Source organism: Pan troglodytes, chromosome 6 (assembly GCF_028858775.2).
Source record: "Pan troglodytes isolate AG18354 chromosome 6, NHGRI_mPanTro3-v2.0_pri, whole genome shotgun sequence".
NCBI lineage: Eukaryota > Metazoa > Chordata > Mammalia > Primates > Hominidae > Pan > Pan troglodytes.
In genome coordinates this window covers 12,092,653-12,160,981 of record NC_072404.2, presented here as the reverse complement: position 1 = coordinate 12,160,981, position 68,329 = coordinate 12,092,653, and the positions used below count along the sequence as shown (strand labels likewise).

Genomic DNA, 68,329 nt, shown 5'->3' with positions numbered 1-68,329 from the left:
GGATGGGGACGTCACAAGAAATTGCAAACAAAAAAAGCTGACAAAAAGGATCTGCTACATAATTTGCGGGACGGAGTGCAAAACAAAAACGCACAGTTCCCAGTTCAAAAAGCAGGGCGGGGGCGAGGACCTGGTGCGGTGGCTCATACCTGTAGTCCCAACACTTTCGGAGGCCGAGGAGGGAGGATCGCTTAAGCTCAGGAGTTCAAAACCAGCCTGGGCAATATGGCAAGACCCTGTCTCTGCTAAAAATACAAAAAAAAAAAAAAAAAAAAAAAAAAAAAAAAAAAAAGAAAGAAAAATAGCCAGGCATGGTGATGCGCACCTGTCCTCCCAGCTACTCAGGAGGCTGAAGTGGGAGGATTGCTTGGGCCCAGGGGCCAAAGGTTGCATTGAGCGGAGATTCCACCACTGCACTCCAGCCTAGGCAACAGAGTGAGACCCCGTCTCAAAAAAAAAAAAAAAAAAAAAAAAAAAAAAAAGCTGGCCAGCTGCCTTGGCTCACGCCTGTAATCCCAGCACTTTTGGCAGGTCAAGGCTTGCGGATCAAGAGGTTAAGAGATCCAGACCGGCCGGGCGCGGTGGCTCACACCTGTAATCCCGACACTTTGGGAGGCCGAGGCGGGTAGATCACGAGGTCAGGAAATCGAGACCATCCTGGCTAGCACGGTGAAACCCCGTCTCCACTAAAAATACAAAAAAAAATTAGCCGGGCGTTGTGGCGGACGCCTGTAGTCCCAGCTACTCCTAAGGCTGAGGCAGGAGAATGGCGTGAACCCGGGAGGCGGAGCTTGCAGTGAGCCGACATCGTGCCACTGCACTCCAGCCTGGGCTACAAAGCGAGAGTCCGTCTCAAAAGAAAAAGAAAAAAAAAAAAAAAACATCCCGACCATCCTGGCCAACATGGTGAAACCCCATCTCTACTAAAAATACAAAAATTAGCTGGGCATGGTGGCGCGCGCATGTAGTCCCAGCTACTCTGGAGGCTGAAGCAGGAGAATTGCTTGAACCCAGGAGGCAGTGGTTGCAGTGAGCCAAGATTGCACCACTTCGCTCCAGCCTGGCGACAGAGCGACACTCCGTCTTAAAAACAAACAAACAAACAAACAAACAACAACAACAACAACAAAAACCGCAATGCGGGAAAGTGTTGTTAAAATCCTAAAAGATAAAGCTTTTTCCTTTTGCAGTCTCTTTCTCGACTTGCGGTATTTCTTGTTTGCTATTTAACGTCATTCTAAGTAAAGAAGAATTAGAAAATTTTAATAATAATCATGAACTTTCCCATTTGTCTTTATTTTATTTAGAGATGGAGTCTTGCTCTGTTGCCCAGGCGGGAGTGCAGTGGTGCGTTCATGGCTCACTGCAGCCTCGAACTTCTGGCCTCAAGTGATCCTCCTGCCTCGGGCTCCCAAAGTGCTGGGATTACAGGCTTAAGCCATCATGCCCAGACCGGCAATGTCGATTTTGAATGCAAATATCAGATCATTTAACTGAGATGAAAAATCCAAGAAAGTACATGATTCGTAGTTCATGGCTTGTCCACGGAGTGTGCCTGGGGCTGGCCAGAGGAGATAGGCATAGGCCAGACCCAGGAAGGTTGGAAGGAAGGGGTGGGGGTCCATCAGGCACAGAGCTGGCTGAGCGCACACCTTGGGCATGGGGATGCTAGATGGGCCAGTGTAGACAGTCACGTGCTCCCCTGGTGCATGTGAGCATCTACATTGAACGCGGAGGCGATATGCATTTGGGCTTGACGGGTGCTGCTTTCCTCTCCTGTCAAGTGACCGGCCAGTGCAGGGAGGTTGAGTCAGACATCACCCCTTTCTATGCAACACCACCCCAAGACCCAGCAGAAGGCAACCTTCAAGGGTATTGCAACCTTCATGCAAGGAACCCGCTAGGTACCTGGATCAGGAGTGGGGGTGAGACTTACCTCTGCTGAATTGCCCACCAAATGCACCAGGGCACCACCCACAGTGAGCAGCCACCACCATGGCCTGCCCAAAGAGGCACAGGGCATATGAGTCTGGTCTTACCCACTGTTACCTGGCCCGATGCACTCTGCACCCACGCCCAGGCCCCCAGCTGAACAGAGGGCAGCAGTGGTCACTGGGCAAGGGCAGAAATGGGGAGACCAGGCTGCTAGACTGGTTCTCTGCTCAGAGAACCCATCCTGGGGAGGCAAGAGGTGGAACCATGTGTGTGCCCAGGCTTCCAGTCTCTATTGCGTGCTCCATTGTCTCATCTGGGCTTCACAAAACACAAATCCAAAGCTGAAATTTTCAGGATGGTGACTGCAAAACATTAAACCTTGAGTGTTGGCCCTTCAGAGCACTGTACGCTGGGAAACTGCACTGTTGTACTAGAAGTCAGCTCTTCTCACAGATAATGAAGAACACAAAATTCAAAAAATAATACTTTTATTGATTAACTACCTCACGCACTTCTGTAATAGTCTTTTCTCTACAGATGTATACACATATATACATATATGCGCATATATGCATACACATTTATATGCATGTCTATGCACATATATGCACATCTTTATATATGCATATATGCACATCTTTATATATGCATATATGCACATGCATATATACATATATATGCGTATCACATATATAATATATATGCGTATCACATATATAATATATATGCGTATCACATATATAATATATATGCGTATCACATATATAATATATATGCGTATCACATATATAATATATATGCATATATATGTGAGTGTGTGTATATATATTTTTGGTTGTTGTTTTGATGTTACATTGAGACACGGTCTTCCTCTGTTGCCCAGGCTGAAGTGCAGTGGTGCAATCATGGCTTACTGCAGCCTCAAACTTCTGGCCTCAAGTGATCCTACTGCCTCAGCCTCCCAAAGTGCTGGGATTACAGGTGCACACCACTGTGCTTGGCTTTTTCTTACATTTTTGTCACCGTATACTCTTTGATTGCCCCTTCATGTTTCCTATAGTGAGAATAGAAAAATTGTCTTTTCTCTAGCATTGTTGATTGAAAAAAATTTTTTTGATACTGTGGAAACATTTCCTTTATCTTCTCTACTTGTTTTGGGTACTACCCTGGAAATTTTTAGGGCCACTGTCGCATTTGGGAAACTCTCACATTTCTTTCACAGAAGAGCTGCAAGATTTCAGGGTACTTGTAGTTTTCTTGTGCAGGGACTAACGTGTGATACTTTTTGGATTTGTAATACTAGTTTTGTTTTGTTTTGTTTTGTTTTGAGACGGAGTCTTGCTCTGTTGCCCAGGCTGGAGTGCAGTGGCGCAATCTCTGCTCACTGCAAGCTCCGCCTCCCGGGTTCACGCCATTCTCCTGCCTCAGCCTCCCAAGTAGCTGCGACTGCAGGCGCCCGCCACCGCCCGGCTAATTTTTTGTATTTTAAGTAGAGACAGGGTTTCACCGTGTTAGCCAGGATGGTCTCAATCTCCTGACCTCGTGATCCACCCACCTCAGCCTCCCAAAGTGCTGGGATTACAGGCGTGAGCCACTGCACCCAGCCTGTAATACTAGTTAACCAGATTGTTAGCACTCCTTGTATGTAAATAGTTCAGTGCTTTTGGATATGACACTTCCCTTGAGAGGCAGCTTAATTCTCCTTCCCTACAATATGGGATGGGCTTAGTGACTCTTTATTCTTTTGAGAGAGGGTCTTGGTCCATCACCCAGACTAGAGTACAGTGGCTTGATTATAGCTCACTGCAGCCTCAGCCTCCTGGGTTCAAGTGATCCTCCCACCTCAGCCTCCTGAGAAGCCAGGACAACAGGCATGTGTTGTCCAGTTGGCCAACTACACATGGCCGGTGACTCACTTTTTTATTTTTTTATTTTTTTGAGATGGAATCTCACTCTGTCACCAGGCTGGAGTGCAGTGGCATGATCTCGGCTCACTGCAACTTCTGCCTCCCAGGTTCAAGTGATTCTCCTGCCTCAGCCTCCTGAGTAGCTGGGATTACAGGCGTGTGCCACCACAGCCAGCTAATTTTTTTGTATTTTTAGTAGAGACAGGGTTTCACCATGTTGGCCAGGCTGGTCTCGAACTCCTGACCTCAAGTGATACACTCACCTCGGCCTCCCAAAGTGCTGGGATTACAGGCGTGAGCTACCATGCCCAGCCCCAGTGACTCACTTCTTTTATTTTGTTTGAGACGGAGTCTCGCTCTGTTTCCCAGGGTGGAGTGCAGTGGCGTGCTCTCAGCTCACTGCAACCTCCTCCCGGGTTCAAGCAATTCTCTTGCCTCAGCCTCCCAAGTAGCTAGGATTACAGGTGTGTGCCACCACATCCAGCTAATTTTTGTATTTTTAGTAGAGGTGAGGTTTTGCCATATTGGTCAGGCTGGTCTCGAACTCCTGGCCTCGTGATCCACCCACCTCAGCCTCCCAAAGTGCTGGGATTACAGGTGTGAGCCACCACACCTGGCTGACTCACTTCTAATAAAAAGAATATGATAGAGATGCCAGCTTGTCACTTCTGAGACTAGGTCTAAAAGGTGTTGCAGCTTCCTCCCCTCTCTGTCAAACCACTCCCTCTGGGGAAAGCTAGCTGTCTGCTCATGAGGACACCAAAGCAGCCATCTGTAAAAATCCACATGGTAAGAAACAGTCTTCTTATTAGCAGCCAGAAGGGGGCCTTCTGCCAACAGACAAATGATTAAACCATTCTGGAAGGAAAACTCCAGCCCCAGTCAAGCCTTCAGATGAATGCAGCCTTGGCTGATGTCTTCACTGTAACTGTTGGGAAAAAAATAATGAAAATAATATCTCCTGCTAACCCAGTAAAACTTCTGCTCCAAATGTAGAAAAGAATGAAATAGTTTTATTAATGAATCAGCATCAGACTAGACTGTGATGAGCATCACTGGCAGTCCATCAAAGTGATTTCAAAGGCAAAACACCAGGCCAGGCACAGTGGCTCATGCCTGTAACCCCAGCACTTTGGGAGGCCAAGGTGGGTGGATCACCTGAGGTCAGGAGTTCAAGACCAGCCTTGCCAACATGGTGAAACCCTGTCTCCACTAAAAATACAAAAATTAACTGGGCATGGTGGCGCACACTTGTAATCCCAGCTACTCGGGAGGCTGAGGAAGGGAAATCACTTGAACCCAGGAGGCAGAGGTTGCAGTGAGTCAAGATCATACCACTGCACTCCAGCCTGGGCAACAGAGTGAGACTGTCTAAAAAACAAAAAAATACAGAACACCCTTTTATATAGGAAGGTAGATACAATCCATTACATACCAATGAATAGTCTTTACCCAAAAGAAAAAAGAAAACTTCTTATATTTTTGTCTTGTTTTTATTTTTTATTTTATTTTCACTTTTTGCTGGGATTATAGGCGCACACCATCACACCCAGCTAAATTTTTTTTGTATTTTTAGTAGAGACGGGGTTTCACCATGTTGGTCAGGCTGGTCTTGAGTGCTTGACCTCAAATGATCCGCCCACTTTGGCCTCCCAATGTGCTGGATTACAGGCATGAGCCACCGCACCCGGCCCAAACTTCTTTTTTAAAAATAATTTTACTTAATGTATTGAACCATCAGTGGTTAGCTCTCTTCCACATTGCCTGTCTATAGATTTGTGAAAGTGGTAACAGGTATATGTAGGAACCAAAGCATAGAGCTTGTCTGGTGAATCTTCATCCTCATTAAGTTTTCTGGGCAACTTCATATGGATATGGTATGGGACATTCCTTATTCCTTTGGCCCAGAGAGCTTTGTTGAGCCTCACATCAATGTGCAAATTTGGAGTCCCCATCTCCTTCATGGCGAATTTCTGGATCTCTCTGTGTGCCCGAAGGGCACTTCTTGAAGCCCACTCCACCCATGCGCTGGTGTATTCTGGGGTAACCGCCTCACTAATGGGGGAACGACCTTTCTTCTCGCCATCCTTCTTTGCAGAAGCCATCCTGCAAAGCCCCAGTTGGAAAAGGTGGAATCAAATTTCAACATGAGGTTTGGATGGTACAAACATCCAAACCATAGCACCCAGTAAAACTATCTCTTAAGAACCTGGGTAAGCCAGGTGCGGTGGCTCATACCTGTAATCCCAGCACTTTGGGAAGCCGAGGCAGTGAGTCGAGATCGCACCACTGCACTCCAGTCTGGGCGACAGAGCAAGACTCCATCTCAATTAAAAAAAAGAAAAGAAAAGGGGAAGGAGAGGGTAGCAGCCGCCGAGGTCTAGAACTGTCCAGCATGCTGCGTGGGCAGCGGTGGGAAGGGTTTATTTACCAGTGAAGGGGAAAGAGCTAGTTGATAGTGATTTGTGGTCACTGATGGAGTGAGAGCTTGGGAAGGCAGGTGCCCAGCATAGACAGGGAATTCACTCTGAATTGGAGGAGTGGGGAGGGAGGCCTGGATGCCCTGTGATGAGGATGGGAGCCGATGCATACAAGTTTGTAGAAGAGGCATGGGGTGGGAGAATCCTGTCTGATAGAATCTTTTTTTTCTTTTTTTCGAGATGGAATCTTACTCTGTCGCCCAGGCTTGAGTGCAACGGCACGAGCTCAGCTCATTCTAACCTCTGCCTCCCGGGTTCAAGCAATTATCCTGCCTCAGCCTCCTGAGTAGCTGGGATTACAGTCCCCCACCACCACGCCTGGCTAATTTTTTCTATTTTTAGTAGAGACAGGGTTTCTTTGTGTTGGCCAGGCTGGTCTCAAACTCCTGACCTCAAGTGATCCACCCTCCTTGACCTCCCAAAGTACTGGGATTATAGGCATGAGCCTCAGTGCAGCCTCTGCCTGATAGAATCTTTTCTCTGTGGAGCATCATCAACTCATACAAAAATCTTTGAGGCCTCCTTGAGACTAAGGACTATTATATCTTTGGCACCTGAAAGGAGGGTGTTATGGACTGAATTGTATCGCTCTCCCCCCACCACCAAATTCGTATGTGGAAGTCCTAATGCCCAGTATCTCAGAATGTGAGTGTATTTGGAGAAAGGTAATTAAGGTTAAATGAGGCCACATGGGGAGGGGGCTTAATCCAATAGGACTGGTTTCCTTAATCGAAGAGGCAGAAGCCTGGACAACATAGCAAGACCCCATATCTACAAAATTAAAAAAAAATTAGCCAAGCATGGTGTTACATGCCTGTGGTCCCAGCTACTCAGCAGGCTGAGGTGGGAGGATTGCTTGAACCCACGAGCAATCCTCCATATGTCTGCATTACTTGGTGTTTACTGCATGAGCCATGATTGTACCACTGCACTCCAGCCTGGGTGATAGAGCAAGACCTTGTCTTTATGAAAAAAAGAAGAGGCAGAGTGCGGTGGCTCACACCTGTAATCCCAGCATTTTGGGAGGCAGAGGCAGGCCTGAGGTCAGGCGTTTGACACCAGCCTGGCCAACATAGTGAAACCCTGTCTGTACTAAAAATACAAAAATTAGCCAGGTGTGGCAGTGTGTGCCTGTAATCCCAGCTACTTGGGAGGCTGAGGCAGGAGAATCACTTGAACCCAGGAAGTGGAGGTTGCAGTAAGCTGAGATCGCGCCACTGCACTCCAGCCTGGGTGACAGAGCAAGACTCCATCTTAAAAAAAAAAAAAAAAAAAAAGAAGAAGAAGAAAGAAAGAAAGGAGGATAGAGGAGGAACGAGAAGGAGGGAGGAAGGAGGAGGAGGAGGAGACGGAGACGGAGACAGAGACAGAGATGGAGAGGGAGACGGAGACAGAGAAGGAGAAGGAAGAAATGCCGGGGAGAAAAGACCGAGTGAGGACACAGGGAGAAAGCTTGTCTGCAAGCCAAGGAGAACAGCCTCAGGAGAGACCCAACCTGCTGACACTTTGATCTTGGACTTCCAGCCCCCAAAACTGTGGGAAAACACATTTTTTCGTTTAAGCTGCCCAATCTATGGTATTTTTATCATAGCAGCCCTAGCAAACGAATAGACGGAACAGGAAGAGAGAAAAGAAGTAAGGGTTTTATGTTGAAACCCCCAGCATCTGTGGCCCTTAGAGTGCTGATACGTGTGTGTGTGTGTGTGTATATATATATATGGCAGCTATTTTCACTCAGAGGATGGGGCTTTTGGATTTAGACAGACTTGGGTTTTAGATCCAGCAAGTCACATAACCTTCCTAAGTTTCAGAGTTTTACTTGCAAAAAAGAGGTAATGAAAGCCACCTTGGGTTTTTGTGAAAGTAAAATGAAATGAAATCCGTAAAAACACTGAGCACACTAACTAACCACTCACGGATATTACTATCTGGAAAGGTGGTGTATCGTGAGGCTACGTTATTTTGTTAGTATTATTGGAGATAAATGAATTCCTGAGGCATAAGTGCCTGCATTCACACCTTGTCATTTGGTGAGGAACTAGGGGGTCTGGGTGGATATGGTACAGATACTGAGTCACATACAGGGCTTTGCACTGACTCTGGGGTAGAACCACCATAAAACATAACCCCAGGTAACCAGACTCAGAGAGGCTGCCTTCTAAGATGCTGGTACCTAGCAACGCACCTGGCACACAGTAGGCAATTAAAAAGCACTGGCCGGCCTGGCGCGGTGGCTCACGTCTGCAATCCCAGCACTTTGGGAGGCTGAGGCAGGCGGATCACGAGGTCAGCAGTTTGAGACCAGCCTGGCCAACAGGTTGAAACCCCATCTCTACTAAAAATACAAAAATTAGCCAGGCGTGGTGGCACATGCCTGTAGTCCCAGCTACTCAGGAGGCTGAGGCAGGAGAATCGCTTGAACCCGAGAGGCAGAGGTTGCGGTGAGCCGAGATTATCCCACTGTACTCCAGCCTGGGCGACAGAACAAGACCCTGTCTCAAAATAATAATGATAATAAAAATATATAAAATATAAAAAGCAGGCCAGGCGCGGTGGCTCACACCTGTAATCCCAGCACTCTGGAAGGCTGAGGAGGGTGGATCACGAGGTCAGAAGATTGAGACCATCCTGGCTAACACAGTGAAACCCCGTCTCTACTAAAAAATACAAAAAATTAGTTGGACGTGGTGGCGGGTGCCTGTAGTCCCAGCTACTCGGGAGGCTGAGGCAGGAGAATGGCATGAACCTGGGAGGCAGAGCTTGCAGTGAGCTGAGAGATTGTGCCACTGCACTCCAGCCTGGGCGACAGAGTGAGACTCTGTCTCAAAAAAAAAAAAAAAAAAAAAAAAAAAAAAAAGCATTGGCCAATGAGTGCAGGAAGGAAGAGCGCTCACTGAGTACTGAACATCTATCAGCATCTGTTAATGGGTCTGTTAGTTAACCCTTTCAGGGTTGTAAGTAATAGCAACCATTCAAACCAGCCTAAGCCAGGGAATTTAAATACATTTAAAATTCTTTTAAATGGAAGGAGAATCTGTTGTCTTGAAGACTGACAAGGCCAGTGTGTGCTTCAGGTATGGCTGGATCCAGGGACAGTGGGATGTATATGGTGATCTTCTCCCCTTTTTTTCTCCTGTGCTAGCTTTATATCCAGGCAGGTGCCCTTCATATGGTGGTCTTAGCAGCCCCTCCTGACTCCTACCTTCTATACACACAGAAATTCCAGAGCAAAGGGAATCTCTTTTTCAAACAGTGCCAGCCGGAGGCTTGGACTGACTCTGAGCCACACAGCCAGAGTCACAAGATCATCCTTATCCAATCACTCCAGCTCCAGGCCCTGGGAGTAGGGGAGAGAGAATTTCTGAAACGAGAAACAGGAATCCTTTCCCAGCAGAAGGGCGAGACTGGTTGCCAGGCAGGCAGACCACACTGCCCACTGGACTAAGTATCTATTTCATTCATTTATGTATTATGATTATGATTATTATTATTTTTTTTATTTTTTGAGACAGAGTCTCCCTCTGTCACCAGGGCTGGAGTTCAGAGGTGCAATCTTGGCACACTGCAACCTCTGCCTCCCAGGTTCAATAGATTCTTGTGCCTCAGCCTCCCGAGTAGCTGGGATTACAGGCGCCTGCCACCACACTTGGCTAATTTTTGTATTTTTAGTAGAGACAGGGTTTCACCATGTTGGCCAGGCTGGTCTCAAACTCCTGACCTCAAGTAATCCACCTACCTCGGCCTCCCAAAGTGCTGGGATTACAGGCATGAGCCACTGCGCCCAGCCTGGACTAAGTATCTGGATAGAAGTCAGGTAATTCATGAGTGACCAGGTAAGACACAGAAGCATGCCACCTGGTGAGTACATGGGGATGGGGAACCAGATCTGTGCTGGGTCCAGGCAGCACCAGTGCCATTGGGGATTTTAAGGAGGCTGGGATCTGCACCCCTGGCCAAGAGGTCATGCAGTAGATTAATTGCAAAAATGTTCCTGATTCTCCATCTGTCCCTGAATCCACACCCTGTGTGGAGTGGCTTTGCGATATCTCCTAGCAGAGCCTGTTTCCCTTCCCCTAGAATCAGGGCTGGCCTTGTCATTTGGATGGACAGCAGATTGTGGCAGAAGGCACGGTGTACCAGCTCTGAGCCTCAGCCTCAAGCCATCTTCTGTGCCTTTGGTTGTTCACCTTCTTTGACCCCCAGTCCCCTCATGAAAAAAATCCTGGCTATTTGGGTGCAAAATGAGAGACCCCACAGGGCTATCCCAGCTTTTCCAGCCAAAGGCCCCAGACATGAGATTGCTTGGTATGATTACCAAAGCTGCCTAGCTGACTCATAGCTGACTGAGGATGCAGAGCCTAGCTCACATCAGAACTGGGACCCAGAGACTTGTGAGCAGTAAGTGATTGCTGTTTGAAGCCAATGAGTTTTGGGACAGTTTGTTACGCAGCATTGTTGTAGCAAACAACCAATAAAAGGCATGCTAGGGAGAAAACCTAGCTGGTGCTTGGCCTGCCACACTGTGCAATCAAGAGGTTAGGTCTCCTGGAAGGGACATGTGTTTCTAACTTGCAGGAAAATGCCATGTGGGCTAACCAGGCCTGGAAATCACGCCTGTTGGAGTCTATTATCTCTACAGATCTTATGCAGGGTTTTTTTTTTTTTCAAATGGAGTCTCACTCTGTCGCTCAGGCTGGAGTGCAGTGGCAGGATCTTGCTCACTGCAACCTCCGACCCCCAGGTTCAAGCAATTCTTCTGCCTCAGCCTCCCAAGCAGCTATGAATACAAGCGCGTGCCACTACGCCTGGCTAATTTTGTGTATTTTTAGTAGAGATGTGGCTTCACTATGTTGGCCAGGCTGGTCTTGAACTTCTGGCCTCAGGTGATCCACCTGCCTCGGCCTCCCAAAGTGTTGGAATTACAGGCGTGAGCCCCCATGCCCTGCCTGCAGAGGTTTTAACTGACCTCCTGACATGTTTCCCAGAGACACAGGCACTGGGAACTTTTGGAAACAATTCTGCTTGAGCTGCTAGGGTGAAATGTACCCCACTAGCCACATCCCCCTTGCAGTATATATTTTGGTTTTGATGTTTTTGTATGGTGCTTGTGTGCAAGGAACAAAAAAACAAAGATGGCTTCCAAGAGGGGCCTAGGGGAGACTGGGAAGAACTGAACAGGTTCCCAGTACTGCCCAGGTGCAATGTAAGCCATTTGATTGCAGTGGGAGAAAAAGAATCCATGAGACAGGATTAAAGCCCATTTCAGACTTTTCAAAAAAAAAAAAAAAAGTGCAACGAGGGAAGCTGTCTGATCCAAGGATCTGTCAATCAGAGAATTTTAAAAAAGGTGAAACAGTTCACACACCCTCCCTCCCTGCCCACCACGCCACCTGCTCCTGCTCCTGGTATCCAGGTAACTCCTGCTATATGCCTAGGCACATGTAAAATGACCATTTGGGTCCCAAACACATCCCAGATTGTGTCATCTGCCCCCACACCTGCCCCGGTCTCATGACTTGCTCCAGGGAACATCACCATCCGTCCAGGTGAGAAGTCTGGCAGTTGGCCACCAGATCCTGCTCACCTCCTGCCTCAACACCTCCCCATTCTGTCTGCTCTACCTTGACCACACCTATTCCACTCCCAGGCTCCCTACTTCCAACTGGGCCACCTCTACACAGGTTTGGGTTTGTCCACTGCATGAAACCTCAATTCCGCAGTCTGACATAGGGGGTCTTCCTTCTCCAGTCCTTCCTTCCCTGCGTCTCTCCCAGGCTTCTCTCTTCCTGTGTCCCTGAAGCCAGCTTCCAAGGCCCAGGCTGGGCGTGCACATCCCCAGGGCCCCTCTACATCGGGCTTTCCGCCCTCTCGCGTCTCGCGCCTGCCTGCAGGGTCATGCTCAAGGGTGTCGGCCCCCTCACAGGGACCCGCTAGGAGCAGGATCAGAAAAAAGGTCCACATGTCCCAGGAATGTGGCCACTTTGTAATCCACCCTCCAGGCCCCCCTGACAGCCTGGGAGCGAAGTGGGAAGTGGGCCCAGGAAGCCGACAGAGCACGGTCCTCCATGTGCAGGCACACTCAGCACCTGCTCCTACAGCATCTGGCTCTGGGCCTGGGGGTAGGAATAAGGGCTGGCAGAGGAGGGCCCGGCCACAGCTCGGCGGCTGAGGTAGCTGCAGGAGAGGCTGGCGGTGTGCTCAGAGCCCGGGGCACAGTGGCCCCGGACCTCGGCAGTGTCTGGGCTGCCCTCTCGGCCTCCATCTCCCTGCTCAGGCCGCAGAGGACGCGGTGTGGCCACTGTCACCAGGCCAGGGGTGAAACCATCCCGGAGCTGCGCAGGCCCTCCCCGGCCTGCAGGTCACTCAGCGCTCGCTGGGGAGGGGGAACACAGAGGTAGGGTGGTCAGTGGTCCCAGGAACCTGTGATGCCTTCCCTGTCTCTTCCCACACTAGACAGCCCATCGGGGGTTAGGGGGACATGTCGCTCACTGGAGCCCCTTTCCCAGCCCTGGCTTCATGGAGGATCCCTTCATTTGGCCTCTGGCCCCCACCTCTCCAAAAGGGCCCCTCAGGGCTCCAGTGAGGCTCACCTCGAATTTGCTCATGAACTCTGCAAAGATGCCGAAGAAAGCCTCAGAGGTGGTGGCCTTGGAATCCTCCCCAAAGAAGGCCAGCGCCTTGCCCAGCTCCTCCATGGCCTCGCGCTGCAGCCCGTCTAGCGCCCGAAGTGCTGGCTGGGCCGTCTCCAGGAAGGACTGACAGGCCTCAGTTAAGGAAACAGCCAGCCCGCTGGTGCCCCCAGGGTCTCGGGTGGTGGCCCGACAGACAGGTCCCTAGCAGCTCTATTCCTGGTTGGCCTGAGTCCTTCCAAGGGCCAGGCCCTGTGTCCAACAGGGAACCAGGCCCTGTTCAGGGACTCTAGTCCCACTGGCCACTGAACTCATCCTGGAACTGGCCACAGCCAGTGCAGCCTCAGGCCATTCACCCCTGTTCTCTCTGCAGGGCCAGGCCCTGGGTCTCTGATCAGAGGCCTCCACTGCCACCTTCTTCCCCAACCACTCATTTACAGTAGGCCCCTCTGTCACTCTCTAGGCCTTACTTTTTTTTTTTTTTTTTTGAGACAGGGTCTTATTCTGTCGCTCAGCCTGGAGTGCAGTGGTGTGATCACAGCTCACAGATCATTCCAGCCTCTACCTCCCAGGCTCAAGTGATCCTCCCACCTCAGCCTCCCGAGCAGCTGGGACCAGAGGTTTACACCACCATACCCAGCTAATTTTTTGATTTTTAAAATAGAGATGGGGTGTATGTTGCCTAGGGTGGTCTCAAACTCCTGGGCTCAAGTGATCCTCCCACTTTGGCCTCCCAAAGTGCTGGGATTACAGGTGTGAGCCACTGCACCTGGCCTTAGGCCTTACTCTGTTTTCTAGAGCATTTGTCATGATCTGAAATTGTTCATAAGTTCATTTCCTACTGCCTAAGTGAAAGCTCGCTCCCTCCTTGCACCTCCAGGGCTTAGAATAGCATCTGATACATGGTCAGTCTTGCAAAAAGATTCAGTGGCTGAATCGCTATCATTTTTTCAGCACTTAAAATGGTGCCAAGCTTTGTTCCAAGCTTGTTGAATCATCGTTTAACACCTCTATGAGGTAGATTATCTCTATTTTACATGTGAACAAATTAAAGCACAGAGGACTTTAGCAACTAGCCCAAGATCACACAGCAAGCACTGTGGTGCCTGAGCCACGGTTGAACCCACCAGGTTCACATCAATTAATGACCACTGTGGTAGAGGTTCTCATGACCCCTCTTTTTCCTGATGAGAAAACTGGGCTCACAGAGGGTAACTGACTTGCCCATAGTCCCACAGCAGGTAAGGAAATGAGTCAGGATTTGGGCCTATGCCTGTCTGATGTGCCAGGTCAATTTCCTTTGCAGAGGCTGCCTTTAATTAATTAATTAATTAATTTTGAGACAGAGTCTCGCTCTGTTGCCCAGACTGGAGTGCAATGGCATGATCTCGGCTTATTGCAATCTCCGCCTCCTGGGTCCAAGTGATTCTCCTGCCTCAGCCTTCTGAGTAGCTGGGATTACCGGCACATGGCACCATACCTGGCTAATGTTTGTATGTCTAGTAGAGACAGGGTTTCACCATGTTGGCCAGGCTGGTCCCAAACTCCTGACCTCAGGTGATCTGCCCTCCTTGGCCTCCCAAAGTGCTGGGATTACAGGCGTGAGCCACAGCGCCTGGACTGCCTTCATTTTATTTTTGAGACAGGGTCTCACTCTGTCACCTGGCTACAGTGCAGTGGTGTGATCATACCTCACTGTAACCTTGAACTCCTAGGCTCAAGTGATCCTCTAGCCTCAGCCTCCTGAGTAGCTGGGACTACAGGCATGCACCACTATGCCAGACTCATTTTCAAATTATTCTGTAGAGACGCGGTCCCCCTATGTTGCCCAGGCTGGTCTCAAACTTCTGGCCTCAAGCAATCTCTCAGCCTTGACCTCCCAAAGTGCTGGGATTACAGGCATGAGCCACTGCACCTGGCCCAGAGGCTACCCTTGAATGTGACCATCCATCTTCTCTCTGGGGACCTCCAAGCCCAAGGAAGCAGCCAATACCCCTGGACTGAGGGATGCTAGAGTGGACTAACCCTTACCTAAACAGCCTCAGTTTTCACATCTGCAAAACATCTGGGTGGGCCGGGCACGGTGGCTCACACCTGTAATCCCAGCAGTTTAGGAGGCCGAGGCAGGTGGATCATGAGGTCAGGAGTTTGAGACCAGCCTGACTAACATAGTGAAACCCCATCTCTACTAAAAAATACAAAAAATTAGCCGGTTGTGGTGGTGGGCACCTGTAATCCCAGCTACTCGGGAGGCTGAGGCAGAAGAATTGCTTGAACCCAGGAGGTGGAGGTTGCAGTGAGCCGAGATCGCACCATTGCACTCCAGCCTGGGCAACAGAGCGAGACTCCGTCTCAAAACAAAACAAAAATCCGGGTGTGAAGTGGGTGAAAGATGGGGGTGAAAAGCACCTTGCCCAAGCTGTAGAGTTTGCTTAGTGATTCTCTGCAGATCTCCTGCCTGAGAGGAAAGGGCAGGGGTAGATCTGACATCAAATTCCTACTCAGACACTCACCCGCACCAGGCCCCATGTGCTGCAGTCAGAGGTATGTGACAGGGGCTTTCACCACCTACTGCCCTGGCCACAGGCACAGCCCCCAGAGCTCTCCCCCTTACCTAGCTTTAGCATTAGGGAAAACCCTGTGTTCCCTGCCAAGGGGTGTTGGAGCCAGAGAGGGGGAGCTGCGAGAACTGCCACATGCCCTTCTTTCCTGTCTTCCCATCTGGGCCTCTGTCACCCACTGGCCAGGCCCTGTTTGGAGGCTCAGTGGGAATGTCCCACCCTCCTGACTGCCTTTGGCTGGTAGGGCCTGACAGGCTGCTCCTTGTAATTTTGACACTTAGCTCTGGGCTCCACTGCCCCAGAGGACAGATGGTACAGTGGCTTTGGGGCACTCAAAAGAGCTCTGGCTTCAGTTACACACAGACTTGGCATAAGCACTTGGATTATAAATGACCCAGGGCTAAGCACAGTGGCTCAGGCCTGTAATCCCAGCACTTTGAGAGGCAGAGGCAGGTGGATCACCTGAGGTCAGGAGTGCAAGACCAGCCTGGAAAACATAGTGAACCCATGTCTGTACTAAAAATACAAAAATAAGCCAGGTGTGGTGGTGGGTGCCTGTAATCCCAGCTACTTGGGAGGCTGAGGCAGGAGAATAGCTTGAACCTGGGAGGCGGAGGCTGCAGTGAGCCAAGATCGTGCAACTGCACTCCAGCCTGGGCAACAGAGCAAGGCTCTTGTCTCAAAAGTAAATAAAATTAAACAAACAAATAAATAAATAAATAAATAAATTTATAATCCAGGATGGGACCTGGTGTTGTGGCTCACACCTGTAATTCTAGCACTCTGGGAGGCTGAGGCAGGCAGATCACTTGAGCCCAGGAGTTTTAGACCAGCCTGGGCAACATGGCAAAACCTTGTCTCTACTAAAAATACAAAAATTAGCCAGGCATAGCCTGGGTGACAGAGTGACACCCTGCCTCAATCAATCAATCAATCAATAAACAACCCAGGATAGAGCCTCTTCCAGGACCCCTGGGTGCACAGCAACCTGTGTCCAGAATCTCTGCTGGAAGTCGAGGTCTCCAGCGGCCACTGGAGCCATAGCCAGCTCTACCCAACCACCCCAGGATCCAGCCTGGTGCAGGAACAGGCTGCTCAGAGGATGCCGACATGACCATTGCAAACTTGTCCTCGCTAGAGGGGGAAATGCTCTGGCAGGCATCCTGTATCTCGCTGATAGTGCCATGGAGGTCAGCCAGGTCACTGGTCAGGGCCCGTTGGTTCACTATAGGGAAGAGGACAGGGGCTGCATGGGGCCACTCTCCCAGCCCAGGACAGCATGCCTCTGCCTCCCCATCCACCCACCCAGCATACCTTTGGCAGCCAGGGGCACGGTGGGCAGGTCCTGAGCAAAGCCCAGGAGTTCAGGGAAGTGCTGGCTCAGCGATTTGGCAAGGATGTGCAGGAAGGTGGACTTCCCGTCCACTGTCTTGGTGGAGTTCAGCTGCAAGTGACCCCCAATATACATTCCCGTCAAGGACCCCATCAGATGGGGTCACATGGGCCCAGCTTCTCCTGGACTACTGTGGCATCAATGATGAATTCTTGGCGCCCCCACTTTTTTTTTAATAGCAGGGTCTTGCTCTGTTGCCCAGGCTGGAGTGCAGTGGCTCCATCATAACTCACTGCAGCCTCAAACTCCTAGGCTCAAGCGATCCTTCCACCTCAGTCTCCCAAGTAGCTTGGACTACAGGCATGCGACATGCCTAGCTAATTATTTTTGTAGAACTGGGGTCTAGCTATGTTGTCCAGGCTAGTCTCCAACTCCTGGCCTCAAGTGATCCTCTCACCTTGGCCTCCAAAGTGCCGGGATTACAGGCATGAGCCACCACACCCAGCCCAATCCCCAGCCTTTGACACTCTCTTTCCAACTCTCTTCCCTCACTCCATTTTTCCAGATCCTGGGAGTGTGTTCCCCCACCCCACCCCACCCCACCCCACCCTTTGCTGCAGTCACATCCTGGCTTCAATGTGGCCCTTTTCCTGCTAGGAGGAGAGCCCTCCTTGGTCACGATGTCCTCTTCTGCCCTCTGCCACAACTGAGCTAGGCCTGGCGTTAGCGCCTTGCTGGTAGAGCAAACCAGTCGATTGCTGCCGGCAGGTCCCCTCACCTCTGTCAGAAAGTTGATCTTGAAGCCCGTAGTCTTGTTGGTTTTGGGCTGTCCATCGTTGAGATAGTTGCCCATGGCCAACACAAACTGTGGACAAGAAGGTGGGTAGGTCCTGTCCTCACCCCACCACCCATCCACCCTGCTGTCTGGATGGGCCTCCAGGCTGGAAGCCCCAGGAGGCAGAGAAGCAGATAGGGTGCCAGGGAGGGAACGCCCACTGACCTCCAGGATCTTGGCGAGCTTCCGACTGTTTTTGAGCTCCAGGGAGGCCTGGCGCAAGCATTCAAGGCTGCCTCGGATCTCCTCTGTCTTCTCCTGGAGGGTGGCCTGGAAGTGGAGGCTGCGCAGGCGTGTCTTGTATTCGGGAACTGACAGCATCTGCCTCGAAGGCAGAGCCAGGATTCACCCATCCCCTTCCTGGGACCCTCTGCCCCACCGCAGGCTTTGGGGTGGGAGGGGGGGATCTGCTGGCTGCTTCGGCCCGATATTCCGGTAGGAAGAATAAGCACGATCCCTGGGGGAGCCCGCCTCCCATGTACCTTGGACCCCTGATAGGACCCGGCCATTAAAGGTGTTAAACTGGGACTCAGAGGCTTGGGCGCAATGGCGGCCCCCGAAGGCGCGCGGGACCCCAGCAGCCCTGGCCACAGCGACAGCCCCTGTGGAGCCGGCCGAGGCCTCGGGGCGGGGTTGTGGTCGCGGCACCTGCAGGACGAACTGGTCCGGCTCGCTGAGGCGGGCGGGCGCCTCGCGGAAGGCCTGGTAGCGCTGCTCCTCGTCGGCGTCGGGCGCGAAGAGAAGCAGCTGCGCCAGATGTGCGGGCTCCAGGCGCCGGGGCTCCATGCTCATAAGCACCTGGCGCAGCTCCGCGGGGCTCAGCTTCAGGTGCGCCAAGAGGATGGCTGCGGGCGGGGCGGGGCGGTGAGCTGGGCGGGGCCGGAGCGGGGCCGGATGGGTCCCAAGACGGAGAGGGCAGGGCAGAGGCGGGGAGAGGGCGGACACGGGGCGGGGCCTAGGGGAGAGGACGGGGCCTTGAGGCTGGAAGGACAAGAAACGCGGACGGGGACAAGAAGCTGAGCTGAGGCGGCTCCCGGATGGGGAGAGGACGGCGCTTCAATATTGGCCTGGGCTAAGGGGAAGAAAAAAGGAAAGGGGGCGGGGCCGCTCGGTGAGCAGGGGCCGGGAGAGGGTGGGGCCTGGCAGGAAGGGGGCGGGGCTTCCAGGTTGGCCCAGGATACAGCGGGGAATCTGAAGGGGTAGGGGACAAGGGAAGCAGGTAGACCTGTGAGGCAGAGCTGGGGCGGGGACTGGGCTACTGGAGGAACTCTAGAGGGGTGGGGGCCAATGAACAGGGCGGGGTCTATGAGGCTAAACTGAGACGGGGCCCGGGTGGAAAGAGGGCGGGGCTTTGGGATTGGCCAGGGCTACTGTGAGGAGCCTGGCGGGTAGGAGCAAGGAAACTGAGCGGGGCTGCTGGTTGAGTTCGAGCGGGGGAAGAGGGCGGGGCCCAGCAGGGAGACGGCGAAGCTTCCAGGTGGGCTTCGGCTACAGGGAGGAGACCGAATGGAGGGGACAAGGAACAAGGGCGGGGCCTGCGAGGGGTGCCGTAGGGGGCCGGGGCAGGGGCGGGCCCTGAAATAGAGACGGCCTTTCAGCGACCGATTTAAGGGTGAGGACGGGGTTCTCGAGACGCTAGATTAAGAAGCTGGGTGGGGTCTATTGGGGTCGGGCCAGGGACTAGGGCGGGGCCTGCGAAGGAGAGAGGGAATGAGGCTGGAGGCGGGGCCAGAACCGGGAAGTTGATTAGACAGTGAGGGCGGGGCCGGCACCTGCGCCCAGATGCGATCTGGCTGGCTATGGGGCCTGGGAGGGGGCCTTCACCGCGCTGAGCGACAGGAGGCCGGGTCCCCACCGCCTAATCTCTGTCATCCACCTGGGCAGGTCTGAGGCCCAGAGAAAGGGCCGCCGCCTGCCCCCTACACCCCCTGGGGTTCCCCGGACCCTCACAGGTGTTGTAGGCCTTCTTATGGGACAGGATCTCCACCACCTCCTTCTTCCGGAAGGGCTCCGGCCCCGGCACCGGTTCTGGAAAAGAAACTGACAGTTTACGAAGGCGGCTAGGCTGAGGCTGCAGTGGGAAGGCCCAGGGGTGGCGTGGTCACAGCCAACAGCCACTATCCCCCTAAGCACGACCTCGACTTAATCAGCTACACGTCCATAGTCCCTTCATTCCTCAGGTCAGGGACCTTCAGGTCCTGTGTGTAACCTCCCCCGCCCCGTGTCCTGTGCACTCCCCGTGCTGCAGGAAGCCAGGTCTTTCTGTTCCATCCTGGGACCGCCTGTTCCACCCATCAACGACAGGGAGATACCCAGGAAGGGGTGAGGGCAAGAGAGCCTGGAAGATGTATTTGTGGATGCCTCCTGTCTACGGTGTGACTGTGAGCAAATTACCTCACCTCTCTGTGCTTCCTCATTAGGAAGTGGGGGGTGATCACATTATGTACATCACAGAGTTGCCATGGGATTTAGAAATGAGAGTCCCTGGTATTTGATCACTGCACAGTAAATGCCAGCTTTTTTTTTGTTTGTTTGTTTTTAGACGGGGTCTCACTGTGTCACCCAGGTTACCAGGTCGGAGTGCAGTGGTGTGATCGCGGCTCACTGCAACCTCCACCTCCGAGGCTCAATCGATCCTCCCAACTCAGCCTCCCAAGTAGCTGGGACCACAGGCATCCTCCATGTGCCTGGCTAATTTTTTGTATTTTCAGTAGAGACAAGGGTTTCGCCACGTTGCCCAGGCTGGTCTCGAACCCCTGAGCTCAGGCGATCCACCCACCTCAGCCTCCCAAAGTGCTGGGATGACAGGCGTGAGCCACTGTGCCCAGCCTAAGTGCCAGCTATTAAATAACTCAGGGACTGAAGGCTTGAGGATGCATCAGGTTAAATAGTAGTCAGTGCAGCCCTGGGAGATGCTAAGCCTGGGGCTGCCACAGATGGTGTGGTATCTGGGGTTCCCCCAAGGCCATCAGGCCACTCACTAGCAGGTTTCTGGGTGCCGAAGTGGAGCTCCAGGTCGAGGTATTTCACCATGTCACTCAGCTTATCGTAGTCAGAGTCTTCCCCGAGCTGCGAGGGAGGATGGGAGGTTCAGAGTAGGAGAAGCAGCAGCAGCTGGACTGGCCTCCCACTTCCCACCCTCTGAGGGCCGCCCTAGGGGCTTCCCGAGCAAAAGCACCCATCAGGTGCTGGGATAAAGCCCGGAGCAGGAGGAGACTGCAGGAGAAGCCAGATCATCCGAGTCACTGGGTGCTGAGCCAGCACCTCTTGGGGTCAATCGAGACTCAAGACTTGGAACACTACTCGTGCAGAAGCCAGCAAGGTGGGACTGCAGCGGGGGCATGAAGGAGCTGTGAAGAGGCTAGAGCCAAGTAAGGGGCTACCGGAGGTGGCTCAGGGGTCTGGCTCTGTCATCAGGTCTCCTTGGAGAGCGGTGAGTTCACCAGGGCTGCCCTGGGCAGAGTGAGCTGGTGCTGGGAGAACTGCAACTGTGACAGCCTAGGGGCCAGACGCTGGACACGTGGCTGTGATGAATGGCGTAGATGAGAGGTAAGAGCCTGGGGCTGGGACAGGGAGTGAGGACGGGGTGGCTGCCAAAGGGAGAGAACCCAAAGGGAGGGCAGGCAGGGGAATGAAGTCTTAGAACATGGCTGCAGGGCAGGGACACTGAGGATGGATTTGGGTTTGGCCAGATGTGTGACCTGTGTCCCTGTGTCCACCTTTGGTAACCAATGGAAGAACCACGCTGTGGAGCAATACTTGAAGATCGGTCCAAGGCTGGCAGGAGTGAGGTCTCCAGGGGACCCAGGAGGTCCCTATTTGTGCCCTTGTCTCACTGAGGTTTTTTTTTTTTTTTTTTTTTAGATAGGGTCTCACTCTGTACCCCAGGCTGGAGTGCAGTGGTGCCATCTTGGCTCACTGCAACCTCCACCTGTGGGAATCAAGTGATTCTCCCTCTTCAGCCTCCCGAGTAGCTGGGACCACAGGCAAGCACCACCAGGTCTGGCTAACTTTTTGATTTTTTTGTAGAGACGAGATCTCACTATGTTGCCCAGACTTGTCTTGAACTCTTAGGCTCAAGCAGTCCTCCCGCCTCAGCCTCCCAAAGTGCCAGGATTACAGGCGTGAACCACCAAGCCTGGCCTCAATGGGCATCTTTATTAGCAATTTGGAAAGGGTCCCTGGAGATGTGGGCTGAGAAAGCAGGAGACAGAATTGGGACCCAGGAGATGGCAGTGGGGAAAAATCACAAGCATGCCTCTGCCCAGTGTGACTACATGTGAGAGTGAGCTATTGATCCCAAGAAGATGGAGTTGAGGATGATGGTGATCATGAGCACTGGGACGGGGCAGCCCTGGGAGCTGGAAGGAGCCCCTGCCATATTAAAAGGAGTATGATGTCCCAGTCAAAGGAGCTGAGAACCCTGTTCTCTCCTCTGAGCTGGTCAAGCCCTATTGGGGGTTCCATCTGGGAATGTCTCTTTGACAGGGACATGGACACTGGAGTGGGGGTTGGAAACCATGTTCTAAGAGAATGATCTGAAAAAAAAAAAGGGGTGGGGTGAACCTTGTTCATCTTGCAGATTGGTTGGTCTGTGGATAAGATTGCTCTGCCCGATTTTAAGGGCCAGAAAGAAAACAGGGCATGGGAATCCTGGGGAGACAAGATTTCAGAGCAAGACAAAGGATGGTTAAAATCGTCCAGTGAGGAAAGGAACACCTTGACAGGTAGTGAGTTCCCCATCACTGAAGGTGTTCAAGCATACACTGGCAGTGTTGTGAGGGAGGAAATTCAAGCATCAAAGTGAAAGGGTGAAGGCTGGTGTGCAGGAGTTTGAACCAGCTGCTCTTTTAAAGGTTTAAGAGAACTTGTCTGGCCTCAAAAGTGATAGGTTTCAAGGATGGGTAGGGTGGCATTTCCAGGTGTCCCCAGTGTGTGTCTTTGGCTGAGGGACACAGATTGGCTTCAATGCCTGCAGTGGCCCCCAAGCGTGGGACGTTCTTGGGCTGGGCCTCTACTCATCCTCTGCTTGGGGTAGGGAGGATGATGTTGGAAGATGCCTGGCCGATGGGTTTTCCTTCAGTGCTGCTGCCCAAGCCGTCCTCCCCCAGTACAGAGCGCTGCTGGGTCCCAGGTCACCTACCTGACCCCAGATGGTGCCTTCTGAGTTCTCCACCTGTTCCCACCGCAAGCGCTTGACGCTCATGTGGCTGGTCTCACTGCGCCGGTGGCCCAGGCCCCGGGACAGCATGGGGGGTGCACAGGGCACGGGTGGGGGCAGGGGCGGTGGGGGTGGTGGAGGGACTGGGTGGCTGAGTTGGGTGAGGGGCTTGGCCAGCGCCTGAGCAGGGCCCCGGGAACCATCAGAACTGCGGGAGCTGGGCTTAGCGTCATGGAAAGGCAGGGGTGGCGGTGGTGGGGGGCTGAGCGGGGGTGGGGGGATGTGGTCAGAGATGGAGGAGTAGGTCAGGGAGCTGCCTTCTTCACTGCTGCTGATGCAGTCGCTGGCGCTGCTCCGCTCATTGGTTACGAAGCTGCCCTGGTCATCATGGAAGCTCATCTGGTGGTGGGGAGAGAGGCAAGGGGAGGGTGAGGCTGGGCCCAGAGAGACTAGAGCAGGTGCAAAGTGAAGGATCATGGGATAGCCTGGGACAAGGACAGGGCCATCTCACGGGTTAGCCTCAGGCTGTGAGGGACACCTGGGCTAAGGATAGGACTGTCTCACAGGTTAACCTCAGGCTGTGAGGGGGATAGCCTGGGCTAAGGATAGGACCTCTCATGGGTTAGCCTCAGGCTATGAGGGGGATAGCCTGGAATAAGGATAGGACCCTCTCACGGGTTAGCCTCAGGCTGTGAGTGGGATAGCCTGAGCTAAGGAATGGGCTAACCTGCGACAGGGAATATGGGCTAGCCTCAGTCAAGGAGCATGATAACCTTGAACAGGAGATAGGGTAACCTGGGGCAAGGGGTGGGATAGCTTGAGCTAGGGAGTGGGATAGCCTGGGGAAGATCCCAAGGGCAGCAGGCCCCTTGCAGGAGCCCAGGAACACTGTTGCCTTGCAGACCGCCACACCTCGCCTCACCCGCCTCCCTCCACACCTGCTTGCGTGCCCACCTCCTCGTAGTCGTTCTCAGGGGTCAGGAAATCATCCACGATGGTGACCCGGGGGCCCAGCTGCTCGCTCAGCACGTCCAGGAAGCGGTCAGTATCGCGGCTTCGCACAGGGTGGGAGAAGGTGAAGAGCTTCCTGCGGCTGGGCGGGCGGGTGGGGTCCGGGCTTGGGGGGCTGTCGGGGCAGATGGGCCCGGGGCCTGGCTGTGGGGAGGGTGCCCTGCTGCTGTCCAGGCTGGCGTAGGGGTGGGACTCAGAGCTGCTGGGGGAGGCCAGACCCCCCGAACACAGCGGGTGGTAGCAGGGGGAGGGCAAGAGTCGCTCGCTGGGCCATGAGACGCTGGACAGGGTCCTGGGCCCTGGAGGAGGGATGGAGTATGAGGATTCCTCTTCAGCCAGCACCGAGGTTCCAGGTGCAAGCTGGAGAGAGGGTCCTAGGACAGGCTGGCTCTGTGTCCCAGGCCACTCTCCTTTCCCTCTCTGGGCACAGTGCAGGAAGACCTTGAGCGGCCCTGCCTTCCAAGCGTGACTAAAGGCCAGATCTGGTGAGCAGGAGCACTGCTCGGCCTCAGGACAGGCTGGACGCCAGCTCACCTTGGAATGGTCACCAGGGGTCCCAGCTGGGAGCCACTGAACACCATTAACTCAAAGGGTGGAGGGGCTTCTCTAGGGCCCAGAGCCAGAGTCACGGAGCATCTCGCACACCCAGCAAGCCCTGAGATCACGGGAGGACCTCCCAGGGCTCCTGCCTTCTGAGCTGCAGAGCAACTGTCTTCCCAGCTGTGCCATTCACAGGACAACGCGTGCACTTGATCATTTATTCAATAACCACTTGCTAACTCGGGGACTTCCTCAGAATCAGGCATCTGCCTTCTTTCTTTTTCTTTTTTAAGACAGGGTCTTACTCTGTTGCTTATAGGCTAGAGTGCAGTGGTTCGAAATAGCTCACTGCAGCCTTGAACTCCTGGGCTCAAGTGATCCTCCCGCCTCAGCCTCTTGAGGAGTTGGGACTACAGGCATATGCAACCATGCCCAGCTAATTTTGTATTTTTTTTGTTAGAGATGGGGCCTCACTATGTTGCCAGGCTAGTCTCAAACTCCTGGGCTCAATTGATCCTCCTGCCTCGGCCTCCCAAAGTGCTGGGATTACAGGCACGACCCACGGTACCCAGGCTACTTTCTTGATCCACAGCTGAGGTGAGGGTCACAGGGCCATGGGAGGGACTGGGACAACCCTGACCCTGATGGAGCAGAGAAGCAGCTCCAGGGCTGAGCCTGGGGTGGAGGGAAACACCCAGACAGTAGATGACAGAGGCTGGAGCCCTACCTGTGGTGACTGCTGGGCTGGGGCCTGGGGGGGAAGCCCGGGATTTGGACACGGTCCCCATCTTCCCTTTGAAGCTGCTGTTCAGTCGAGACTCAAGCTCTGCATAGACGGCTGACATCTGGAGGGAGACGGGGGAGAGTCCAGCCCATTCTGCTTCCCCTCGTGGCCCTAATGTGGTCCAGGCCTGGGTGGGCCGGGAGGCAGGGATATGCCCCAGCCTGAAGCAGCACAGGGACGCCTTGGCCTGGGTCTCCTGGGCCCAGTCCTATGGACCGTCCATTCCCTGCCCCCTACTGACCCCACCTGGAGGGCAGAGAAGGTCTCACCATCTTGGGGTTGGGGGTCTCAGGGAGGGACGTGCCATCGCCTGCCTGGCGCTCGCCTGGGATCAGGGGAAGAGGCATCTCAGGGCACTCGCTGGGACCTACCGGGGAATAATGTCATTACCGTATCTGAGCTCTACGGCTCAGGCCCCGGCCCAGAACCAACATGCCCCGCAGACCCAGGAGGGCCAATCCTGAGCCCTGCTTAGCCCCATTCCCTGGGATTCCCCACCTCACCAAGCCCATTTTGCAGGTGGAAAAACTGAGCTCCATTCATACCCTCCCCCTGACACCAGCCTTACCGCAGCTGAGGCCGGCCTCCAGGCCCTGGGACCGGAGGCTGCGGCGGCACATGGAGGAAGCCCGCAGGGAGCTCCGCGGCTGGGGCTCAGGCGTGGGCTCGGACTCCAGGTCCAGCTCAGGCTCCGGCTCTGCTGTGGAACATGCAGGGAACATGGGGCCCTCTTGCCCTTTTAACCAGACAAGGGACCTCCAAAACAGGGAGGGGAGGGCAGATGTCATCTGCACCAATATGCAGACCCCAAGCTACGGGGCCTGCCCTGCTTGCCTCCAGAACAGCTCTTGAGGGGAAGCCCCAGGGCAAGAAACCAGGTGCCAGGAGCAGCACCAGAATGCAGCACCAGAATGCAGCTAGCCTGAACTCAGGGGCCTAGCAGAGATCTCATGACAACAGCTTCCAGAGTCTCAACGCCCTGTGCTTGCCCCAGGCCAAGTCACTGCTGCCCAGAGAGGATTATGGGCAAAATAGAAGTGTTTTTTTTTTTGAGACTGAGTTTTGCTCTTGTTGCCCAGGTGGGAGTGCGGTGGTGCAATCTCAGCTCACTGCAACCTCCACCTCCCAGGTTCAAGCGATTCTCCTGCCTCAGCCTCCCAAGTAGCTGGGATTACAGGTGTCCGTCACCATGCCTGGCTAATTTTTGTATTTTTAGTAGAGATACGGTTTCAACATGTGGGCTAGGCTGGTCTCAAGTTCCTGACCTCAGGTGATCCGCCTGCCTCGGCCTCCCAAAGTGCTGGGATTACAGGTGTGAGCCACTGCTCCCGGCCAAAATAGAAGTTTTTTGAGCCTACGCAGATATGTAAGGCATGTGTGGTCCAGCATGGATCCTGAGCTTCTCGCTAAAACCCTAGCAAATTGTGGGTCCCTGGGACTGCAGCTCATGGGCACACAAGGGCCAGCAACTCTGCAGCGGCCCCTTCCCTTTCCTTCCTTTCCTTTCCTTCCTTCTCTTCCTTCTCTCACTTTCTCTCTTTCTCTCTTTTCTCTCTCTCTGTCTCTTTCTCTCTTTATTTATTCAGAGTCTGGCTTTCTCGTCCAGGTTGGAGTGCAGTGGCACAATCTCAGCTCACTGCAACCTCTACCTCCCAGGTTCAAATGATTCTCCAGCCTCAGCTTCCCAAGTAGCTGGGACCACAGGCATGCGCCACCATGCCTGGCTAAATTTTTGTATTTTTTTTTTTTTAAGCAGAGATGGGGTTTCACCATATTGGACAGGCTGGTCTTCGACTCCTAACCTCAGGTGATCCACCTGCCTCAGCCTCTGAAAGTGCTGGGATTACAGATGTGAGCCACCACACCTGCCTTTTTTTCTTTTCTTCTTCTTCTTTTTTTTTTTTTTTGAGACAGGTCTCACTCTGTCCCCCAGGCTGGAGTGCAATCAAGGCTCAGTGCAGCCTTGAATCCCAGGCTCAACAGATCCTCCTGCCTGAGCCTCCCCTGCAGCTGGGATTACAGGTGTGTGCCACCACACCCAGCTAATTTCAAATTTTTTTGCTATGTTGCCCAGGCTGGTCTCCAACTCCTGAGCTCAAGTGCTCCTCCCACCTCATCCTCCCAAGTAGCTGGGACTACAGGTGCATACCACCACGCCTGGCTAATTTTTTATTTTTTTTTTCTTTGAGATGGAGTCTCACCATTTTGCCCAGGTTGGAGTGTAGTGGTGCGATCTCAGCTCACTGCAACCTCCATCTCCCGGGTTCAAGCAATTCTCCTGCCTCAGCCTCCCAAGTAGTTGGAATTACAACTGCGTACCACCACACCTGGCTTATTTTTGTATTTTTAGTACAGATGAGGTTTCCCCATGTTGGCCAGGCTTGTCTTGAACTCCTGACCTCACGTGATTGGCCTGCCTCAGCTCCACAAAGTGCTGGGATTACAGACGTGAGTCACCGCGCATGGCCACCCCTGGCTGATTTTTAAATATTTTGAATATATGGGGGTCTTGTTGTGTTGCCCAAGCTGGTCTTGAACTCCTGACCTCAAGTGATCCACCCACCTCAGCCTACCAAAGTGCTGGGATTACAAGAGTGAACCACTGCACCTGCAGCGGCTTTCATAGCAGGTGCAGGATGCCTAGAACAGGGTAGAACACAGGCTTCGGCACACCTTCCATCCACATGGCCTGCATGCTGAGTGCAGGGGTTTGTGGGCATTCGGAGGGCACGCTGAACAGACAGGTGACAGCCACACATGGCACTGCAGGCCTGTGTGTGTGCAAGAAAGAGTACACTGGGAGCCCACCAGCCAGGTGGGATGTGGTTGTGTGCTCATGATCCTGGTGGTGGTGTTGGCATGTCTGGCAACCACGTGAGTTTCTTTCTTTTTTCTTTTCTTCTTTCCTTTTTTTTTTTTCTGGAGGCAGTAGCTTGATCATAGCTCACTGCAGCCTTGATCTCCTGGACTCAAGCCATTTTCCCACCTCAGCCTCCTGAGTAGCCGGGACTACAGGTGTGCATCACACCTGGCTAAATTAAAACTTTTTTTTTTTTTGGTAGAGACAGGCTCTTGCTATGTTGCCCAGGCTAATCTTGAGCTCCTGAGCTCAAGTGATGCTTCCACCTCAGTCTCCTAAAATGCTGGGATTATAGGTGTGAGCCACCACGTCCAGCCTTACATGAGTTCCTTCTCACAAGTTCCACTTCTCAGAGTACACAGCGCAGCCACTGAGACCACTTCCATTTTGTGGGTGCAAAAACTGAGACTGCAGGTGGTTAGGTGCAGTGTCTAAAGTCTCAGGTTATGTTGTATATGCTGCATAAAGGTCAGGCTGAGAAGGCGCGTCTGTGGGGCCACGTGTGGGCCTAGCCCTGGTGTATTGGGTGTGTACGTGCATGGCTGTGGACACTTCTATGTGGGAGGGGCCCAAATCGGCTGTAAGACCTCATAGGTGAGGCCAGATGCAGTGGCTCACACCTGTAATCCCTGTGCTTTGGGAGGATCACTTGAGCCCAGGAGGTTGAGGCTGCGGTGAGCCATGATGGCACCACGACACTCCAGCCTGGGCAACAGAGCAAGACTCCGTCTCAAAAAAAAAAAAAAAAAAAAAAAGGCTGGGCGTGGTGGCTCACACCTGTAATCCCAGTGCTTTGGGAGGCTGAGGCGGGTGGATCATGAGGTCAGGAGATAGAGACCATCTTGGTTAACATGGTGAAACCTCTTCTCTACTAAAAACACAAAAGAATAGCTGGGCGTAGTGACATGCGCCTTTAGTCCCAGCTACTTGGGAGGCTGACGCAGGAGAATCGCTTGAACTTGGGAGGCGGAGGTTGCAGTGAGCCAAGATCGTGCCATTGCACTCCAGCCTGGGGCACAAGAGTGACACTCCATTTCAAAACAAACAAACAAGCAAACAAACACCTTCACAGGTGAGAACAGGTGTCTGTCTGTTCACCTGGTGAGCTGGACAGTCAGCAGCTGCAGGCAGGGAAGTGGCAGGGGAGAGGACGCTTACCTGTCATGGCCGTGTAGCCCAGGAAGCATGCGATTTTCTCCTGACAGAGCTCCTGCTCCTCATAGGTCAGCAGCTGGTAGATGAACTGCCACAGGACCTGCTTGGCAGGGGTGTCCAGCACAGGGTAGACGTCAACGATGAGGGTGTCGATGTTCCTGGGGGAAGGTGCAGGAATGCGAGGCTCAATACTCACGGGCTTACCATGATGCACAGAGTCGGGGTAGACAAGACGGCACTTCCAAGCCACAGCGTCTGCCCTCATGCCCTATCCCTACCCTTGAAAGACAGAAGTGGGGGCCGGGCACAGTGGCTCACGCCTGTAATCCCAGCACTTTGAGAGGCCGAGGCAGGTGGATCATTTGAGGTCAGGAGTTGGAGACCAGCCCGGCCAACATGGTGAAAGGCCGTCTCTACTGAAAGTATAAAAATTAGTCAGGTGTGGTGGTGCACACCTGTAATCCCAGCTACTCGGGAGGCTGAGGCAGGAGAATTGCTTGAGCCTGGCAAGTGGAGGTTGCAGTGAGCTGAGATCGTGTCACTGTACTCCAGCCTGGGAGACAGAGTGAGACTCCAACTCAAAAAAAAAAAAAGAAAAGAAAAAGAGAGAGAGAGAGAAGTGGGCAGGAAGGCAGGCTCCAGGGATAGGGTAGCCAGACTCCAATCTCAGCTCTGCCACTTACCAGCTAAGTGACCTTTCTCAAGTGACTTACCCTCTCTGTGCCTCAGTTTCCTCATTTGTAAAATGGGGATAAAAATAGCATCTACCTCATTGAGCTGTTGTGAAGATTAAAACACACAGAGCAGGCCGGGCGCGGTGGCTCACGCCTGTAATCCCAGCACTGTGGGAGGCCGAGGCGGTTGGATCACCTCAGATCGGGAGTTCAAGACCAGTCTGGCCAACATAGTGAAACCCCCTCTCTACTAAAAATACAAAAATTAGCTGGGCGTGGTGGCATGTACCCTCAGTCCCAGCTACTCAGGAGGCTGAAGTAGGAGAATCGCTTAGACTGGGAGGCGGAGGTTGTAGTGAGCTGAGATTGCGCCACTGCACTCCAGCCTGGGTGACAGAGCAAGACTCTGTCTCAAAAAAAACCAAAAAACCAAAAAACATATAGAGCAGGCCAGGCATGGTGGCTCATGCCTATAATCCCAGCACTTTGGGAGGCTGAGGCAGGCGAATCATCTGAGGTCGGGAGCTCAAGATCAGCTTGGCCAACATGGTAAACCCTGTTTCTACAAAAAAATACAAAAATGTGGTAGGCATGTTGGTGTGCGCCTGTAATCCCAGCTACTCAGGAGGCTGAGGCAGGAGAATCGCCTGAGCTCGGGGAGGCGGAGGTTGCACTGAGCCAAGATTGCACCACTACACTCCAGCCTGGGCCACAGAGCGAGACTCTGTCTCAAAAAAATAAATAAATAAACAAAAATAAAAATAGGCTGGGGGTGGTGGCTCACGCCTGTAATCCTAGCACTTTGGGAGGCTGAGGTGGGTGGATCACGAGCTCAGGAGTTCGAGACCAGCCTGGCCAACGTGGTGAAACCCCCTCTCTACTAAAAATACAAAAATCAGCCAGGCGTGGTGGTGTGTGCCTGTAATCCCAGCTACTCGGGAGGCTGAGGCAGCAGAATCGCTTGAACCCGGGAGGTGGAGGTTGCAGTGAGCTGAGATTGCGCCATTGCACTCCAGCCTGGGTGACAGAGCAAGACCCCGTCTCAAAATAATAATAATAATAAAAATAAATAAATAAATAAAAATAAAGTAGGAGAATATCTTTTGACCTAGAAGCAGGGAAGAGCTTAAAACTTCAAAAGCCAAAACTGTGGGCGGCAAGCCACCCAGATGCCAAGGCAAGAGACCGAGGGCACAAGCTGTTCCAATATAATAAAGAAAATACATAGAATAAGAATAGTTATACTAGAAATAGATTATAGATATGATTATATATGAATATTATTAATCATTAGTTTGTAGCATTACTGTTTATTCCAATATTATAATAATCTTTGTCCTACAATTATAACCTAGGAGAAACCAGGCCATACAGAGATAGGAGCTGAAGGGACATGGTGAGAAGTGACCAAAAGACAAGAGTGTGAGCCTTCCGTTATGCCTGGACAGGGCCACTAGAGGGCTCCCTGGTCTACTGGTAACGCCAGTGCCTGGGAAGGCACCCGTTGCTTAGCAGACCGGGAAAGGGAGTCTCCCTTTCCTGGTGGAGTTAAAGAAGACTCTGCTCCACCACTGCTTGCCCGCCCGCAGCCACCCAGAGGCCTAACGCTGTCCCTGTGATGCTGTGCTTCAGTGGTCACGCTCCTGGTCCGCATTCATGTTCTGCCCTGTGCACCCAGCTCCACCTTCTAGATAGCAGCAGCAGAATTAGTGAAAGTACTAAAGTCTTTAAAATGCATAGAAGAAATAATTACGTAAGCTGTCCCCTCTTTCTCTCCGCCTCAGCTACCAAATAGGGAAGGGCCCCCTGTCTGGCGGACACGTGACTCACATGACCTTACCTATCATTGGAGATGACTCTCACTCCATACCCTGCCCCTTTGCCTTGTACACAATAAATAACAGCACGGCCAGGCATTCGGGGCCACTACTGGTCTCCGCGTCTTGGTGGTAGTGGTCCCCCGGGCCCAGCTGTCTTTTCTTCTCTTTGTCTTGTGTCTTTCTTTCTTTCTTTTTTTTTTTTGAGACAGTCTCGCTCTGTCACCCAGGCTGGAGTGCAGTGGCACAATCTCGGCTCACTGCAAGCTCCGCCTCCCAGGTTCACACCATTCTCCTGCCTCAGCCTCCCAAGTAGCTGGGACTACAGGCGCCCGCCACCACGCCCGGCTATTTTTTTTTTGTATTTTTAGTAGAGACGGGGTTTCACCATGTTAGCCAGGATGGTCTCGATCTCCTGACCTCGTGATCCGCCCATCTCAGCCTCCCAAAGTGCTGGGATTACAGGCATGAGCCACCGCGCCCGGCCGTCTTGTGTCTTTATTTCTACGATCTCTCATCTCCGCACACGAAGAGAAAAACCCACAGGCCCTGTAGGGCTGGACCCTACACAAAACTATAAGACCAAAAATGTGGTGAGTTTGATTATGCAAAATCAAGGTTATCTATTCAAGGAAGCCCAACTTAGACACATTCATATTAGACACAAGAGACCTAATAACAGAAGTAACAAATGGGAGAGAAATTTACAATGTTCAAAATCAAGGAGAAATCAGCATCTAAAATATACAAAGGTGTCCAGCCGTCGTGGCTCACACGTCATCCCGGCACTTTGGCAGGCTGAGGCAGGGGGATCACCTGAGTCAGGAGTTCGAGACCAGCCTGGCCAACATGGTGAAACCCCATCTCTACTAAAAGTACAAAAATTAGCCAGGCATGGTGGTGGGCACCTGTAATCCCAGCTACTCAGGAGGCTGAGGCAGGAGACACACTTGAACCAGGAAGGCAGAGGTTGAAGTGAGCCAAGATCATGCCACTGAACTCCAGCCTGGGCGACAGAGCAAAACTCTGCCTCAAAATAAATAAATAAAATAAAATATACAAGGGGCTGGGAGCAGTGGCTCACACCTGTAATCCCAGCACTTTGGAAGGCTAAAATGGGCGAATCTTTTGAGCCCAGGAGTTCAAGACCAGCAACATGGCAAAACCCTGTCTCTACTAAAAACAAACAAAAAAAATTAGCTGGGCATGGTAGGCGAGCGCCTGTAGTCCCAGCTACCTGGGGGGCAGAGGCACAAGGATCACTTTAGCCTGGGAGTTCCAGGCTGCAGTGAGCTGTGTTTGCACCACTGCACTCCAGCTTGGGTGACAGAGTGAGACCCTGTCTCAGAAAATAAATAAAATAAAATATACAAGAAACTTCATGCCAGTCAACAAGGACAAAAAGTCCAAGAAAACAAAAATGGACAAAGGGTGTGAACAGTAATTTATAGAGAAAATCCCAGAAAAAGTTCACAAGCATATTAAAAGATGCTTAAAATAATTAGTAATAGAAGAAAATCAAATAAAAATAACAGGATGTCACTTTTATGGCTAAGAAAGTAGCAAAAATAGGCCGGGTGTCGTGGCTCACACCTGTAATCCCAGCACTTTGGGAGGCTGAAGTGGGCAGATCATGAGGTCAAGAGATCAAGACCATCCTGGCCAACATGGTGAAACTCTGTTTCTACTAAAAATACAAAAATTAGCTGGGCGTGGTGGAGAGTGCCTGTAGTCCCAGCTACTCGGGAGGCTGAGGCAGGAGAATCGCTTGAACCCAGGAGGGGGAGGTTGCAGTGAGCCGAGAGCACGCCACTGTACTCCAGCCTGATGACAGAGTAAGACTCCATCTCGAACAAAAAATAAAAATTAAAAAAAAGAAACTAGCAAAAATAAAAAGTTGGGCATCACTGTGATCTAAAGGAATTTGGCTTTAGTTATAATCAATGTATGAAATATACATTGGACAGAGCTAAACACATAGTAATTGGTGAATAAGTTAGACACAAAACATGATATCAAGCACAGTTTTTTTTGTTTTTGTTTTTTTTTTGAGACGAAGTCTCATTTTGTCACCCAGGCTGGAGAGCAGTGGTGTGATCTTGGCTCACTGCAATCTCTGCCTCCTGGGTTCAAGTGATTCTCCTGCCTCAGCCTCCCGAGTAGCTGGAACTACAGGTGCGCACCACCATGCCCAGCTAATTTTTTCTTTTTGTAGAGATGGCTTCTTGCTCTGTTGCCCAGACTGGTTTTGAACTCCTGGGCTCAAGCGATCCTCCTGCCTCAGCCTCCCAAAGTGCTGTGATTATAGGTGTCTGGCCTGGGTTTCTTTTTGATGTGATGAAGTTTTAAAATGGACCGTGGTGATGTTTGCACGTATTTGTGAATATACTAAAAACCACTGAATTGTATAATTAAATGGCAAATTGTATAGTATGTGAATTACATCTTAAGACTCTTTAGAGCCAAGTACAGTGGCTCATGCCTGTAACCGCAGCAGTTTGGGAGGATCACTTGAGCCCAAGAGTTCGAGACCAGCCTGGGTAACATAGTGAGACCTCCCCATCTTTTTTAAAAAACAAAACCAAACCAGGCCAGGTGCGGTGGCTCATGCCTGTAATCCCAGCACTTTGGGAGGCTGAAGCAGGTGGATCACCTGAGGTCGGGAGTTTGAGACCAGCCTGACCACATGGAGAAACCCTATCTCTACTAAAAGTACAAAATTAGCCAGGCGTGGTGGCGTATGCCTGTAATCCCAGCTACTTGGGAGGCTGAGGCAGGAGAATCGCTTGAGTCCGGGAGGTGGGGGTTGCGGTGAGCCGAGATCGCACCACTGCACTCCAGCCTGGGCAACGAGAGTGAAACACCATCTCAAAAAACAAAAACAAAAATAAAAAACCCTTCAAACAAAACAAAAAGGTATGGACAAGTGACAGGCTTTGCAGAGACCATAATAATGACCCCATGGACCGAGGAGTGTGATAAATGCAGCTGGCTGCAGCTGAGGTCCAAAAAGAAAGACACCAACCCTACCCCGAAGGGCCTGGCCCATGACAAGTGCCCACAGGTGGGGCTCTGGTGAAGGTCCCATCAAGAATGCTGCAGGTGGGCCAAGGCATGGTGGCTCACGCCTGTAATCCCAGCACTTTGGGAGGCCGAGGCGGGCAGATCACGAGGTCAGGAGTTTGAGACCAGCCTGACCAACATAGTGAAACCCTGTCTCTAGTAAAACCCTGTCTCTAGTAAAAATACAAAAAAATTAGCTGGGTGTGGTGGTGGGCACCTGTAATCCCAGCTACTCGGAGGCTGAGGCAGAAGAATCGCTTGAACCCAGGAGGCGGAGGCTGCAGTGAGCCAAGATCTCATCATTGCACTCCAGCTGGGTGATAGAGCGAGACTCCATCTCAAAAAAAAAAAAAAAAATAGAATGTTGCAGGTGGTTCCTGTCTGCCTCACTTCACAGAGAAGGCTGAGACTCGCCCAAGGTCACGTGACTAGGAGGTGTCAGAGTCAGAGATTGTTCCAGCGCAGCTCAATTGCCCACCACCCTGGGGCCCCTGATACCAGCAGCCACCTTCCTGAGCATCCCCCAGGAGAACGGGACTGAGGAGGTTCAGGCAGGGAGACTAGGATGTGAGTCTAGGCAGGACTTAGGGCCCACCCAGGGCAGGGCCCCACCGCGGCTTTGGCCCGGCCACCTGTGCTGGAAGAAGCTCTCGAGGGCCCGGCAGACCCCATAGCGCTCAGGAGGTGTGAGTAGGTGCTCCAGCTGCTGGCTGAAGGTCCTCCCTTGGACCCGGATGCTGGACGGCAGGATCTCCGCCACCCACTGCAGGGAGGTGAGCGCCGACGACGGGTTGGGTGAGTCCAGAGAATCGGAGTCTGCTGGGACCACAGGCGGGAGAGGCATGAGTGACTCAGAGTCCCCAGGCCAGGTGTAGTCTCTCTGGCTTTTGAGGTCAGGAGACCTCCTGAGCTGGGGTGTGGCTGTCCAGTGCCATGCATGGGAAGGCATGCCTGCGGCCCGACACTGGGGCCAAGGATAGAGGGAGTCAGCCCTGGGAAGGGTCCCTAAAGCTATACACTAGGGTTTTTTGTTTGTTTGTTTTGAGACAGAGTCTCGCTCTGTTGCCCAGGCGGGAGTGCAATGGCGTGATCTCGGCTCACTGCAACCTCCGCTTCCTGGGTTCAAGTGATTCTCTTGCCTCAGCCTCCCAAGTAGCTGGGACTACAGGCACGTGCCATCACGCCCAGCTAATTTTTGTATTTTTAGTAGAGACAGAGTTGCGCCATGTTGCTCAGACTGGTCTCAAACTCCTGGCCTCAAGCGATCCTCCCACCTTGGCCTCCCAAAGTGCTGGGATTCCAGGCATGAGCCACCATGCCCAGCCTCACTGGGGTTCCATAGCACCACTTAGGAGGCAGCCCCGGGGAGGCAAGCTGCAGGTTTAGGGGAAGAGCTGAGTCCTCCGCACTGTGACTCTCACATATAGCAGCCCGGGCAGGGTCTCTGGGGGCCAAGGAAGCCAAGTGTCCATGGGGGTCTCACCACTGGCAAATGGGACGAGCCCTTCCTCCACCACCAGCGTGGGCATGGCACCACTGCCCTGCAGCATGGACACCACCTTGTCGTGGGAGCAGTTCCTGCTAAGCAGAGATGGCCCAGGAGGGCCTGACTGGGGTGAGCCTTGTCCACGGCCACCAGCCAGACCTCCCTGTCCTGCCCACAGAGGTCACACAGCAAGACCACCTCTGTGTGACTCTGTGTCCCCAGCATGGAGCTGGAGTATTTTCTGGTTGGAAGGATGAACTGAGGTCCTGGCTAGAGTTGGCGACTGGCGAGGAGGAGGGTTAGATTCAAGAGTTCCCATTGGAAGAGGGACAGACCCTGGGGACCAACTGGTGAGAGGAGATTGTGATCACAGCCTGGGTGCCCCAAGAGGCAGGAGTCTTGCAGGGGGTGGGGGCAGCTCCTCACCAACCCCTGGTGTCCCCAATAGCCTCTGACCTCATGTCCAGTCCATTGAGGAAGAGGATCCGGTCACCTGACTTGAGGGCAGCATTGTCAGCTGGGCTCCCTGGAAGCAAGAAGAGAGGGTGTGCCAGTCAGCTGGGCAGGGTACCACTTTGAGAGCAGGATGCTATCCTGTTTTACAGGCAAGAAATGGAGACTCAGAGACCCATAGCTTGCCGGGCATGGTGGCTCACACCTGTAACCTCAGCACTTTGGGAGGCCAAGGCAGGAGGATCGCTTGAGCCCAGGAGTTTGAGACCAGCTTGGGCAACATAGTGAGACCCCATCTCTACCAAAAAAAAAAAAAATACAGAGCCCCATAGGCATGGGTGGCAGAGGAGAGTCGAATCAGGTCAGTAGACCCCTGTAATAGACTCTGCACGTCTCCGATCTCAGCTGCTCTAAGGATCTAATGACCACGGGAGTGATCCCCTAGCAGGGGCACAGCATGGACCCCCAGTGCTGGAGAAGAGGGAGGTCTGGAGGGCAGGACTTAGGCAGCATCAGTACTTCTTGAGTCCCTGCTCCATACACTGTTCTTAGCCCCACACAGAAAGGTCCTGTCAGGGTCTGGGATTCCTCTTTGCTTCAGGAGAATTATTTTCTGTATTTTTTTTTTTTTTTAATTTTAGAGACAGGGTCTTGCTGAAGTGCAGAGGTGTGATCACAGATCACTGCAGCCTCAACCTCCTAGGCTCAAGCAGTCTTCCCACCTCAGGCTCTGAGTAGCTGGGACCATAGGCACGCACCACCACTCTGGGCTAATTTTTTTTTTTTTTTTTTTTTTTTTGAGATGGAGTCTCGCTCTATCACCCAGGTTGGAGTGCAGTGGCGTGATCTCGGCTTACTGCAACCTCTGCCTCCTGGGTTCAAGCTATTCTCCCACCTCAGCCTCCTGAATAGGTGGGACTACAGCCACCACGCCTGGCTAATGTGTGTGTGTGTGTGTGTGTGCGTGTGTGTTAGCGTCTGTTTAGTAGAGACGAGGTTTCGCCATATTGCCCAGGCTAGTCTCGAACTCCTGCTCAAGTGATCCGCCCGCCTTGGCCTCCCAAAGTGCTGGGATTACAGACATGAGCTACCATGCCCGGCCACCCAATTTTTGTATTTTTTGTAGCGACGAAGTTTCACCATGTTGCCCAGGCTGGTCTCAAACTCCTGGCCTCAAATGATCCTCCTGCCTCAGTCTCCCAAAGCGCTGGGATTACAGGTGTGAGCCACCACGTAGGCCTCTTTCTGCCTCTTTTATGAGTCATCATTCTAAATGTAATTTGGAAAGTAGGGAAAATGATCAATGGCTAAATAAAATATACTCTCAGATTGCGAGAAGTTCTCTCTGGGGGAAGTGGAAACTGTCCAGAGAAGAGAGGGAACAATTAGGGAAGACTTCCCGGGAGAGGCGAGATGGGGGAAGTCCTTTCCCCGGACCAAAAAGGAGAGAGTGATGGTGGTGGCGAATCCAATCTGGCCTGCCTGGAATGGTGGGACAGCTAGAGAGGTTGTCGCAGGGGATCAAAGAGCACTGGGCCAGGAGTCAGGAGATCCCAGTTTCTGGTCCTTAATTTACCAGAGCCTCTCCAGGCCTCAGTTTCCCCATCTGTAAAAGCTTCCATCTAAGCATCCATTTGGCTTCCTATGACAGGAAGCATGGGATCACTGGCTTGAAGGTTGGGTTGGGAAGAACAGCAGACCTGGATTTTTTTTTTCTTTTTTTGAGACAGGGTCTTGCTCTGTCACCCAGGCTGGAGTGCAGTGGCACGATCATAGCTCACTACAGCCTCGAACTTCTGGGCTCAAGTGATCCTCCCACCCCAGCCTCCAGAGTAGCTGGGACTACAGGCATGTGCTTCACTATTGCTCAGACTGGTCTCAAACTCCTGGGCTCAAGTGATCTTCCTGCCTCGGCCTCCCAAAGTGCTGGGATTACAAGTGTGAGCCACTGCACCCAGCCACACCTGGATTCTAACAAGGCCCTAGGCCAGGTATCTCTGGCTACACATGTGGGAGAGACTGGGAGATGGAGATGGTGGTGGTGGCATGGTTGGAACAGCCACATCCACAGAGGAGAGATTAATCACTTCTAGAGGAAGCTCTCCAGAGAGCAGCTTTGGGCCTTTTGCTTACAATATGGTGTCAACAAGTTAGTGATGCCCAAATCGGGGAAGAACCTGAACATGCCACTTCTCAGGATTAAGTCTCAGAACAGCCTGAAGCCTGTAAGGATGATGCACTGACACTGAAGTGCTCTTCCAGGGCTAGGACTACTGGCCTCAGTTTCCCCCTTTGTAAAAGCGTCCATCTAAGCATCCATTTGGCTTCCTATGACAGGAAAGGCATGGGATCAGTCCCGGGCTGGGACTACAGGATCAGACGATGCCCAGCTCACAGATCCATACACTGGAGATGTGATGACACGCAGAGTGTGGAAAGAATGCATTGGCATGGCCACCAATGGGGATGTGTAACCAGGAACATTACACTTAGGTGCTGGGAGGGGACGGATGCAGGACAGAGCAGGTGACCCAGTTCTGAGCAGATGGTTACAGGGAGGGAGAATTCAATTCAGCTCTAGGAGACACTTCTGCCCTACAAACACCCTCCACAATGAATATGAGTGCACACACACCCCTGTCCCACTGGAGGGGCAGGAAGAAAGGGATTCTTGCACTGCAGAGGTTCTGCCTTCTTCAAGATGCCATGGTTGGGCATGGTGGCTCACGCCTGTAATCCCAACATTTAGGAGGCTGAGGCAGGAGGATCCCTTAAGCCCAGGAGTTGGAGGCTACAGTGGGCCATGATCATGCCACTGCACTCCAGCCTGGGTGACAGAGGGAGACCTCATCTCTCGTTTGTTTTTTTTGAGATGGAGTCTCACTCTGTCGCCCAGGCTGGAGTGCAATGGCATGATCTCAGCTCACTGCAAGCTCCGCCTCCCGGGCTCACGCCATTCTCCTGCCTCAGCCTCCCGAGTAGCTGGGACTACAGGCACCTGCCACCACACCTGGCTAATTTTTTTCTGTATTTTTAGTAGAGACGGGTTTCACCATGTTAGCCAGGATGGTCTCGATCTCCTGACCTCGTGATCCGCCTGCCTTGGCCTCCAAAGTGCTGGGATTACAGGCGTGAGCCACCGCACCCGGTCGACCTCATCTCTTAAAATAAAATAAAATAGGCCGAGTGTGGTGCTCTTGCCTGTAATTCCAGAACTTTAGGAGGCCAAGACGGGTGGATCACCTGAGGCCAGGAGTTCAAGACCAGCCTGGCCAACATGACGAAGCCCCATCTCTACTAAAAATATAAAAAAATTAGCTGGGTGTGGTGGCAGGCGCCTGTAATCTCAGCTACTCAGGAGGCTGAGGCAGGAGAATCGCTTGCACCTGGGAGGCAGAGGCTGCAGTGGGCTGAGATCATGCCATTGCACTCCAGCCTGGTCAACAAGAGCAAAACTCTGTCTCAAAAAATTAAATTAAATTAAATTTTAAAAATAGGCCAGGTGTGATGGCTCACGCCTGTACTCCCAGCGCTTTGGGAGGCCAAGGCGGGAGGATTACTTGAGCTCAGGAGTTCAAGACCAACCTAGGCAATATGGCAAAACCCCAGCTCTACCAGAAATACAAAAAATTAGCTAGGCATGGTGGCGTGCGCCTGTGGTCCCAGCTACTCTGGAGGCTGAGGAGGCTCTGGAGGCTCAGCTACACTTGAGCCTCGAAGATGGAGGTTGCAATGAGCCAAGATTGCACCACTGCACTCCAGCCTGGGTGACAGAGCGAGACACTATCTCATTAAAATAAAATAAAATAAATAAAAAGATGCCATGATTTCAGGAACAAGAAGGAGCAAGCAGGGTGGGAGGGGAGCGAAGTCCATATTCAGCAGGGGTTAGACAGCAGGCAGAGGCCCTGAGGCCCTTTTGGCTGTCTGAGTCTGGCCTGCCAGGCAAGAACCCAGTTCAGCGTGGGCACTCCATGAAGCTCGTGTTGCTGGGGGCACAGCCTGGGTAGGCAGCAGCTCAGTCCTGGCTGCCCCAGAGTCCTAGACAGTGCCCCGGCCCTCCCTGTGGACACAGGAAAGGTCTGGATGCAGAACCTGGTTCCCTTGGCTTGGGGGGATGCTGAATTTAGAGGGGCAGGGGTGGGGTGCCCCAACTCAGGCAGAAGGCTCTGGCCTCAAGCATCTTAGGTAGGAATGGGATTCAGATCTGCTGGCTCTGGGACACTCTGGGGACACCGTCTACACAAGGTTGCTGAGCAGGAGCCTACATGGGGTACAATGACCCGGCAGAGCCACCACGGGGCCCTTCACCCCATCCTGGGCCTTAGGGACTCTTAGGGCAACCGGCCCACCCCTCACCAGGCAGGACAGACTCGATCCAGACAGGCCCGTGGCCGCGAAGTGTGAAGCCGAAGCTCTTGTTGCCTTTGTAGACTCGGACAGTCCTGGGGGAAAAAGAAGGGGCGAGCAGCATGATGGAGAGGGGGCCCTGGGGCGCAGAGGTTGGAGATGTCCCGTGTCCCTCTCCCCTTAACCTCTCCGGCCCCCTATGCACCCCAGATGCCCAGCCCCGTCCCTACGCCCTCTCCCCGGGTCTCGGTCCCGAGCCCACCCGCAGGGAGGCGCCCGCTGCCAGTGCCTGTGAGCCCCGCGTACCTGCGCGCGCCCCCGGGGCCGGCGAGGCCGCCCACCAGCAAGGAGGCCCTGCGCGGGGGCGGCTCATCGGGGCGGCGCGGCGGGGCGCTGGCGCGCGTGGACACCAGGAGGCGCTCCGGCCGCTCCTCGCTGCGGCTCCGGCGCAGTCGCTGCGCGCCCTGGGTCCGGCGGGCGCGGCACAGCTTGCCCAGGAGGCCCTGAGACACCACCTCGTCGAAGCGCGCCCGGTGCTTCTTGGGGATGAAGATCCTGCCGGCGAGGACGGCGGAGTCGGGGCGCGTTCCCGGACCCCGGATCTCTGCAAACCGCGGCCCGAAGGCGCGTCCTCGCGGGCGCCGCCCTAGGCTCTCCCACCTCTTCCTAGGAGTGGCGAAGGGCTGGGGGGATCGGGATGAGCAGCCGGTGGCACCCCAGTCTCCCCCTCGCTGCTCGGATTTGCGCCCCCAGCTAGGACTTGGCGTCCTGCTCGCTTCACCTCGGGAATGGCCCGTTCGGACCGTCCTCCATGACTCTGGCCACTGCAGGGCCCGAGCCCCTCAAAGCCAGTCCACGGACCCGTTCCTCCTCCTGCCTCTGTCCTCTCCCCCCAGTCCCTCTGCACCCGCCAGGCCAAGCCCTGAGCCAGGGATCCCCACCACCCACTGTCTCCCACCTCGTCTCTAGATGGCTCTGCTGGAGGAAACTGGAACCCACGAGCCCTTCACCACGCCTCCAGTCTTCCTGCTTGCTTCTCTGGCCAGGCCCATCTGCAGCTGCCCACTCAGATATCTGGCAGGAACCCCGTTTCTGCCACCTTCAGTCCTATCTCTAAGCTCTTGCCCAGGCTCTTGCCCAGGTCCACTCCTTTGCTTCCTTAGCTAAATGAGGCTCCGTACCCAACACTGGCCTCCTTTCAACTTAATCCTACATGTATTCAGGGAGCCCCTGCTATCTGTGCCAGCCAGGAACTGGCGTTCAAAGCTGAAGGGACTGTGTGGCTCCTGCTCTCAAAGTAGTTACCTTGGAAGTGAGAGGCAGGGGGAAGGCCTGTGGGTCTCCGCTGCAGGGCTAGAAACTCTCTCTCTTTCTCTGTCTCTCTCTGTTCTTTTCTCTCTTGAGAGAGGGTCTTGCTCTGTCTCCCAGACTATAGTACAGTGGCACGATCATAGCACGATCATAGCTCACTGTAACCTGGAACTCCTGGTCTCAAGGGATCCTCCTGCCTCAGCCTCCCTTGTAGCTAGGACTACAGGCACATGGCACCAGGCTAATTTTTTTTTTTTTTTTTTTCAGACAGAGTCTTGCTCTGTCGCCCAGGCTGGAGTACAATGGTGAGATCTCGGCTCATTGGAACCTCCACCTCCCCAGTTCAAGCAATTCTTCTGCCTCAGCCTCCCGAGTAGCTGGGATTACAGGTGCATGCCACCACGACGGCTAATTTTTGTATTTTTAGTAGAGATGGGGTTTCACCATGTTGGCCAGGCTGGTCTTGAACTCCTGACCTCAGGTGATCTGCCCGCCTCGGCCTCCCAAAGTCCTGGGATTAGACGTGAGCCACTGTGCCCGGCATTTTTTTTTTCTTTTTAATTTTTTTGTAGAGATGAGGCTCTATGTTGCCCAGGCTGGTCTCAAACTCCTTGGCTCAAGTGATACTCCCACCTCCACTTCTTGAAGTGCTGGGATTACAGGCGTGAGCTACAACACCCAGCCTTGGAAGCGTTCCGGGGGTTATGTCTACAGTTCAATCCTGAGCCACAGTAACTGGCCAGGGCTCAGCACATAGGAGAGACTCAGTCAACAGGAGATCCACCAGCAGCCTAACCCCATCTCTGAGTAATGGCAGCAGTTAACATCCTGATGGACTCTCCGGTCTGTGGCAGAGGATTCTGAGGCACAGAGAGGACCTGTAGCTCTCCACGGTTACACAGCTGGCCTGTGGCACAGCTGGCATCAGAGACCAGACTTCAGCGCTCAGCACTGTGGCAGGACCTCTAACAAGAGCCCCTGAAGGTCTGGTTGCCTGTGAGGTCTCCCTGGCTGCATCCCAAGGCCCCCTTCCCTGTTCCTTGTATCAGGTGCCAGGGCCAAGGGCAAGATGAGGGGGAGAAGGGAGAAGGGATCAGTGGCCTTGCAGCTGAAAGACAAACCCCTCTGAGGTGTCCCAGCGGCCCTCACACTTCCCTCCACCTCTGTGGGTAGGAGTAATTAGGCCCGCCAGGCAAAAGAAATTGCCTGGTGGGAGGAAGTGGGTGTGGATTCTCAGGGAGGAGGCTCTGTCCCCGCAGTGAGCTCTGCTCCAGGTCTGGATGGTCCGGGGGGTAACCAGGAACCAGGATGAATGTCCTGCTCACCTCTGCCCGGTGCCCATTCCCATCCACCTGCAATGCTTCCTGCAAATCCGGAAACTCAGCCTCATCCCCCAGATGGTCATTTAAGGTCTCCAGAGCCTGACCGCTCCATCTGCCAGGCCTGCACATTCCCTAGCGCCTCCCAGACCTCAAGCCTCATGTCCAGGCAAAGGAGAGAAGACACACACACCTGAGACTGTCCACCTCACTTCCGGCTCCAGCCACAGACTCTGAAGACATCACCCCATGCACCCAACCCTTGAGTCCAACCTGGGCAGGGGTCAAGAGGACATCACAGCTCTACCTTCCAGCAGCAACTAGAAAAGGCCCTGTCGTCCGGGCGCAGTGGCTCAAGCCTGTAATCCTAGCACTTTAGGAGGCCGAGGCAGGCAGATTACCTGAGGTCAGGAGTTCGAGACCAGCCTGGCCAAAGTGGTGAAACCCCATCTCTACTAAAAATACAAAACTTAGCCGGGCATGGTAGTGCACTCCTGTAATCCCAGCTACTCAGGAGGCTGAGGCACGAGAATTGCTTGAACCGGGGAGACAGAGGTTGAAGTGAGCCGAGATTCTACCACTGCACTCCAGCCTGGGCAAAAGAGTGAGACTCCATCTCAAAAAAAAGAAAAGGCCCTGTCCCCCAGGTGGGAACCAGGCTGTCACCAACTGCACAGATGGAAGAAGGTTGGGCAGCCCTTTCCTTACTTGGTGTTTTTGGGGCTGAGACAGAGGCCAAGGCTGCCTGGTGAGCCAGACATCCAACCTGGCTCCTGCTGGCCCTCCATGCAGCTCAGTCTGGCCCAGAGTCCCCAGCCCTGGGTCTGCCCTAAATCGACTGACCCAGCAGAGCCAGGAGCAGTGGGGCCACAGTGACTATCACCACCAGTCACTATCCCCCCTGACTGGCAGTCCAGCAATCACTGTCTCTGGACTCTGAAGTCCCTGCTATGCCAACAGGCCTCTCTCAGGCCACAGGACTCTTCCTGGGGGCCACACAATGACCTTGCACACCGGGTCAGTTCTGTTCTCTCTGCCAGAGTCAGGTCTAAATCCAACCCCAAGTTCCTACCCCGCCCCCTCCTAGGGTCCTCTCTCCCCACCCAGCTTTCTCTCTCTCTCTCTTTTTTTTTTTTTTTTTTTAAGACAGAGTCTCGCTCTGTCACACAGGCTGGAGTGCAGTGGTGCGATCTCCGCTCACTGCAAGCTCTGCCTCCAGGATTCATGCCATTCTCCTGCCTCAGCCTCCCGAGTAGCTGGGACTACAGGCGCATGCCTTCACACCCGGCTAATTTTTTGTATTTTTAGTAGAGACGGGGTTTCACCGTTTTAGCCAGAACGGTCTCAATTTCCTGACCTCATGATCCGCCCACCTCGGCCTCCCAAAGTGCTGGGATTACAGGAGTAAGCCACCGCGCCCGGCCTTTTTTGTTGTTGTTTGTTTGTTTGAGAGAGACTCTCTGTCGCCCAGGATGGAGTGCAGTGGTACACTCTTGGCTCACTGCAACCTCTGCCTCCCAGGTTCAAGCGATTCTCCTGCCTCAGCCTCTCGAGTATCTGGGGCTACAGGCATGCACCACCACACCTGGCTGTTTTTTTTAATTTTTAGTAGAGACGGGGTTTCACCATGTTGGTCAGGCTGGTCTCGAACTCCTGACCTCAGAAGATCCGCACCCCCCACCCCCCTCGCCCTCCCAAAGTGCTGGGATTACCGGCGTGAGCCACCGCGCCTGGCCCCCCACCCAGCTTTCTTTATCTCACCTTTGATCATCAGCCAGCGAAATGGTGGCAAGGGGACAAGGGTTCCCTGGTTCAGTATAGGGAGCACGGCAGTGGAGAGGTCGTGCCCCCCAAACTCAGGACGAGATGCCCCCGATTTTCACAAGAGCACCCAACCTCAGTCTCCGCCCTCTGTCCTGTCCCCTCGACCAGCCCAGTTGTAGGAAGGAAAGTGGGCTTTCAATCCCAGCCTTTTATCCCAACACCGACTCTTTAGGGCCACGCACGGGTTCTGAGCGGCCAACGCTTAGACCTCGCCGCCCCGGTACCCACCGAGTTTATTTCCAACCTCCCTGGGCCTCGGGCTCCGCCCAGGCTCGGAGGGTGCCCACCCAGGGCAGGGAAGCCCCTCCACGCTCCAGCCCCACCCCCTTTCAGACCAGCCCGAGGCGGATCCGTGGCGCAGAGGGCGCACGGTTCCCGGAGGCGCGGGACGCGATGGGGAAGCTACCGAAAGTGCCGAGAGAAGCCCTGGTCCTTCCCCATCTGGAGCCGGGGACCGCGGCGCGGCAGGTGCCGAAGGGCAGGGGGTAGCCGAGCCCAGGAATGGAGCGAGCGCGCCGCGACTCCACGCACCTCTGCCCTGCGAGCGCGCGCGGCCCCTCCCGAGCCGTCCCGGCCCGCAGCCCCGCCCTGCCCCCTTTTGGTGGCCCCGCCCCCTCCAGGTAGCCCCGCCTCTGCCCTGCTGGGACCCTTTTGGTCGCTCTGGGGTGCAGCGGAAACTGGCGGCGGTTTGAAGCCGCCGCGCTCACTCCCCTTGGCTCTCTCCGTTATTCCCTTCCCAGGATCCTCGCCTGCGTCCTCTCCAGCTACTGCGCCCCGGACCCCCACACAGTGGCGAGTCCCCGCAGTTCAGAGGAAGCCCCGACGGCCTTTGGTAGAGCATGCAATATTTTCCGGAGGGGATGCCCTTTACGCTGGGCCTCCAGGGCTCAGCAGGAGTCGGCCGGCTAGAAGAAGCCCTGTTTACCCTCCCAGGGGTCGGGAGGGACCCACCTCAGCCTCCCAAGTAGCTGGGACTACAGGCATATACCATCATGCCTGGCTAATTATCGGCTGTGGCCGAGAAGAGGCTGGATAGGGAGGCTTTGAATGCCGTGGTCAGCAGCTGAGACCCCACTCTGGGAAGAGGAAGGAGCCGTGGGAGGGTTTCATGGTTCAAGGAGAGGTGGAAGGACTCCAAAGGTTTTGGCACACCAGGAGAAGGCTGATGCTGGGAGGTGACCCAGAGGGGGGTGTTGGGATGGGACAAGAAGCCGAATTCCAAAACACAGAGGAGGTGGAGTGTCTGAGGCCTGGGGAGTCAGTGCGAGTGAGGACAGGACGCCCAGGCTGCGACAACCCCCAGGTGAGTGGGGAGGGAGCGAGTAGAGGGCCTCCCGGAGCTGCGCCTCTTGCCCTGCCAGGAGAGAAGAGGGGAGGAGCATTAAAGGGGAGGAGAGGGAGGCCACAGGAAAGGAGGTCTGGACTCTTCCCTGGGGGCTCTGGGCCTGCCATCCCCTGAACAGCAGCAGGAGGGGACCCCAGCGTGCCTGCTTGCGTGTCATGTCTCAAGGAGTCCCGACTGCCTCTGGAGAGGCCCAGAATCAGGCCTGAGGAACAAATGAGAGTTGGGGTAACCAGTTCAAGGCACATCCTGGGGAGGGGCTCTTCAGGGGCACCCCCAACCAGAACATCAGCATGAAGCCCTCTCCAAAGACAGGCGGGAACAGCAGAGGCAAGATGCCCCGGGACTTTCCCTCTGTCTCACTCAGAGGGACAGCTCCCATGGGGCAGCCTGTGGGTACCTGCAGGCAGCACAGGGAGGACCCTCTGGTCCGATCATCGGTCTCTGGTACTGTCCACGCACTGCTCCCCAATACACCGCAGCCCCCCCATTCCTGGCCCTAGCAAGACCATCACTTTGCTGTGACCCCCCGTGGCTGTACTTCTTCCTGGAAGCAGCCAGAAACTGGAGCCAGTGCCCACTCATGCCGTGCCCTCCCCAAGCCCTGTCCTCAGCCCTGCAAGGGAGAGAAGCAGCTGACAAGCCTCCCAGCCAGCACAGCTCTCTGACGTCTGTGGGGCCCCAGCCATCCCATTATGATTGGAGCCATTCCTGGTTGTATTGTGCCAGCTGCAGTGGCCCAGAATCCAGAACCACACATGGCCAAAGGCTCTGAAAACCATCCACCGTGCTGTGGGCACAGGAGATGCAACCAGGGAGCAGACGCCCAGGGTCAAATCCAGGCACGCTACCTCAGAGCCAGGTCTCCGTGGGCACAGTGGGGCCAGCTGCTCATGCCTGTGGCCAGGTTACCCAGGGCAGCATGAGGTGGTCACCCAGTCACTAGGTGATCGCCAGGGGACAGGCAACAGCCGGACTTCCCTGAAGTGTCTGCTCCAGCAAAAGGCACTGCTTAAGTTTCCTCCAGAGCTGTACTTCTCAACCAGTCGTGATTTTTGTCCACCCAGGGGATATTTGGCAGTCACTTGGCATTTTGTTTGTTACAAAATGACAACTGACAGGGGGTTGTGCTACTGGCATCTAGGGGGTAGAGGCCTGGGATGCTGCTAAACATCCTATAATGTGCAGGACAGCCCCTGACAACAGAGAAATATCAGCTCCTAAACGTCAGCAGTGCCCTACTTGAGACACCTGCTCTTGGGAACGAGAGCTTCCCTAAGAGAAGCCAATACTAATTGAGCACATATTTTATGCCTGGTGCTTCTATCTACGCGTCTCATAGAATTCTCCCAATATCTCTCTTATTTATTTTTAGAGACAGAGTCTCACTCTGTCACCCAGGCTGGAGTGCAATGGCATGATCATGAATCACTGCAGCCTCAAATTCCTGGGCTTAAGTGATCCTCCCACCTCAGCCTCCCAAATAGCTAGGACTACAGGCACGTACCACTATGCCTGGCTAATTTTTTAATTTTTTTTTTTTGTAAACATGGGGTCTCGCTCTGTTGCCTAGGCTGGTCTTCAACTCCTGGCCTTAAGCAATCCTTCTGTTTCAGCCTCCAAAATCGCTGGGATTACAGGCAGGCACCACTGCCCCAAGCTCATTTTTAAACTTTTTTTTTTTTTTTTTTTTTTAAGAGATGGGGTCTTGCTATGTTGTCTAGGCTGGCCTTAAGCTCCTGGGCTCCAGTGATCCTCCTACCTCAGCCTCCCAAAATGTTGGGATTACAGCCCAGCTAATTTTTTATATGTATTTTTTGTAGAGATGGGGTTTCACTGTGCTGCCCGGACTGGTCTTGAACTCTGGCCTTAAGCAACCCTCCCACCTCAGCCTCCTAAAATGCTGGGCTTACAGGCATGAACCACTGCACCCAGTCCCAATAACTCTATATTATGGTGTTCATGACACTTGGCACTGAAGCAGAAGAGGGTGACGGGGTGCAGATAGTCCCTCACACGCCACCCTTAGATTCTCAACTCACCTTTCCTGCTTTCAGTTGGCCAAGTTCATTTACATGGTTTCCTACCAAGAACCCTGCTGAGAACACCCAGAAACTACCAAGCCCATTTTACAGACAAACTGTAGATGTCAGTGAACCTGCCTGAGATTGCACTGCCAGTGAGTGGACCTGTATTCAAGCCGGGTCTGTCCGGATTCCGAATCCCAGCTTCTACCATGACTTGCCCCTGACCTGACACCCCGTTCCCCCAACGCCACCACTCATATTTCCTGAAACGCTAGCGGACCGCAAAGCTGACTCTGCTTTCCTGTTCCCTCCTGGCCACGTCACACTTTCCAAACTGCCTGGCCTGTCCTAATTAGAAAGCCATTTTCTCACTTCATCAGACCGGGATCCCTTTGGGGACAGACCCAAATTAGCCTCCCAGTCGCAGGATTAACTGTTGTGGTGAAGGAATAGGAGACCTCCTGCTTACATGGTGACCACGGACCCATCTCACCCTTTACAGCAGCAGCGCTGTCCAAGGGAACGTTCTGTGATGATGGACAAGGTCTACATCCGCCTGGTCCTGTACGGTAGCCGCTAGCCATATGTCACTGTCACTGTTGTGTGCTTGGAATGTGGCTAGTGAGACTGAGAAGCTGAACTTTATATTTTATCAAATATTAATTACATTTAACTTTTTTTTTTTTGGAACAGAGTCTGGCTCTGTCACCCAGGCTGGAGGCTGGAGTGCAGTGGCTTGTTCTCACCTCACTGCAACCTCCACCTCCCGGGTTCAAGCGATTCTTCTGCTTCAGCCTCCCAAAGTAGCTGGGATTACTGGCAACTGCCATCATGCCCAGCTAATTTATTTATTTATTTATTTTGAGATAAGAGTTTCACTCCTGTTGCCCAGGCTGGAGTGCAATGGCACGATCTCGGCTCACTGCAATCTCCGCCTCCCAGGTTCAAGCGATTCTCCTGCCTCAGTCTCCCGAGTACCTGGGATTACAGGCATGCGCCACCACCCCCAGCTAATTTTGTATTTTTAGTAGTGAGGGGGTTTCTCCATGTTGGTCAGGCTGGTCTCAAACTCCCGACCTCAGGTGATCCACCCGCCTCGGCCTCCCAAAGTGCTGGGATTACAGGTGTGAGCCACCGCGCCGGGCCTTGCCCAGCAAATTGTTGTATTTTTAGTAGAGGCGAGGTTTCACCATGTTGGCCAGGCTGGTCTCGAACTCCTGACCTCAGGTGATCCACCCGCCTCGGCCTCCTAAAGTGCTGGAATTACAGGCATACGCCAGCACGCCCAGCCACATTTAACTTTAAATAACCATGTGTGGCTAGTGGCTACTGTGCTAGATGGCCCAGCTTCATGGTGTCACTGCTCCCTTCTCCTTCTCCCCAAGCCTTCTATTTTGGCCACTGGGATCACCCTTTAGTGAGGCCACACCTCTCTGATTTGGGTGGGTCCTGGACTCCTTGCAGATCTTTGACACACACACACGTGTATATTTTTTTGCCTACCACCCTTTGGCTGTTCAACCTCTCACTTAAACCTTACCTCTTGGTGGGGCACAGTGGCTCACACCTGTAATCCCAGCACTTTGGGAGGCTGAGATGGGAGGATCTCTTGAGGCCAGGCCAACCTGGGCAACATAGTGAGACCCTGTCTCTATTTATAAATTCTTAAAAAAATTAAACCTTGTCTCTCCTCAATGTGGGGTCTTAGGGCCCAAGTGGTGGCTCTCTGTGGTCCCCTCTACTCCCTGTTGGGTGGTTCACAGCTGGGGGCTGTTGGATGCCATAGGCCAGGGCAGCACTGCCCTCACCCTGTATGGCTAGCACCTGGCCCATCTGAACTCTCCTTAGGGACTGTCCTCCCACATCTGCAGGACGCACCACCAGACTCCACCAGTCACTAAGCCACAGCACTGCCACCTCCTGCTGCCTCCTCCAAGAAGCCTGCCCTGGTTGCTCTGTGCTGAGTTAGCCATCAACTGGCACCCAACCCTGGGAATCACAGCTGCGTCTGTGGCTTCTCCATGCCCCCTCTGACCTCTCTCCAGATGGGGCTGCCCAGAGATCGCTGCCACCCTAGAGGCCAGCACACTATGGGGCCATGGGTGACTGGCCAGCCCTGGGGAGGGGGTTGTTGGGAAGTGGGGGGTTTGAAGAGGTGCGGGGTGGCTGAAGCCCTACTGCCAGGGTAACATTCTCCTTGCAGAGCCCAGCTGGGCGCCGCCCCTTCCTCCAGCAGCCTCCCCAGTTTTCCTGGCGCACTTGACACGCGCTTACAGCAGAGGCTGCCGTTTCAAGCTGCGGGGACTGGGCATCCCCAGGTGTCCAGGGCTTCCGCTGCCCAGGCTCTAAATCGAGCGCACCCAAGGGGGTTCCCCCTCCCGCGCCCTGCCCGACCCGCTGCCGCAGCTGCCGGCGGCTTGGGGACCAGCAGCGGCTGGGAAAGGCGGGCATGGGGCTGTCCCGGGGGGCAGGCGGGCTGGCCCGGGAGGGGGCAGAACAGACACCGGCAGCGCTGTGGGAGAGGAGAACCGAAAGGGCCTCCAGCCGAGCCCGGCTGCCAGCAGCCGGGAGACGAGCGAGCCAACTTCCTGGGGGACAGCTGGGCCGCCTGCGCCCCGCTGGCCCATCCCTGGTGCGGAGGGGCGGGACGGGGGGCTGCCTGTCAATCAGCTCCCCAGGAAGCGCTCAGAGCCAGCGCATCATCTCCGCGGCAAATTCGGCTCTAGAAATAACTTTTTTCCTTTTTTTCCCTCTTCTGATTCTCCTAGCAAGGGGCTCACCCCTTACTCACCCCAGGCAGCTCATGGTGGCCTCTTTCGGTGGTGGTCGCCTATGCTCCGCTGCAGAGCCGAGAGCTGCGCGGGGGGGTGGGGGGGCGGGGAGGGTGGCCAGCCCAGTCCCTGACATTGGCCAGGCCCAGAGGGAGGGGCAGGCTGCGGGGTGAATGGCAGCAAGGGGAGGGGGCGGGCTGAGTCCGGGAAGAGGGAGGGGAGGGATGGGGGAGCAGTCGCAGGCCCAGGAGGCTGGGTGAGGAGGGAAACCCGGCGGGATCCGGGGAGGGAGAACAGCAGTCCAGCCCAGAGGGGGTTTGGTCCAAGCTGGGCAGGCAGGGAGGGCCTCCAAGGATGGAAGTGGAGTCAGGAGACTCCTGGGTCCCTCCAGGTGAGGACCCACCAGTATTTTTTTTCTTCTGACAAATAAACTGAGAGCAGGCCGGGCACGGTGGCTCACGCCTGTAATCCCGGCATTTTGGGAGGCTGAGGCGGGCGGATCATTTTAGGTCAGGAGTTCGAGACCAGCCTGGCAAACATGGTGAGACCTTTTTTTTTTTTTTTTTTTTTTTTTTTTTTTTTTTTGAGACAGAGTCTTGCTCTGTTGGCAGAGTTGGAGTGCAGTGTCGTGATCTCAGCTCGCTGCAACCTCTGCCTCCTAGGTTCAAGTGATTCTCCTGCCTCAGCCTCCCGAGTAGCTAGGATTACAGGCGCCCGCCACCACAACCTGCTAATTTTTTGTATTTTTAGTAGAGACGGGGGTTTCACTATGTTGGCCAGGCTAGTCTCGAACTCCTGATCTCATGATCTGCCCGCCTCGGCCTCCCAAAGTGCTGGGATTACAGGTGTGAGCCACTGTGCCCGGCTGAGACCTTGTCTTTCCTAAAAATACAAAAATTAGCCAAGCGTGGCATTGTGGCGCCCAGCTACTTGGGAGGCTGAGGCAGGAGAATCACTTGAACCCGGGAGGCAGATGTTGCAGTAAGCCAAGATCATGCCACTGCACTCTTGCCTGGATGACAGAGCGAGACTCCGATTCAAAAAAGCTTCGAGCAAAACAGAGCGGAAGAGCAGAAAGTGCACTGCTGACCCTGCTCGTGGTCCTGTGACTGCTACCAATTTGCTGTGTGGCTTCAGGCCAGCCTCTTAACCTCTCCGAGCCTCAGTCTGTCTCTGGGAAATGGGGTTAATAACAGCTCTTGGGTGATTCAGTGAAAGAGTGTTCCTCTAGTGTCTGCTGAGGTACTTGGCACACATTCATCATCATCACCAAAGGGTCGGGCACCGTGGCTCATGCCTGTAACTCCAGCACTTTGGGAGGCCATGGTGGGCGATTGACTGAGCTCAGGAGTTTGAGGCCAGCCTGGACAACATGGCGAAACCTCATCTCTAAAAAAATACAAAAATTAGCTGGGCATGGTGGCACGCACCTGAAGTCCCAGCTACTCAGGAGGCTGTGGCAGGAGGATCACTTGAGCCCAGGAGTTGGAGGCTGCAGTGAGCCAAGATCATGGCACTACCCTCCTACCTGGGTGACAGAGCGAGACCCTGTCTCAACACAAAACAAAACAAAACAAAACAAGAAAAGTAATCAGGCCGGGTACAGTGGCTCACGCCTATAATCCACACACTTTGGGAAGCCAAGGTGGGTGAATCACTTGAGGTCAGGAGTTGGAGGCTGCAGTGAGCCAAGATTATGGCACTGCCCTCCTGCCTGGGCGACAGAGCGAGACCCTGTCTCAAAACAAAACAAAACAAGAAAAATAATCAGGCCGGGTACAGTGGCTCACGTCTGTAATCCACACACTTTGGGAGGCCGAGGTGGGTGGATCACTTGAGGTCAGGAGTTGGAGACCAGCCTGGCCAACATGGTGACACCCCATCTTTACTAAAAATACGAAAATTAGCTGGGCGTAGTGGCACCTGTAGTCTCAACTACTCAGGAGGTTGAGGCCGGAGAATTGCTTGAACCGGGGAGGCAGAGGTTGCAGTGAGCCGAGATCACGCCACTGCACTCCAGCCTGGGCGATAGAGTGAGACTCTGTCTCAAAAGAAAGGAAGATGAAAGAAAGAAAGAAAGAGAGAGAGAGAGAAGAAAGGAAAGAAAGGAAATCAAAGGGCCAAGAGCACACATGGTTTGTAGGGTGGAGGTCGACGGGGTACTGGAGCCCCACATGGCACAGTCCTGGGCTTCCCTGCCCTCACATTGTGCCATTATCCTGTCTCAATAAAGAATTGGAAGTGTCTGGTATCCTGTTGGAGATTTTTACAATCTAGGTTTTGGGGTGGAGCAGGGCAGACTGTGACCTTTTTTTTTTTTTTTTTTGAGACAGTGTCTTGCTCTGTCATCCAGGCTGGAGAGCAGTGGCACAATCATAGCTCACTGCAGCCCCACCCTCCTGGGTTCAAGCAATCCTCCAGCCTCAGCCTCCCAAGTAGCTGGGACTACAAGCATGCACCACCACACCCAGTTAATTTTTATATTTTATCGACATGGGGTCTTTCTATGTTGCGTGGGCTGGTCTCCAACTCCTGGCCTCAAGCGGTTCTCCCACCTCAGCCTCCCAAAGCGCGTGGATTACAGGCAGCAGCCACCATGCCTGGCCAAGGTGGTGACTTTGGATCAGAAGGTGGATCCTTTCTGAGGTCTGTCCTGGCCCTTCTCCCATCACTCAAGGTGGTACCCTGGCATCTGGCAGAGCCAACAGCTGCCTTCTCAGGGTCATTGGCCTACCCTTGTTTGGGGCTTGCAGTTATGTTGCGATGCCGTTCAAGAGCAGGCTACCATTTATTATCTCCCACCTGGGCTGGAAGGGGTGCCTGGGGTGGTTGTGGGGGAATGATGGCTCTAAGTGAGACCCACCCTGCCTGTCTATCCTGCCCCCTGCCCGCAGTACCTGAGGTTGTCCAGGAGTGGCCCGCAGGCCTCTCGGGGCAGTGCCAGGGTGAGAGCCCACACCAGATCATCCACCCGCTGCTCAGCTGCAAACTGCTTCAGTGCAGCGAACACCTGCTCCTTGGCAGTTGGCTGGTCCCCCAAGATTTCATCCACCTGCAAGGAGGAGTCCTGTGAATGACCAAAAGGGATCCAGAGTGGAACCCTGGAGAACTTCTCTCCTCCTTCCTTTCCTCCCTCAGTTTACCTACACGGGATGGCTGACGTGGGCGTACCACCTGAGTGCTATGCCCATATCATGCCCCTTCCTTCCTTCCTTTCTCTTTCTCTCTTCCTTCCTTTCTTCCTTCCTCCCTTCCTTTTTCCCTTCCCCTCCCCTCCCCTCCCTTCCCTTCCCTTCCTTTTTGAGACGGAGTTTCAGTTTGTCACCAGGCTGCAGTGCAGGGGTGCAATCTTGGCACACTAGAACCTCCACCTCCCAGGTTCAAGCGATTCTCCTGCCTCAGCCTCCTGAGTAGCTGGGATTACAGGCATGTGCCACCACGCCCGGCTGATTTTGTATTTTTAGTACAGACAGGGTTTCTCCATGTTGGTCAGGCTAGTTTCGAACTCCCAACCTCAGGTGATCCGCCCGCCTTGGCCTCCCAAAGTGCTGGGATTACAAGCGTGAGCCACCGCGGCCGGCCATATCATGCCATTTCTAACCATGTATCTGCCCTGCGAAGAGGGCCTGGTCGCATGGTTAGTATCTTCATTTTATTTATTTATTTTAATTTAATTTTTTAATTTATTGTTATTTATTTATTTATTTTTTTTTTGTGACAGAGTCTCACTCTGTCACCCAGGCTGGGGTGCGATGGCTCAATCTTGGCTCACTGCAACCTCTGCCTCCCAAGTTCAAGAGATTCTCCTGCCTTAGCCTCCCAAGTAGCTGGGATTACAGGCACCTGTGACCACACCTGGCTAATTTTTTTTTTTTTTTTTTTTTTTTTAGTAGAGATGGGGTTTTACCATGTTGGCCAGGCTGGTCTCAAACTCCTGACCTCAGGTGACCCACCCACCCTGGGCTCCCAAAGTGCTGGGATTACAGGTGTCAACCACCGCACACAGCCAATTTATTTTAATTTAATTTTTTAGAGGTATCATCTCACTCTGTTGTCTAGGCTGGAGTGCAGTGGTGTGATTATAACTTACTGCAGCTTCGACCTCCTGGGCTCAAGTGATCCTCCCTCTTTAGCCTCCCGAGTAGCTGGGACCACAAGTATGTGCCTACATGCTTGGCTAATCTGTTTTTTTATAATCCTTCATCTACTTAAAGAGAACTGGCTAATTAAAATTTTTTTTTTCTATAGAGATGGAGTCTTGCTATATTGCCCAGGCTGATCTCAAACTTTTGGGTTCAAGTGATCCTTCCACCACGGCCTCCCAAGGTGCTGGGATTACAGGTGTGAGCCACCTCTCTTGGCCAGCATCTTCATTTTCCATGTAAGGAAACTGAGGCTGGTAGAGGTGACGGCGTCACGGGGTGAAAGTGAAGGGTCAGGATTCAAACCCAAAGAGAGCTGTTCTAATAAATATCGTAAAGATCAAAGGAATTAATATAAAAGCTTAAAACCACACCACACATTCAGTAATTGCTAGTTACTATTATTATAATACTACACTCCCTTCCATACTGTGCGCTGAGAGATCCCACACAGAACATTCTGACTCCACAAAAAAAGTCCTGGCACGTCAGCTTGGCCCTGAATTTTGACTCCCTCAGTTCTCTCTCCAAACTTTTGTCTTTGTCCACAAACCAGCTGATACTAATCAAGGCACATCTGCACACAGGAGTGTGTGGCCATTGGAAATGAGCGAGCAAATGTACACATTGGAAATGAGCGTGCAAATGGACACGTTGGAAACGAGTGTGCAAATGATCACGTTGGAAAGGAGCATGCAAATAGACATGGTGGAAATGAGTGTGCAAATGCACACGTTGGAAACGAGTGTGCAAATGGGCACATTGGAAATGAGCATGCAAATGGTCATGTTGGAAATGAGCATGCAAATGGTCACGTTTCTGGAAGGCAGGTTGTTAAGTGTGTCCAAAGCCCATCCTTCTACCCAATGATCTCACATGTAGGAATTTATCTTACACACATCCTGACAAGACACATGCACGATGATGTATGAGTGAGGTGGTTCACCTGTGTATTATTTCTAACACTAAGACGTTGACAGCAATATAAATATCTGACAGTGGGGGCTAAATAATTGCAGTACATCCATGTGGGAGATATTTGTAGTTTCTTGGCTATCTAGGCCAAAAACAAAGAGGAAAATCTCAGCCAGGTGCGGTGGCTCACACCTGTAATCCCAGCACTTTGGGAGGCCAAGGGGGGCGGATCACCTGAGGTCAGGTGTTTGAGACCAGCCTGGCCAACATGGTGAAACCCCGTCTCTACTAAAAATACAAAAATTAGCCAGACGTGGTGGTGGGCGCCTTTATTCATCCCAGCTACTCGGGAGGCTGAGGCAGGAGAATCGCTTGAACCCAGGAGTCGGAGGTTGCAGTGAGTCGAGATCTTGCCATTGTACTCCAGCCTAGGCAACAAGAGCAAAAAACTCCATCTCAAAAGAAAAAAAAAAAAAGAAAAAGAAAAAAGAAAATCCCAAAGTAGGTGGGAGGCAAGATCCTGGCAGGGCCGGGGGCAATGGTTCACACCTGTAATCCCAGTGCTTAGGGAGACCGAGGCAGGAGGATTGTTTGAGACCAGGAGTTCAAGACCATCCTGGGCAACATAGCATGACCCCATTTCTACAAAAAAAATTTTTTTAAATTAGCGAGATGTGGTGGTGCATGCCTGTAGTCTCAGCTACTTGTGAGGCTGAAGTGAGAGTATCACTTGAGCTCAGGAAGTTGAGGCTGCAGTGAGCCAAGATTGTGCCACTGCACTATACAGTCTGGGCAACAGATCAAGACCCCATTTCAATAAATAAATAAGAAAATAAAACCATGAAATAGGGAGTGATGGCTAAGGAGTGCAGAATTTCTCGTTAGAGTGATGAAATTGTTTGAAAATGGATGGTAGTGATGGGTGTTACAATCCTGTGAATATATTAAAAACCATCGAATTGCCCACACGTCATACAGTTTAGCCACTGAAAGCACATACTCCATGAGACCCTTCCCTTGTTGGCTGAGGGTCTGGTTGTCTCTGGGCACTGACAGCTGGAGCTGACCCTGAAGCAAGGCTGGGCGGCTGAGTGAGTCCATGAGTCGTTCACGTCTCCCTCTCTCGAGGACTTGTGGGTGCAACTTCAGCCTGAACTGGGGCTGTCAGGCCCCGCCTCTCTCACCCTCATCCACCTCCAAACTTCTCAACAGACTCCGCATCCTTCCCTTCCATCCTCTGCTCTCAGAGGTTGAAGAGGCCCACTTCCGGCCGGGTGCGGTGGCTCACGGCTGTCATCCCAGCACTTTGGGAGGCGAAGGTGGGTGGATCATCTGAAGTTAGGAGTTCGAGACCAGCCTGGCCAACATGGTGAAACCCCATCTCTACTACAAATACAAAAATTAGCTGGGCATCTGATGGCAAACGCCTGTAATCCCAGTTACTCGGGAGGCTGAGGCAGGAGAATTGCTTGAGCCTGGGAGGCGGAGGTTGCAGTGAGCCAAGATCGTGCCACTGCACTCCAGCCTGGGTGACAGAGCGAGGCTCTGTCTCAAAAAAAAAAAAAGCCCCCTTTGTAGTCAAGGCCAAATCACCAGGCCACAGACACCTCACCATTCCCAGTCTCCACCCCTTTCTTCCTGCCACCTACTTGTCATTCAGCTTTCAGCTCAAAGATCATCTCATCAGGCAGCCTTTCCTGGCCACCCTGTCAAAGTGGGTCGCGTCACTCTCACCTCACCCTGTTTATGCCTCCACTTTATTCATCATCATCTTTTTTTTTCTGGAGTCAGGGTCTTGCTCTGTTGCCCAGGCTGGAGTGCAGTGGTGCAATCATAGCTCCCTGTGGCCTTGAACTCCTGTGTTCAAGCGATCCTCCCACCTCTGCCTTCCGAGTAGCCAGGATCACAGGTGCACGCCACTGTGCTTGGCTAATTTAATTAAATTTTATTATTATTATTATTTTTTGAGACAAAGTCTCACTCTGTCGCTCACTCTGTCACTCTGTGCAGTGGTGGGATCTTGGCTCACTGCAACCTCCACCTCCTGAGTTCAAGCAGTTCTCCTGACTCAGCCTCCCAAGTAGCTGGGATTATAGGCAAATGCCACCACGCCCGGCTCATTTTAGTAATTTTTGTAGAGATGGGGTTTCACCATGTTGGCCAGGCTGGTCTCAAACTCCTGACCTCAGGTGATCCTCCCACCTTGGCCTCCCAAAGTGTTGGAATTACACGTGTGAGCCATCGCGCCTGGCCTGTCATGATCTTTAATAGCTTGTGTATTGATGAATCCACTTGCTTACTGTCTCTTTCCCTGCAGTAATGTTAGGTGTGTGAAGTCAGGCTCCTTGTCTGTGTTGTTCATGGCTGTTTCCCCTGTCCTGCACATCATAGGCCCATGATCAATGACTGGTAAATGCATGGTTTTCTTTTTCTTTTTTCTTTCTGTTTTTTTTTGAGATGGAGTGTCACTCTTATTGCCCAGGCTGGAGTGCAATGGCATGATCTCGGCTCATTGCAACCTCTGCCTCCCGGGTTCAAGCGACGCTCCTGCCTCACCCTCCTGAGTAGCTGGGATTACAGGCACCTGCCACCACAACCAGCTAATGTTTTGTGTTTTTAGTAGAGACAGGGTTTCTCCATGTTGGCCAGGCAGTCTCGAACTCCTAACCTCAGGTGATCCACCCGCCTCAGCCTCCCAATGTGCTGGGTTTACAGGTGTGAGCCACTGCGCCCGGCCTGCATGGTTTTCAGTATATCTACTTCTCCATTCCCTGCAGCTTATATAAATGTTCAAGTCTCTCTCAGGCTATAAATAAATAAATAACAAGCTGGGCACAGCAGCTCATGCCTATAATCCCAGAGCTTTGGGAGGACAAGGCAGGAGGATCACTTCAGGCCAGGAGTTGGAGACCAGCCTGGGCAACATAACCAGACCCTGTCTCTAAAAAACGAAAGACGGCCGGGCGCAGTGGCTCATGCCTGTAATCCCAGCACTTTGGGAGGCCGAGGCAGGCGGATCACAAGGTCAGGAGATCGAGACCATCCCGACTGACACGGTGAAACCCCGTCTCTACTAAAAATAGAAAAAAAATTAGCCGGGTGGGTGTGATGGTGGGCGCCTGTAGTCCCAGCTACTCGGGAGGCTGAGGCAGGAGAATGGTGTGAACCCGGGAGGCGGAGCTTGCAGTAAGCCGAGATCGCGCCACTGCACTCCAGCCTGGGTGACAGAGACAGACTCCATCTCAAAGAATAAAAAGAAAGAAAAGAAAAAGTAAAAAGTTAGCCAGATATGGTGGTGCACGCTTGTATTCCCAGCTACCAGATACTTGGGAGGCCGAGGTAGGAGGATCTCTTGTGCCCGGGAAATCAAGGCTGCAGTAAGCCATGATCACACCACTGAGCTCCAGCCTGGGTGACAGATCAAGACCCTGTCTCCATAAATAAATAAGTAAAAGACAATCCTCCTTTGATCCTGAAAGCTGCTCATTCTCCTCCCTTCTGTAGTCTGGAGCCGTCTACACGTGCTGTTTCTGTACCACTGCCCTTTGCCACTGCAGTTCACTATTGCACTTGAGGCTCTCCACGACCCAGCTCTGGTGAAGAACCCCAGACGGTGACTCTCAGACCTCGATCTTCAGCCCAGAGCTCGCTCTTGAACTCCGGAACTGTATATCCACCCGCTTTCTAGATGATTCCAAAAGGGGAGGAGAAGTAGCGGGAAGCTTCGAGGGTTTCCAGTCAGAGGCCACGTTCTGTACACGTCTGAATCCTAGCACAGATGCACCATGAGTCTGTGTAACCGTCTGTCTCCCCCACCCAGGTGTGATGATCCGGGGTCTCATGCTTGTCCAGCCCCAAGCACAGCGCCTGGCACATATTAGCCACTCAGAGAATGTGGATGGGACTGAATCAAAAAGCAGCCTTGCATTGCACTTCCTGCAGGCGCCAGCTTACCACTGTTTCCCTCCCTGTGAGTGGGCCAGGCTGGCAGCACCAGCCGCCCCCTCCCCACGCACGCGCCGTGCTGGGGAAGGTTGCCGGTTTGGAAATCAAAGTCAGCAGCAACCTCAATTCAAAGGAGAACATGGCTGGCTGCAGAGATGTTTTATGTAAGAAAGAGGAAAAAATAGTTCCTCCCTCCTGGGGCCCGTGCTACAGTGCGGTTTCGGTGTCAGTTATTACCCAGATGTTCTCAGCCTACATCTAAGCATGAGGTATCATCACAGGACACTAATGGATTTTCTATTAAATATCAGCCACTTCAAGGAGGAAAAACTGGGGCAGGCAGAAAGCACAGGCGAGAATTGGAGGGCTGGTGATTGAAAACCAACCAGTCTGGCGCAGTGGCTCATGCCTGTAATCCCAGCACTTTGGAAGGCAGAGGCAGGTGGATCACCTGAGGTCAGGAGTTTGCGACTAGCTTGACCAACATGGTGAAACCCCATCTCTACTTGAACTCCTGACCTCAGGTGATCCATCTGCCTCGGCCTCCCAAAGTGCTGGGATTACAGGTGTGAGCCACCGTGCCCAGCCAAGCCACCAAGCCTGGCCTGTCTCTACTAAAAAAAATACAAAATTAGCCGGGCGTGGTGGTGCATGCCTGTAATCCCAGCTTCTTGGGAAGCTGAGGCAGGAGAATTGCTTGAACCCAGGAGGCGGAGGTTGCAGTGAGCCAAGATCACGCCATTGCACTCCAGCCTGGGCAACAAGAGCGAAACACTGTCTCAAAAAAAAAAAAAAAAAAAAGATAGAAAACCAACTGGGCTCCACGGAGGCCCTTCATCTTCCAGAGGAAGTCATTTTTGGAGATTCACTCTCAGCTTTTGTGGGTGCCCAGCGAGCCCTAACCAAAATCCTCCACTTCCCCGTTCCTCCTTGCCAGAAAACACACTGCAGCTGGCTTGGGCAGCCTGTCGGATTCTACCCTCAGCGGGTTGCTGCCCAGCCCTGCTCCTGGGCAGGTCTTCTCTTGCATCCTGCCCTGTTTGGAGCTCTGAACGTGCCCCCTTCCAACTCTGCAGGGATTAGATGGAGTCTGGGATAGACCTTTGGTTCCATGGCAGGTGATCTGGGATTGTAGCAGGCATTACTCGCACTCACCAATATTTCTAGGTCTTCCCTCTTTCCTGGACACACATTAGACTACATTTCCCAGCATCCTTAGGGAGGAGCAGTGTACCTACTTCTGCCCAATGAGCATTGAGGACAGGTGCTGTTCTAAGAGGAGATGCACAATTTTCCATGCTGTCTTCCTCTTCCATAGGGAACCCTGAAGCTTCACATAGAGATGGAGGAGTCTGAAATGCTGAGACCTCGTATGGACATCAAGCCACCCTAGAAAGTCTACTGACCTCCTAGAGGACTCTGTGGGTGAAAAGTAAACTTCTGTAGTGCAAACGCACTAAGTTGTTGATTTTGGGTCAGGCACAGTGGCTCACACCTATAATCCCAGCACTTTGGGAGGCTGAGGCAGGAGAATTGCTTGAGGCCAGGAGTTTGAGACTAGCCTGGGCAACATAGCAAGACCTCATCTCCCCAGTTTTTTTTTTTTTTTTCTTAATCAGCCAGGTGTGGTGGTGCACACCTGTGGTCCCAGCTACTAGAGAGGCTGAGGCAGGAGGATCACTTGAGCCCAGGAGTTGGAGGCTGTAGTGAGCTATGATTGTACCATTGCACTCCAATCTGGGCAACAGAGCTAGACCCTGTCTCAAAAACAACAACAATAAAAAATGTTGGGTTTGTTTGTTATAGCAGCAGAGCCTGCTGTGGGTACAGGAAGAAAGTCACAGCTTTGGAAGATCTGGACTTTGGTGATGTAGGGAAGCTGGAGTTGAGTCCTGTGTGTATGCGAGTGTGTGTATCTGGCCACAGAGGCTGGTCTACTCAGGGTCAGAAAAGCCCATTCAGGGGATCAGGCTAGGGTACATGATGGAGGAGACACTCCTGAGGGGGTTAATTTGGAAGGGGTTAGGACTGGACCAAGCTTGGGCACTGAAGGAGGCCAGAGTGGATGGGGACCTGATGCCTGGGCAGTGGGCTGGGAGGCATTTCTGCAATAGTCAAACTCTGACAAAGTTTCCAGGCTCCCTGACCTCCCAAACCCCATGGCCAAGTGCTGCTGGGGCAGAACTGAGCAGATTCCCTTCCACGGAGGAAAAGTCTGTGAGCTTGATAACACAACAGGGTGACTATAGCCAATAATAACTTAATTGTCCATTTTAAAATAACTTAGGCCGGGTGCAGTAGCTCACACCTGTAATTCCAGCACTTTTGGAAGGCCGAGGTAGGCAGATCTCCTGAGGTCAGGAGTTCGAGACCAGCCTGGACAACATAGTGAAACCGTGTCTCTACTATAAATACAAAAATTAGCCAGGCATGGTGGTGGGGGCCTGTAATCCCAGCTCCTTGGGAGGCTGAGCCAGGAGAATTGCTTAAACCCGGGAGGCGGAGGTTGCAGTGAGCCGAGATCGTACCACTGTATTCCAGCCTGGGCAACAGAGCGAGACTCTGGCTCCAAAAAAAATAAATACAAACTTAAACGGTGTAGATGGATTGTTTATAACTCAAAAGATAAATGCTTGAGGGGATGGGTACCCCATTCTCCATGACATGCTTATTTCACATTGCATGCCTGTATTAGAGTATCTCAGATACCCCATAAATATATACACGTATTAGGTACCCACAAAAATTAAAAATCAAAATAATGTAAAAAAAGTTGGCCAGATGCGGTGGCTCACGCCTGTAATCCCAGCACTCTGGGAGGCCGCGGCAGGTGGATCACGAGGTCAGGAGTTCAAGACCAGCCTGACCAATATGGTGAAACCCCATCTCTACTAAGAATACAGAAAAAAAAAATAGCTGGCCATGGTGGGGCACGCCTGTAATCCCAGCTACGCGGGAGGCTGAGGCAGGAGAATCACTTGAACCCAGGAGGTGGAGGTTGCAGTGAGCCGAGATCACACCACTGCACTCCAGCCTGGGTGACAGAGCGAGACTCTGCCTCAAAAAAAAAAAAAAAAAAAGTCTATGCGCTTAAGTGTCCCAGCCGCCAAGCAAATACTGAGGTTCCAGGCTTCATGTCCACAGGGGTCCGATAGCCAGGCAGGGGTAGGGACTGAGTGTCTTGGCTCCGGACTATTTCCTAGTCGCACACAGGATCACTTTTTGTTCCATTCAAGTATTAGTGAAATAAAGGCCTTAGGACCCCATCTGAAAGCCCTGGAGGACAGGAGTGAAGGTGAGTGGCGTGGGAGGTTGCTGTACTGGGACCTAGTCAGTGGCCTGGGGTAGCTGTAACCATACTAGGCAGCTTCTTCTTTTATAACCGCGTCACGTCCCAGGTTTCTTGGAATTGCCTGGATCTGTCCAGTAAATGGCAGGTTCCTGCAAATCAGGGGTTGCTTGGGATTCAGGCCTGAGACCGACTCTATCCTCCCTCTTTCCATCCCAGCCCTGGGTCTCTAAATGGTGCCTCCATCTTGGCTTGTGGCCACTCCCCACTTCCTGCAGGTGACTCAGGCCTTGGGTTCTTCTTGTGGCTAGAGGTCTGATCCATTCCAGGCTCCTCATTCTTAATCTTCAGGACCATGCTAATATTCCACCTGCAGTCTATCACAGCCTGGTTTGTGCCAAAGTCAAGAGGAAATGCCTTTGGCAGATTGGTGAACCCAAACTAGGGCCTCCTGCAGCCAACAAGCCAGCCAGGCCGCTGTGCAAGGGCAGGCCTAATCCTGGTTTTTTGGAGGCTTAGAACAGGCGCAATTCTTTTACATTTTTTTGGAGGTGAGGAATGGCGGGGAGGGGAATGGAATCTCACTCTGTCACCCAGGCTGCAGTGCAGTAGCATGATCTCAGCTCACTGCAACCTCCGCCTCCCAAGCTCAAGTAATCCTCCCACCTCAACACCCTTGAGTATCTGGCACCACAGGCGCGCGCCACCACACCTGGCTGGTTTTTTTAAAAAATATTTTTGATAGTGATGGGATTTCACCACATTGCCCAGGCTGGTCTCAAACTCCTGAGTTCAAGTCATCAGCCCTCCTCAGCCTCCCAAAGTGCTGGGATTACAGGCGTGAGCCACCTCACCCCACTGGCTCTTTTACACTTGATCTTAGATGAAGGGCCAAGAAGCGATATCTGTGGCTCTTTTTATTTTATCTTTTTATTTTAGAGATGGGGTCTCACTCTGTCACCCAGGCTGGAATGCAGTGGTGCAGTCATAGCTCACTGCAGCCTCAAACTCCCAGGCTCAAGCGATCTTCCTGCCTCAGTCTCCTGAGTATCTGGGACTACAAGGCATGCACCACCATGCCAAGCTAGTTTTTGATTTTTTTTGTAGAGATGGTGTCTCATTACGTTGCCCAGGCTGGCCTTGAACTCAGGGTCTCAAGTGATCCTCCCACCTTGGTCTCCTAAAATGCTAGGATTACACGTAGCACCTGGCCTGCAGTTAAGTTCTAATGGGGAGGATAGACAGAGAAAGGGGCACGTGGGAACATTCTGGTGTCAATTATTCTATAGTCTACATTATATTTTTATCTATATCCTATTATTTTATATATTGATCAAGAGGGTGGTTATTCAAGGGTGCATGTATATGGAAAATTTATTGAGCTGCACACTTAATGCACTTTACACCTATAGTACCTTAATAAAAAAGAAACACAAGTGAATAAAAATTGCAAAATTAGGCCGGGCGCAGTGGCTCATGCCTGTAATCCCAGCACTTTGGGAGGCGGAGGTGGGCAGATCACTTGAGGTCAGGAGTTTGAGACCAGACTGAACAACATGGTGAAACCCCGTCTCTACTAAAAATACCAAAAAAAAAAAAAAAAAAAAAACAATTAGCTGGGTGTGGTGGCAAACGCCTGTAATCTCAATTACTGGAAGAATGAGGCAGGAGAATCACTTGAACTTGGGAGGGAGAGGTTGTACTGAGCCAAGACCTGGCCACTGCACTCCAGCCTGGGTGACAGAGCGAGACTCTGTCTCAAAAAAATAAATGCAAAATTAGATGCAAGGTTTTGAAGTTGAGCATTCCCATATTTCTGTTAAATCTGACCCCAGAAGTTTCCTTACCTCTGGCCCTGGGAGAGCGGCGCCCGGCCCACTCCCTGCCCACATTATGAGCCCCCTCCTCCCCGCCCCCACCTCCCACCCCCGCGCCCTACCTTGCGGCTGAACTCTTGGGCCTTGCGCCTGCGCTCTCGGTGCACCGCGTCCGGACGCTTGCGGCCGACCAGGCGAAGCAGCTCACGGCCCAGAGCTAGGCCGCGGCCGCACCGCGGGGCCCGCAAGACTGTGGTCGGGGCCGCGGGGCCGGATCCTGGGCCGGGGCCACCGTCGGGAGCCGGGAGCACGCCCAGGCTGGGCGGCACACGTGGGCAGCGCCGTGCCAGGCGCACGAGGCGCTTGCGGCTCAGACCGCCCACCGCCAGCCCCTCCACCTCCAGGATCTGGTCTCCTGGCCGCAGTCCTCCGGCATGCGCGCTGCTCCCCTCGGCCACCTCCAGGACGAAGCAGGGGCCAGAGCCACCTAGCCGGAAGCCAAAGTCCTCTGGCCAGCCCTGGTTGGTGGCCGGCGTGGCAGTGGTGGCCATGCACCTAGAGCTGGAGACAGAACAGGGATTTCCTTGCTGCTCTGTCCGTGGCTCCAAAGCCACTCAAAGGCCCAGGGCATGGGCCACTGAAGGCCTCTACTTATCTCTGCCTCCTCCCTCTGACTCCGTCTTTGTCTCAATTCCCTTCCATCTATGTTTTTTTTGTTTTGTTTTGTTTTTGTTTTTTTAAGACAGAGTTTCGCTCTTGTTGCCCAGGCTGGAGTGCAATGGCGTGATCTCAGCTCACCGCAACCTCCGCTTCCTGGGTTCAAATGATTCTCCTGCCTCAGCCTCCTGAGAAGCTGGGATTACAGGCATGTGCCACCAAGCCTGGCTAATTTTGTATTTTTAGTAGAGACGGGGTTTCTCCATGTTGGTCAGGCTGGTCTCGAACTCCTGACCTTAGGTGATCTGCCTGCCTTGGCCTCCCAAAGTGCTGGGATTACAGGCGTGAGCCACCGTGCCTGGCTTGCCTAATTGTTGTATTTTTAGTAGAGACAGGGTTTCACTATGTTACCCAGGCTGGTCTTGAACTCCTGGCGTCAGGTGATCTGCCTGCTTGGCCTCTCAAAGTGCTAGGATTACAGGCATGAACCATCATGCCTGGCTTGTTTTTTTGTTTTTTGTTTGTTTTTACTAAAAACAAAATTGGGGAGGGGGTGTAAAAGAAAAATGGCCCTTCCTTAAAGTCTTCTTTTGAGTGCCTTGGATTTTTAACCAATGCGGCCACATCCTTTTCCATGGGCCCTTCCTGCTTCCACAGGTCTGTTTTACTGTCTTACATGTACACTTGGCTTCCATGGGCCCTCCTCACTCCCTACACTTTAATCCCTCTTCTTACCCCTCTCCATCTACCAAAATTCCCTTTCGGGATCTGGCATGAATCACAAACTTACGGAAGTCCAGAATGTTGGAGCAGAATGGTCCCTCAGAGACCATTCATATCTTTGGGCATTTATTTTATTTTATTTTATGTTTGAGACAGAGTCTTGTTCTGTCACCCAGGCTGGAGTGCAGTGGTGTGATCTCGGCTCACTGCAACCTCTGACTCCTGGGTTCAAGCAATTCTCCTGCCTCAGCCTCCCGAATAGCTGGGATTACAGGTGTCCACCACCATGCGTGGCTACTTTTTGTATTTTTAGTAGAGACAGGGTTTCACCATATTGGCCAGGCTGGTCTCCAACTCCTGACCTCAGGTGATCCACCTGCCTTGGCCTCCCAAAGTGCTGTGATTACAGGCGTGAGCCACCGTGCCCAGCCTCTTGGGCTTTATTTTTTAGAGGCAAAGTCTCACTCTGTCACCCAGTCTGGAATGCAGGAACACCATCATATCTCACTGCAGCCTTGACCTTCCAAGCTGAAGTCATCCTCCTGCCTCAGCCTCCTGAGTAGCTGGGATCACAGGCGCATACTACCATGCCCAGCTAATTAAAAAAAAAATTTTATAGAAATGGGGTCTCACTATGTTGCCCAGACAGGTCTCAAACTTCTGGGCTCAAGCGATCCTCCTTCAGCCTCCCAAAGTGCTGGGATTACACATGTGAGCCACTGCACCCAGCCTGGGGGAGACTTTAGAAACCTCCTCAGAGGCCGGGTGCGGTGGCTCACGCCTGTAATCCCAGCACTTTGCGAGGCCGAGGCGGGCGGCTCACGAGGTCAGGAGATCGAGACCATTCTGGTTAACATGGTGAAACCCCGTCTCTACTAAAACTACAAAAAAAATTAGCCAGGCATGGTGGCGGGTGCTTGTAGTCCCAGCTACTCGGGAGGCTGAGGCAGGAGAATGGCATGAACCCGGGAGGCGGAGCTTACAGTGAGCCGAGATTGCACCACTGCACTCCACTCCATCCAGCCTGGGCGACAGAGCGAGACTCCATCTCAAAAAAAAAAAAAGAAAGAAACCTCCTCAGACCCAGCATGTGGCGTGTCTGCACTTTGAGACAGGAGAGGGCCCTAACCCAAGGTCACCCAGCTGGGGAATGGCAGTGCCAGGTCACCCTCAGGCCCCATCCAAGGCTGTCTCCACAGAGCCTCCACACACA

The 68,329-nt window shown here is 53.1% G+C and overlaps 1 protein-coding gene and 1 long non-coding RNA gene across 3 annotated transcripts; one reads left to right on the top strand and one right to left on the bottom strand.

Moving 5' to 3' along the window:
• Window positions 1–11,627: 11,627 nt before the first annotated feature.
• GRID2IP (Grid2 interacting protein) lies at window positions 11,628–66,327 on the bottom strand. Of its 2 annotated transcripts, XM_003318301.4 has the most exons (22): window positions 65,859–66,327; window positions 54,526–54,680; window positions 41,341–41,589; window positions 41,044–41,129; window positions 36,688–36,757; window positions 36,229–36,323; window positions 35,378–35,561; window positions 29,195–29,349; window positions 25,745–25,876; window positions 25,446–25,543; window positions 25,120–25,237; window positions 23,796–24,151; window positions 22,824–23,240; window positions 20,662–20,749; window positions 19,631–19,708; window positions 18,329–18,525; window positions 17,846–18,001; window positions 17,624–17,710; window positions 16,827–16,956; window positions 16,619–16,737; window positions 12,913–13,077; window positions 11,628–12,695 (listed from the first exon to the last, which is right to left on the bottom strand). In XM_003318301.4, the coding sequence occupies exons 1-22, from the start codon at window positions 66,285–66,287 to the stop codon at window positions 12,624–12,626; spliced, it is 3,636 nt and encodes a 1,211-aa protein (XP_003318349.1). In that variant the 5' UTR covers window positions 66,288–66,327; the 3' UTR covers window positions 11,628–12,623. The 2 variants fall into 2 exon arrangements, with proteins under 2 accessions (XP_003318349.1, XP_054511441.1); XM_054655466.2 differs by lacking the exons at window positions 54,526–54,680; window positions 65,859–66,327 and adding an exon at window positions 45,895–46,277.
• On the top strand, window positions 19,461–25,126 carry LOC134810403 (uncharacterized). Its single transcript, XR_010158331.1, has 4 exons — window positions 19,461–20,061; window positions 21,098–21,229; window positions 23,744–23,882; window positions 24,463–25,126. It is a non-coding gene; the product is annotated as an uncharacterized LOC134810403 (long non-coding RNA).
• Window positions 66,328–68,329: the final 2,002 nt, after the last annotated feature.

Excerpts from the sequence above, each read along its gene's own strand:
- GRID2IP (XM_003318301.4), bottom strand. The coding sequence starts at position 66,287 with ATGGCCACCACTGCCACGCCGGCCACCAACCAGGGCTGGCCAGAGGAC. Across the intron at positions 25,877-29,194 it reads GGGCTACACGGCCATGACAG|CAGAGCCGGAGCCTGAGCTG; the intron begins GTAAGCGTCCTC and ends CATGTTCCACAG. Across the intron at positions 18,526-19,630 it reads TAAGAAGGCCTACAACACCT|CCATCCTCTTGGCGCACCTG; the intron begins GTGAGGGTCCGG and ends CCCCGCCCGCAG.